Source organism: Bos indicus x Bos taurus, chromosome 4 (assembly GCF_003369695.1).
Source record: "Bos indicus x Bos taurus breed Angus x Brahman F1 hybrid chromosome 4, Bos_hybrid_MaternalHap_v2.0, whole genome shotgun sequence".
In the NCBI taxonomy this organism is placed as follows: domain Eukaryota; kingdom Metazoa; phylum Chordata; class Mammalia; order Artiodactyla; family Bovidae; genus Bos; species Bos indicus x Bos taurus.
The window spans coordinates 21,693,957-21,754,904 of record NC_040079.1 but is presented as its reverse complement, the minus strand read 5'-3'; the positions used below and the strand labels follow the sequence as shown (position 1 = coordinate 21,754,904).

Sequence of the window (60,948 nt, the reverse complement as noted above, 5' to 3'; positions counted from 1 at the left end):
GGAGTGGGTTGCCATTTCTCTCTCCAGGGGATCTTTCTGACCCAGAGATTGAACCCACGTTTCTTGTGTCTCCTGCATTGGCAGGTGGATTCTTTACCACTGGCACCAACTGGGAAGCCCACTCCTGACATGGGGACATTTTTTAGCTAACTTCACTCAGCTACAGAAACTTTTCACCAACAGTCATCACCAGCTTGTTGGCAGCACAGAGGAGTTGTTTCTGATTGGGCATGCACAGAACCTAAAATATCCATGAAAATGGAATTTTACCAGGATTTTCTGTCAAAGGGGAACCAAAGTTCCCTCCATTCTATTTTTCTTTTTTTTTTGCCAGACACAGCTTTTCTGGCAGGGTTTTGACACTGCAGGAGGGAACATGTATATGAAATGTTGTGATAATTTAGTCCACTAAAACAGAGAAGCCCAATGCCCACAAATGATGTAGCTCAAATTTCCTAAGACCCTGAATTACAGACAGGACCAGTTGTTCAGTTATACTCTTTTTTTGCATGCAACAGCAGGTTGCTTATACAACCAACATACCTCATTTGTAGAAAAGAGATAGCAAACCTTTTTAAATGCCTTGTAGGTTGCATTCTTCCCCGCCCCCCGCCCCCATTGGAATGGGAATTTTAATGTTACCATATCACCTTGAATAGGACATGGGTTGAAGTTAGTTTCTGTAGTGGATCCAGGATGGCTGCCTAAGGTTGATTTCCCCCTAAGGGATAAACTTTTCTAGCCATGGGCCAAAGTAAATTTAATAGAGGGGAGTGCTGGGGAAGGTTGTCCTGGGTGGGCAGAGCTGCTGAGGATCAATAGGTACTTCTAAATTCTGAGAAAGCGAGTTGCCTTGCATTTTGTTCCAGTTCTGGAATCATGGAAAACTAAGGCTAGAAATGACATTGCATGAGTCACAGCCATGCATGGCGGTTGCATACTGGCTTTTAGGTTGTCAATGCATCATTTGATACTGGCCATGCATTGCCCTGACCTGGCCAAGCTGAGAAGAGAAGGAAGCATTCTGCAACTAACAGCCCCAGTGTGGAGATGTGGGGAGGATGGTCTCTGAGCACTGGATATGTCCATCCCAGAGCTGAACAAAAGATAGACATCTGGTACCTTCTTCACCCTAAGCCAAATCCCAGCTGGGACACTGGATCCCTAGCCTCCAAGAGACTATAGTTTGGGAACTGGGAAGAGACTTGTAGAAAGAGGAGTCATTTGAGATGGGTGAGAGCAGAAGAGCTGGTTAAAGAAGAGGAAGGTAGAAATCTAAACTCAGTGAGGAAACCTCACAGTGCATGGTACGATCGCTGAGACCCAATTCTGCCAACGTCTCTCTTAAGGAAGGCAGAAAATTTCATAATGCATTTCAGAAAAGTGTCAGCATTCTCATCAATAACAAGAAAAAATTATTTTTCTATTTTTAGACGACTGGCAATTATCAGATCCTGGGAGAAGTAAAAGGCAAGACGCCTGCCTGGGGAAGCAAGGCTTTTGTGGGTAGAAAAATTAAAAATGCAAGATGGCTTCTGCAAAGTGCCAAATAAATGATTTAGGCAGTAATTGCCTTGCAATTGAAAGAAAGGAAAATAATCAGGGCTCCCTGGACTACCCCCTCCCAACACCATATGACTAACTTCCTAGGGAGGAAAGAAATATTTGTTGAAGGCATGATGGACCTGTCAAAAATCCAAGAAATCAATTATATAAATTGTGAAGCATAAGTCACAATTCTATTTGCTCTCCATGTGTGTGAAATTTACCATTTTCCACTGAAAGAAAATAAGAACACACTACTGCTTCTGCCCAGAGAATCACACACGCCTCTTGCACAAGTCCCCTAATTTTAATCAAGCCATGTCTGTAGCTGTTTTGATGACTAGCGTTTGTCATTTGAGGCATATAGACAGACCATTGGTCATCAGGTCATCTTTATTTTGATAGGATCAGTGATATAGACTAGTATCTAATGAAGCAATGAAACAGAGATGGTCAGGAGGCAAAGTAGATGACCTGAAGTCATCAAAAAGTCTACAATGTTGGCAAATCACTTTGTCATAAATGTGCAGGACTGGCTCCTGGGTCTTGAAGGACTTAGGTGGGGAGAAAGGTTGGGAGGCTCTTCCAGGGAGGGCAAGATTGTGTTGAAAGATGTGGAGATGGGACTGAGTAGGCATCAGAGAACAGCTGTGGAAAGGGTGAGACTGAAGCAGATGTTTCTCTGTGGGGACTTGGGAAAAAATGATGTAGAGTGCTGGGTGACATGGGATATGAAACGGTAGTGACTATTTTGAGAAGACATGCTGTCCCGGTCTGAGTTCCCTCAAAAGCACACCCTGTGTATGGAATTGGGGACAAGCAGTTTATTCAGGAAGTGAGAACAAGAAATGTGGTGAGCAAGTGGGAGAGTGAGATGGGGTACTTCCCTGGCAGTCCAGTGGCTAAGACTTCATGCTCCCAAATGCAGGGGGCCTAGGTTCAATCCCTGGTCAGGGAACTAGATCCCACATGCTAAGACTAAGTGTTCCAGTGACATAAATAAAGATCCTGCATGCTGCAACTAACACCCGGCACAGCCAAATAAGTAACATATATTTAAATTAAAAAAGAGAAAGGAAGTGAGATAGGAGGATGGAAAGTCAGCAAAGCATGTGAATGAGGGTCGTCACTGTGCATAACCAGGGCGCAATCCTGCTGGGGTCTTCCCAGAAACTTGAGGAACACTCAAGTGATTTTTCCCTTGGAATTGATCCCCTTGGAATTGATCACGAGTCACAGAATGAACAATTTCCATTTTTAAAGATATCATCACTTTCCTTCATAGTTAACGGAAAATGAAGAAACACAATTTCATTCAAACTTTACAAGTATCTTTACATTTAGCCTGTGATGAAGGATGAGAAAGTTCAAGCTGCAGTTAGACTTCATGACCCAGTTAAGCTTCCAGACATGACTGAGCTACTTCACTTTCACTTTAAGCTTCCAGAAATAAAGCTGAGAATAAGCATGCATTTAGCAAACACAATTAAAGCCTTCCAGTGAAGTCTGACAATGAAGAGTGGCACAGTCGTGAGTAAGACTTCAGGATGGTCCCACACTGAGGCATGAGGAACCTGAGGTTTTGATCTATCCAGTTCTATCTTACTGGCTTGAAGTTTGCACCTGGGTCTTTAACTCCCTGCAATTATGGCCTCTCCGCAAGCAAGCTAAACGTACTCCTAGTATGAGGTCAGAGAAAGCCTTCAAAAGTGACAGCACTATTCACTATAGCCAAGACATGGAGACAATCTGAATGTCCATCGACAGATGAATGCATAAATAAGATGTGGTGTATACACAATGGAATAGAACTCAGCCATAAAAAAGAAAGAAATAATGCCATTTGCAGCAACATGGATTGACCTAGAGATTATCATACCAAGTGAAGTAAGTTAGAGAAAGAAAAATACCATGTGGTATCCCTTACATGTGGAATCTATAATATGACATGAACGAACATATCTATGAAACAGAAGCAAGACTCAGCAGACACAGAGAACACACTTGTGGTTGCCAAGGGGGCGGGGGTAGGAGAGGGATGGTTTGAGAGTCTGGGATCAGCAGATATAAACTATTATATACTTAATAGGTAATAAGGTCCTACTCTACAGCACATGGAACTAAATTCAATACCCTGTGATAAACCATAGTAGAAAATAATATGAAAAATAATGTATCTATAACTGAATCACTTGGTTGTACAGCAGAAATTAATAGAACATTGTAAATCAACTGTACTTCAGTTTAAAACAGAACAAAAAAATAAAAAAGCATAACAGGTGCTTGAGAAAGTTAGCCATCACCTTGCATGGAAACTTTCCATTGAGTTGCAGGTGACTCGAGCTGGGCAGGGGAGGGATGCATTGCCCTGCATTCATTAGCTCTGCCATGCATTCTTCTTGCCTTCAAGGAAAATTCTAAGAAAAGGATGTTGGTTCTCGCATCCCCAGCTGCCCCTTTCTCCTTCTTCCTGTGTTTTGTGCATTTCCCTTCCAACCTCATCTTCCAGAGCCCTTGTCTCTTTTTCAGGTAACTGGATGGGGGTGGGAGACCAAAGGCAGCTTTTGCCTTTTAGCAGATGACCAAAGAAGGAATTTTAAGTTATAAAATGTCAGCTGATTGAGAAATATGTTTGGGGAGAGACAGCAAACTACCCAGACCCTTGAAATAAAGTTACCTTCTGGGCTTCTGCCAAATGTCAGCTCACTCCCAGCCCCGGGGACTCTGATGTGTTGCTCATGAATGCATAGCATCACCTTATTTTCTGCAAGACTGCAACCCAGGAGATATTCTTCTGTTGACATTTGGAATTGCCATAACTGTAAAGTGACGGTGACTTTGGATGGACACCATACATGCGAGTTGAGAATAAGAAAAGAAATAAGTTTTCAAAATATTAATCAAAAGAATTCTTTTCAACAGGAGATCTTCCTTGCTCTTATAAGAGCAGCTCAGGAGCCAGAACTATCACAGAAACTATCAGCCAGGGATGGAGAGAGTCATCCGACACCTGAAATGATGACATTCTGTATTCCTGCCACACGCAGGCATCTCCACGGCGACCGACTGTCACGTCACTGAACAGGCGAGAACACGAACACAGAGAGAAGTAACGCTAGTGGATGGATGATGATTCAGTTTCCATGCAAATGGCCTAAACCAGAACAATAGAAGAAAGGAAATCTCCTAACATGAAAGTAGAATTATTTAGGAATTGACTTTCCCCCCTCTCTGATAGCATTTCTTTTTACACAGGTTATTTTTTTAAGTTGCTTTTGGGAGGGTATGGCAGGAATGACATGCCTGTTAGGGATCACAGTAATAAAAATCATAAATCTGGAGGGAGTTCAAGGGGTCACCTTGCTCACCTTCTGCTTTCCAGGCAGAAATGATCACTAACAATGGCGTTCTGAAAGAGACTGCAGGAAAGATGATTTGACAGTCTTTTACAATATCCCAGCTTACAATGTTTTAACCCCTCCAAAAGACAGTCCTTTCCTATATCAACTGTGTGTCTCTGCACTGAATTTTAAGACTATGTTTTACATTCTGTTCTCACTGGCACAAGGAAACAGCTGGTCACGCCGAATGAGACACTCTGCATTTGTGATAATATATTTCCCCCCTCATGCTCTGGGTTCCCGCTGTTCCTGAGCCAATAGACTTGGCCCTTCACAGAATTACCAAAGAAGAAGCGAGTAAGGATTAACTGGTTGGCATGAGTGTGAGAGACTGCAATTATTGCCCCAACACCTGCCACTGTTGCTTATAAGAAAATTACTTTCAGGACTTCCCTCGTGGTTCAGTGGTTAAAAGTCTTCCTACCCGTGTAGGGGACATGGGTTCAATCCCTGGTCTGGGAAGATTCCACATGCCTTGAGGCAACTGAGCCCGCGTGCGGTAGATCCCATGCTCCGCAACAAGAGAAGTCACTGCAATTGGAAGCCTGTGCAGCAAGAAGCCCAAGCACCACACCTTAGACAGTGGTCCCTGCTCACTGCAGCTAGAGAAAGCCCGCGAGCCCCAGAGCAACCAAAAAACAAATAAATAAAATGTTAAAAAGCACTCTTAAAAAAAAAAAGAGGCAGCAGCCCGCAGCCACTGATGTGCTTTCAGGGGCCACCACGGTAAGTGGCTGCAGTGGGCAATTCCCGTGACAACACTGTTCCTGCCGGTAAACACATGAGATTCTTGGTTGTTTTGTGAGTAACAGTATATCAAAATATATTCCCTGTTTCTAATAAGGAAAATAAAAATAAGAGAATGACTAAAAAAAGAAAATCACTTTCCCTCGGAACTTCCCTGGTGGTCCAATGGGAAACTCCATGCTTCCGCTGCAGGGGACATAGGTTCGATCCCTAGTGAGGGAACTAAAAGACCATATGCCATGTGGCATGGCAAAAAAAAGAGCAGCATACTAACTAAAAGAAAATTGTGTGTGTGTTAGTCGCTCAGTCATGTCCAACTCTTAGTGATCCCATGGACTGTAGCCCACCAGGCTTCTCTGTCTATGGGATTTTTATGGCAAGAATACTAGAGTGGGTTGCCATTTCCTTCTCCAGGGGATCTTCCTGACCCAGGGATCAAAGCTGGGTCTCCCACATTGCAGGCAGACTCTTTACCCTCTGAGCCACCAAGGAACCTTCCCTAAATTTCTGCAAGCCAGCATGTAGGCGAGGTGACCCAGCTTTGGCCATCCAGACCCAATGCCCTGGAGGGTAGGGGGTGCAACAAGAAAGGAGAAAGTGCATGGAACAGAGCTGCTCCTCCCATCAGGACAGCCCTCCTAGGACCTAGCACTCAGAGAGGAACAACCCTCCTGAAACAGAAGTCATGCACGTTTTCTTGTTGGAGAAGCCTCTGCTGTCCCCTAACCCAGTAGTCCAGCCGCCGGAACGCAAGCAAAACAAACAGGGAAGAGGCCAAAACAAACAGGGCCTTCGCCAAGACAGTAGTCCTCAGGTCTACTTCCCCACCTCCCATAACACACATGATGAATGAGGTTCACACATTGAACCCTTGCGAGGGCCACAAAAAAGAATAATGTCATTTGCAGCAACATGGATGGACCAAGAGGTCACCATACTAAGCGAAGTTAAGTCAGAAAGAGACAGACAGATACCACATGATATCACTTGTGTTGCTGCTGCTGTTTACTTGCTAAGTCATGTCTGACTCTTTGCAACTCCATGGACTGTAGCCCACCAGGCTCCTTTGTCCATGGGATTTTCCAGGCAATAATACTGGAGCAGTTTGCCATTTCCTTTTCCAGGGGATCTTCTGGACCCACGTCTCCTGCTTGACAGGTGGATTCTTTACCACTGAGCCACCAAGGAAGCCTGAAATCACTTATATGTGGAATCTAAAACACAGCACAAACTTATCTATGAAACAAAACCAGACTCACAAACATGGAGAACAGACTTGGGGTTATCGAGGGGGAGGAGTGGATTGGAGCCTGGGATGGATTGGGTCCTATACAGTAGGACCTTGTTTATCCATTCTATATATAATAGTTTGAGTATGCTAATACCAAACTCATACCTAGTTATTCTCTCTCTGGGGGGCGTACAGGTGGGTTTCATGTCCCTGCTTTCCTGGTGGTCAGGCAGACCATGTGTTTAGTGCCTGTCAGTGGGTTGTAACTGGGGTGTCATTCTCCAGGACTGAATGTTTATTTGATGAGGTAAGACTCTCCAGCCCTCTATTCTCCTGCCATGGTGATCCTGGAAGCCTGGGTGGGGTGAGTCAAATGAATATCTGGTGCCGCTGAATCATCACATGGAGTACAGTTGCCCAGACAGTTTTCTAGATTCAAAGTGGACTTTATGTGAGTGAGAAGGAACCATTTACTGTTAAGCCCCTGAGATATTTACATTGTTACTGCAGCATCACCTAGCTTATCCTAACCAGTACAGTGTGGGCTTTTAGCCTGCTATAGCTATAGTCAACTCTTAAAATGAACTGAAATCACTCAGAATATTAGTAGTTAAAATCTCAGCCACCATCCCACAGAGTTCTTGAAGAATAATAAAAATATAGATGGCAATCACTTATAATTATTCCTGCAAAGTAAGCAGGAAGGCACTAATTTCCATTTGAGTTAGTGGCATCTTTGTTAGTGGGAATGGAAGGAAAATACCAATTTTAGTAAATCTGAGGATTACATAATCTGTTTGTGCCATAATTGAAATTGTATGTTTTGCTTAGCAATAGATTCATGAAATGATTTAAAAACAAATCTTAAATTGTGTTGTAACTTTTGAATCACAACTTCTCCTCCTTTTCCGTGTACTGCTACTGCTAAGTCACTTCAGTCGTGTCCGACTCTGTGCGACCCCATAGATGGCAGCCCACCAGGCTCCCCCGTCCCTGGGACTCTCCAGGCAAGAACACTGGAGTGGGTTGCCATTTCCTTCTCCGATGCGTGAAAGTGAAAAGTGAAAGGGAAGTCACTCAGTTGTGTCCGACTCTTAGCGACCCCATGGACTGCAGCCTACCAGGCTCCTCAGTCCATGGGATTTTCCAGGCAAGAGTACTGGAGTGGGGTGCCATTGTCACAAAAGTTTTCTATCCTCACCTCAAGAAGACAGAACTGCAATTAGAATGTTTTTGACTACAAGTAGCAACCCTCCCTGGAGAAGGCAATGGCACCCCACTCCAGTGCTCTTGCCTGGAAACTCCCATGGACTGAGCAGCCTGATGGGCTGCAGTCCATGGGGTCACTAAGAGTCAGACATGACTGAGGGACTTCACTTTCACTTTTCACTTTCATGCACTGGAGAAGGAAATGGCAACCCACTCCAGTGTTCTTGCCTGGAGAATCCCAGGGACGGGGGAGCCTGGTGGGCTGCTGTCTATGGGGTTGCACAGAGTCGGACATGACCGAAGCGACTTAGCAGCAGCAGCAACCCTCCCACCCCTACACAAACAAACTGAAACAGTAAGGACCTGAATTATCTCACATTTTTAAGAGTCTAGGGGCTTTGTGGGGTTCAGGGCTAGCCCATCCAGCAGCTCGATCACATCATCAAGGACTTAGATTATTTTCTGAAGTTGGTAGTGAGGCAGTACAACAGTTCCAGACATCACATCTACACAGGATGATGTTCAGAAGGTTATAAGAGATCATCCCATCTTGTGTTTCTTGCTTACAGAGAGAAAATATTTCCCAGAAGCTACTTCCCATTGGTCAGAAGTGATCACAAGCACAATCCTGAAGCCATCACTGGTGAGAAGGATAAAATCGTCATGATTGGTTGAGAACCATCAGCTCAGGTGTAAGAGGATGAGCATTTGGGTGGAATAGGTATTTGGGGAGTCTATCACAGACATTATTTCTATTTCCACTTGGCAAAATTTACAGCTGCAAAATGGAAATACAGAGAATTTGGGTCATTTTCCCTTTATTCTCCTGGGTTGATCCTTTTTGTCTTAATTCTTCTCTGACTACCAAAGTCAAGATTTTGCAATAGCTTCCTACCTGCCTGCTCCAACTCATCTTGTTCTTCTCCAGTTCATTCTACACACCCCCTGCTAGATGAAGGTTCTTAAAACCCTCTTCTCACGTTGTCACATCTTTACCCAATTATGTCGAATGTCTCTCTTTTGACACTGGTTTTAGGTTTAGACTTCTCTGGGTGCTTTTCTGGGTGGTGGTATCACACCCATCCCACCCACCACTAACAGGTAATACACATTCTTTAAATGCCTCCCTGACTCAACACATCAATTTCTACTTCCATACTTCTGTGTTTTCTCCCATCTTGAACATCCTATTTCATTGTCTCTGTCCAAAGCCTCCACTTTCTCTAACCATCTTAGCCTAATCTGTTTTTATATAAATTTATTTATTTTAATTGGAGGTTAATTACTTTACAGTATTGTATTGGTTTTGCCATACATCAACATGAATCCACCATGGGTGTACACGTGTTCCCAATCCTGAACCCCCCTCCCACCTCCATTCCCATACCATCCCTCTGGGTCATCCCAGTGCACCAGCCCCAAGCAACCAGTATCATGCTTCGAACCTGGACTGGTGACTCATTTCATATATGATATTATACATGTTTCAATGCCATTCTCCCAAACCATCCCCCCCTTGTCCTCTCCCACAGAGTCCAAAAAACTGTTCCATATACCTGTCTCTTTTGCTGTCTCACATACAGGGTTATCGTTACTATCTTTCTAAATTCCATATATATGTGTTAGTATACTGTATTGGTGTTTTTCTTTCTGGCTTACTTCACTCTGTATAATGACTTCCCTGGTGGCTCAGATGGTAAAGCATCTGCCTACAATGCAGGAGACCCAGGTTCGATCCCTGGGTTGGGAAGATCCTCTGGAGAAGGAAATGGCAACCTACTCCAGTACTGTTGCCTGGATAATCCCATGGATGGAGGAGTGTTGTAGGCTACAGTTCCTGGGGTTGCAAAGAGTCGGACACGACTGAGCGACTTCACTTCTTCACTCTGTATAATAGGCTCCAGTTTCATCCACCTCATTAGAACTGATTCAAATGTATTCCCTTTAATGGCTGAGTAATACTCCATTGTGTATGTGTACCACATCTTTCTTATCCATTCATCTGCTGATAAACCTAGGTTGCTTCCATGTCCTGGCTATTATAAACAGTTCTGCGATGAACACTGGGGTACACATGTCTCTTTCAATTCTGGTTTCCTCAGTGTGTATGCCCAGCAGTGGGATTGCTGGGTCATAAGGCAGTTCTATTTCCAGTTTTTTAAGGAATCTCCACACTGTTCTCCATAGTTAGCCTAATCTTTATGAAGATTATCTTGGTTAATTGCAGCCCACACTGGTCTCTCCTCACTGAATTCTTATTTCATGTATAGCCAACACCATAACTGATTCTTACTATGTGTTGAGATGCTCTCCCCAATAAATTAGGCATGTCCTGAGAGCAGAGACCATTGTTTTGCTTTATGTCTGTCTCACACCATCTTTGCACAGGTGTCACACCTTATTGATCCTTCAGTCCGTCAGCAAGCAATGACTGAGACCCATTCCTCTATGGTTCTGGTATGACATTTGCACAGATGGAATCCGACAACTTGATCCTATTGGGAAAATTAGCATCAATTTTGCATATTTTGCTTCTCCTATGGGACAGAGAGGGGTCCTCTCTGAGTAAGTTCAGCTCAGCAACAGGGCTGGGAGTTGTTTCTAGCTGTTTCTATCTGCAAGTTTCTAGCCCACTTAGATAACGAAATTTGTATACCTGTTTAGAAGGCCATGCTTTTGGAATTGTTTTCCAGAATAAATACTGAATGTTAACAAGTATTTATCCAAGTCTGTTCAACAATAGACTTCCAATCATGTAAATGTACTTTAGTAGGTACCAACTTTGTTTATTAAAAAAGACTTGAGGGGGTCTTCCCTGGTAGTCCAGTAGTTAAAAATCTGTCTTGCAATGCAGGGAAGGGGCTTCCCCTAATGGCAGTAAACAATCCACCTGCCAATCCAGAAGATGCAGGTTCGACCACTGATTCGATCCCTGGGTCAGGAAGACCCTCTGGAGAAGGAAATGCAACCCACTCCAGTATCCTTGCCTGGAAAATCCCATGGACAGAGGAGATTGGTAGGGGACAGTCCATGGGGACACAGAAGACTTGGACATGACTTAATGACTAAACAACAACAACAACGCAGGGGACATAGGTTCAATCCTTGATCAGGAAATGAAGATCCCACATGCCTTGGAGAACCTAAGCCATCATGCAACAGCTACTAAGCCACGATGAAAGATCCTGTATGACACAAGGAAGATCCTACTCGTCACAATTAAGACCTAATACAGCCAAATAAATATTTTTTTAAAAAAATCTTGAACCTCAATTCTTTTTGTTTTTTAAGGGGAAATATTCATAGACATGTTCATCTTCACTTGTCTCTTTTCCCCTTGTGATCAGTAATGGCATTTGGTGGTCAGGCAGTCTGAACGAGGCCTGCAGACAAGCACCACTGAACAGAGAGAAGAGGAGTGTCCCTTAGAGGAATCAGATTATTCCTCTGCTCAGTGCTTTGTGCACCAGACCCTGGAAGGCACTCTGGACACTGGGCTGCCTGTGCTGTACGTGACTGTGTGTGATGGGAATTAACACCTAATTCTGCATCCCAGCTTTATGGCTGAGGTCCACAGTGAGTCAGTATAATTAAGCACCGTTTGCCTGGTTAGTTAGTTCTGGTGTCTAAATCTGTCACAATAAAGTATGTGATGTTAAACATGTTTGGATTAGAACCTTCTGGAGCCAATGCCAATGCAGACAGCTATATTAATCACATGGGAGGTTATCTTATTTGAGATTTTCTATGCACCTCTGAGTTACAGTGTTTCATCCATCAAGGGCTTGCTGAAGACATCTGTAAACTTTGATTTATTGCACTGTTCCTGCAACAGAATTAAATAGCATTATACTCAAATATATTGGCTTAATTGACAGGTAGAGATTTAATCCTGTTAATTATCTAGCCAGCTCAAAAGCTTCCAGTAACCCTTTGTTGAATCCGTGGGATTCAGAAAAGGTATCTCAGCACCTACTTGAGGCTCAGGTAAATCCATCATCATTCCTCCTCTTCAATCAACATCACTCATTATCAGAGAAATGCAAATCAAAACCACTACGAGGTACCATTTCACACCAGTCAGATTGGCTGCGATCCAAAAGTCTACAAATAATAAATGCTGGAGAGGGTGTGGAGAAAAGGGAACCCTCTTACACTGTTGGTGGGAATGCAAACTAGTACAGCCACTATGGAGAACAGTGTGGAGATTCCTTAAAAAACTGGAAATAGAACTGCCTTATGATCCAGCAACCCCACTGCTGGGCATACACACTGAGGAAACCAGAAGGGAAAGAGACACGTGTACCCCAATGTTCATCGCAGCACTGTTTATAATAGCCAAGACATGGAAGCAACCTAGATGTCCATCAGCAGATGAATGGATAAGAAAGCTGTGGTACATATACACAATGGAGTATTACTCAGCCATTAAAAAGAATACATTTGAATCAGTTCTAATGAGGTGGATGAAACTGGAGCCTATTATACAGAGTGAAGTAAGCCAGAAGGAAAAACATAAATACAGTATACTAACGCATATATATGGGATTTAGAAAGATGGTAACAATAACACGGTGTACGAGACAGCAAAAGAGACACTCATGTATAGAACAGTCTTATGGACTCTGTGGGAGAGGGAGAGGGTGGGAAGATTTGGGAGAATGGCAATGAAACATGTGAAATATCATGTAGGAAACGAGTTGCCAGTCCAGGTTCGATGCATGATGCTGGATGCTTGGGGCTGGAGCACTGGGACGGCCCAGAGGGATGGTATGGGGAGGGAGGAGGGAGGAGGGTTCGGGATGGGGAACACATGTATACCTGTGGCGGATTCATTTTGATATTTGGCAAAACTAATACAATTATGTAAAGTTTAAAAATAAAATAAAATTGGAAGAATAAAAAAAAAATTTTTGTATTACTAATTAACATTGTAAAATAATAAAAAACAATCTAGCAATAAAAAAAAAAAAAAAAAAAAAAGTTTACTCTTGCTAGCCCCAGTTCATGAGCAAACACACACACTCATGAGACAAGTGTGTTACTTTGGGGTGGCCCCCTCTCTGACTCCAAACAGTTCGTTCCTTTAGGTAAATGATGTCGGAAGGTTTGTAGTCAACCACCTCTCCTGGCTTTGGGTTTTGTCTGTGAGTATCTATTGAGATAACACATGTGAACGTCTTTCATTCACTTATTTACACAACATACTTTTATTGAGCACTTAGTATGTTCAGGGACTTTGCCGGGCTGGAAAGAACAAAAATACATGGAAAGATAGTTGAGACCCTCGAGAAACTTACATCAGTTATAAATCAAAGTGCTTACAGACCTATAGGATATTCATTAATGGTGATCATCTGTGCTGTTATAATAACGCACATGTCGCTCAGTTGCGTCCAACTCTTTGAGACCCTGTGGACTGTAGCCCATGAATCTCCTCTGTCCATGGGATTCTCCAGGCAAGAATACTAGAGTGGGTTGCTATTTCCTTCTTCAGGGAATCTTCCTGACCCAGGGATCAAACCCACATCTTTTGCATCTCCTGCATTGGCAGGAGGATTGCTTACCACTAGCAAATGCACACAAATAGGTCATCCATACCAGAAAACTTAAGTGTAGCTAAACTTTATCTTTTTAGAACCAATATTACTAAGAAAGGATATTAGGTGGAAATTTCAAACATTGAGAAACAATCATGGGAGACATTCAAAGAAGGCAGATACTTTAGGAACTTTTAAACTCATCCATCACAAGGTGGCTCTATTCTCTTCTTGCACACATGGCAGGACCCCACTTAACCATCTGCTAAGCTTCACTACTCCTCAGGGCTAATGTCCTCTCTGTTCCCAGTCACTGTGCTAGGTCAGACTTCTCTGCCTTTTTGGAGCTCACAGTCCAGTGGAGACACAGACAACAGTAAGAGGGCTGTGACGGAGGTTCCCACAGGGGGGCCCTTGGAGCCCAGAGTGGACACAGCCTGAGAGGATTCAAAAAAGGCTTCCTGGAGGAGGAGGAGTCTGAACTGGACTTTAGCAAATGCTTAACACTTATTCAGTTAAAGAAAGAAGGGTGTGTAAGGAGGGCAAGTTAGAAGATGGCAGTTTGTACAACATGAGAAACCAGGCCGAAGGCAGAGAAGAGGGAAACCACAGAGTCCTCCTATGAAGCCACAAGTACTGATACTTAGTGCTTTTAAATTAAGTGCAGTGAGTTGTCGCAGCTGGGACTGGGCAAGGGTTATGTCAGGAGAGTCCTGTGGGCCAGGCTAGAAATGTGGTGCTCAAGGACCAGCGGAACATTCTAAGCAGGAAAGGAAAACGGCTGGGGTTCTAAAACTGGTCAGCCTGGTGGGATAGTGGAGGATTTACTCACATTTCTCAACTTGAATAACTTTTAAGGAAAAAAAAATTGTATACTTTAAGAGCACTTATCGAACCTAGGTCCATGAAAGACATGACACTTAAAAAAATATTTTTTATATGATTTCACACTTAAGAACTGTAAGAAATATAAAGAACATCCATATAAGCTTCACCGAATTCATCAGTTGTTAACGTGTTTTTGACATTTTGCCCCACTTGCTCATTTATCAATCTACAAGACTACAGTATACACACATACACTCATCTGAAAAATCTCTGTAGCCTTCATTCATATTCATAATTACTCCAATGGCTACTTCCTAAAGACAAGAGCTTTCTGTTTTTATTAATATAAAAAATATTATCAAAATCAGGAAATCTGCTAGTTGTACTAATAATGACTCATGATAATTAAGATCTGTGATGTAAACAAAATGAAACCTTGGCCCTGTGCAAATGTCTTCCATTTGTAAATTATCACTGAAATGGAAATTAATCTTTATAATAATAAATGCTTTCAGATTATTATAAAAGTAAAAAGACAGGATTTTAAAACTCTCATAGAACTCATGGGTTTCTGGATGCACATTTGAGAAAAACTGTTGGTAGCCAAGATGGAGATGAGACAAGCTCTATTCAGCACGCAAGCCTAGATTGTCCTTGACTGTTCATATTGGTCAGAGCATCAGGAAGCTGAGCTGGGGGAAAGAGGTCCCATTTCTGTTCTGCAAAGCTGGGTACAAAAAGCCTGAAGGACCAAGGAACCAGAGTAGGGGTCCTGCACATTGACACTCAAGCCGAATACAGAGCAAGAAAGGGGCCGAGAGTAAGGCCAATGATACTCCCATGCCCTGTCTCTTAGCAGAAAGCAAGTTTAGGATAAACAGAGAAAAAAGAGAAAGCATGGGGAGAAAGAAGGATGCAATTTTCATGGCTTGGTGGGGAGGGCCTCTGAAACTAGAAGAAAATTGTAGAGGGTAATATGATATCGTTAGTAGTATGTAAGAAGATACAGTTTCTACAAAACAGAATAAAGTAATGGGAGAAGCTGAGATGAAAATGCAATGGAGTGAGGCAAAAAAAAGAGAGAGAGAGAGACAGTGGAGATAGGCTTGTGGGGAAACCGAAAGGCAATATATTGTTTTTTTTAATAATTTTTCAAAATTCACTTTGGAGTTAATAAAGGACAGGATTGAAACTGTGGCAAACAGGCTCAATGACAGGGCAGGCAGATCTTTACAAATTTTAAAAGGTTTAGTTATTTCAGGCACAATCAGGAGACACAGAGAGAAGCATGATCATCGAGACTTGAATAAACCTCTTCTTGGTCTTTTATGAGGGAGGCAATACAAATAATGACAAATGGAGTGTCCATTAATAGATCTACTTCAAAACTGATGAATTTCAACAGCATTTTTATCAAGCACATATGCTATATTACCAACAGCTGAACTTAAATAAGAGTCCATACGACAATCTCAATAAGTTCAGATGAGTGGGGATTACTTTGTGGATTGAAAGCACAATGCAGAAATTGTGGAGCCACATTCTGGCTTACTAACTGAACCATGGTTTCTTAATCTGCAAAATGTGAAGATTAATAATACCTACCTTCTATAGGTATTATGAGGACAAAATGAGTTTTTACAGAACTTATTACTGTGGTTGGTAAATAATAAGCACTCGATATATACTAGCTATTGGTATTTTTACTGTTAATAGTTTTTGGTCATATCCTCTCAGTCAGTCAGTCAGTTCAGTCGCTCAGTCATGTCCGACTCTTTGCGACCCCATGAATTGCAGCACGCCAGGCCTCCCTGTCCATCACCAACTCCCAGAGTTTACCCAAACTCATGTCCATCGACTCGGTGATGCCATCCAGCCATCTCATCCTCTGTCATCCCCTTCTCTTCCTGCCCCCAATCCCTCCCAGCATCAGAGTCTTTTCCAATGAGTCAGTTCTTCGCATCAGGTGGCCAAAGTGTTGGAGTTTCAGCTTCAGCATGAGTCCTACCAGTGAACACCCAGGACTGGTCTCCTTTAGGATGGACTGGTTGGATCTCCTTGCAGTCCAAGGGATTCACAAGAGTCTTCTCCAACACCACAGTTCAAAAGCATCAATTCTTCTGTGCTCAGCTTTCTTCACAGTCCAACTCTCACATCCATACATGACCACTGGAAAAACCATAGCCTTAACTAGATAGACCTTTGTTGGCAAAGTAATATCTCTGCTTTTGAATATGCCATCTAGGTTGGTCATAACTTTCCTTCCAAGGAGTAAGCATCTTTTAATTTCATGGCTGCAGTCACCATCTGCAGTGATTTTGGAGCCCCAAAAAATAAAGTCTGACACTGTTTCCACTGTTTCCCCATCTATTTCCCATCAAGTGATGGGACCAGATGCCATGATCTTAGTTTTCTGAATGTTGAGCTTTAAGCCAACTTTTTCACTCTCCTCTTTCACTTTCATCAAGAGGCTTTTTAGTTCTTCTTCACTTTCTGCCATAAGGGTGGTGTCATCTGCATATCTGAGGTTATTGATCTTTCTCCCAGCAATCTTGATTCCAGCTTGTGCTTCTTCCAGTCCAGCATTTCTCATGATGTACTCTGCATATAAGTTAGATAAGCAGGGTGACAATATACAGTCTTGACGTACTCCTTTTCCTATTTGGAACCAGTCTGTTGTTCCATGTCCAGTTCTAACTGTTGCTTCCTGACCTGCATATAGGTTTCTCAAGAGGCAGGTCAAGTGGTCAGGTATTCCCATCTCTTTCAGAATTTTCCAGTTTATTGTGATCCACACAGTCAAAGGCTTTGGCATAGTCAATAAAGCAGAAATAGATATTTTTTTGGAACTCTCTTGCTTTTTTGATGATCCAGCTATTACCCCAAATAATAAAAGTTTAAAGAGGAAAACAATAATTTAAAAAAGATCAGCTATGAATACATGAAGTCCAATGGAAGGCAGTCAAAGCACTACTAACAGGTAAACTCAGACTCAAATCATTTTTTTATTTTGTAAAAGAAAAAAGGATAAGAATACAAAGAAATGACACAAAGAAATGGAAAGATACCTTGTGCTCTTGAATTGGAAGAATATTGTTAAAAATGGCCTTACTACCTAAAACAATCTACAGATTTAATGCATCCTCCATCAAAATACCCATGACAGTTTTCACAGAATTAGAACAGTAATCCTAAAATTAACATGGAACTATTTAAAAAAAAAAACAGAATTGCCAAAACAATCTTGAGAAAAGAACAAAGCTGGAGGTACCACCCTTGCAGGCTTCAGATTATCCTATAAAGCTACAGTAATCAGAATGGTACTGACACAAAGCAGACACACAGATGAATGGAACAGAAGAAAGAACCCCCAAATAAACCCATGTGCTTCTGGTCAATTAATCTATGATAAAGGAGGCGACAATATGCAATGGGGAAAAAGATAGTCTCTTTAATAAGTAATAAGTAATACTGGGAAAACTGGATAGCTACATGTAAAACATTGAGTTCAGAACATTTCCTCATACCATACACAAAAATAAACTCAAAATGGATTAAAGACCTAAGTGTATGACATGATACCATAAAATTCCTAGAAGAGAACATAGGCAGAATACTCTGACATAAATTACAGCAATATTTTCTTAGATCTATTATGCAAGGCAAAAAAATAAAAGCAAAAATAAACAACTTGGATCTAATTAAACTTAAATACTTCTTCACAGGATAGGAAGACATCAACAAAACAAAAAGACAACCTATATATGGGAGAAAATGTTTGAAAATGACATGACTAACAAAAGGTTAATATCCAAAGTGTATGAATAGTCCATACAATTCAATGTCAAAAAAAACAACTCAATCAAAAAATGGGCAGAAGACCTGAATAGAAATTTTTTCCAAAGAAGACATACAGATGGCCAACAGGCATGTGAAAAGATCCTCAACATTGCTAATTATTAGAGAAATGCAAATCAAAGCCACAATGAGGTATTACCACACATCTGTCAGAATTGCTGTCATCCAAGAATTGATGCTTTTAAACTGTGGTATTGGAGAAGACTCTTGTGAGTCCCTTGGACTGCAAGGAGATCCAACCAGTCCATTCTAAAGGAGATCAGTCCTGGGTGTTCATTGGAAGGACTGATGCTGAAGCTGAAACTCCAATACTTTGGCCGCCTCATGTGAAGAGTTGACTCATTGGAAAAGACCCTGATGCTGGGAGGGATTGGGGGCAGGAGGAGAAGGGGACAACAGAGGATGAGATGGCTGGATGGCATCACTGACTCGATGGACGTGAGTCTGAGTGAACTCCGGGAGTTGGTGATGGACAGGCAGGCCTGGAGTACTGCGATTCATGGGGTCACAAAGAGTCGGACACGACTGAGTGACTGAACTGAACTGAACTGAAAATCTACAAATGGCAAATGCTGGTGAAGATGTGGAGAAAAGAGAACTCTTGTATGCTGTTGGTGGGAATGCAAATTAGTGCAGCCATTACGGAAAACAGTTTGGAGGTTCCTCAAAAAAAAAATAAAGAAAGAAACTAGAACAATTAAATGATACAGCAACTCCATTCCTGGGTGAAGGTGAAAGTGAAAGTCAAGGTCGCTCAGTCGCGACGGACCCTTTGCGACCCCATGGACTATACAGCTATACAGTCCATGGAATTCTCCAGGCCAGAATACTGGAGTGGGTAGCCTTTCCCTTCTACAGGGGATCTTCCGGACCCAGGGATTGAACCCATATCTTCCTCATTGCAGGCGGATTCTTTACCAGCTGAGCCACAAGGGAAGCCCATTCCCAGGTATATATATGGGAAAAAACAAAACACTAATTCAAAAAGATACATGCACCCCAATGTTCATAGCAGCACTATTTACAATAGCCAAGATATGGAAGCAATCCACGTCCATCAACAGACAAATGGATAAAAGACTACTGAGGGAAATACCTGTATACACACACATACACATAATGGAATATTACTCAGCCATAGAAAGAATGAAATTCAGCCATCTGCAATATAGATGGGCCCAGGTCCTCCTGCATTGCAGGCTGATTCTTTACCATCTGAACCACCAGGGAAGCCTAAGAGATTATTATGCCTAGTGAAAGAGGTCAGAGAAAGACAAATACTGTATCGTTCACATGCATGATCCAAGAAGTAAAACAAACTAATGTACATAGCAAAACAGAAACAGGCTCACACGATAGAAAAATAGTGGTTACTAGTGGAGGAGAGAAAGAGGGAAGAGGCAAGATGGAATTAAAAGATACAGACTACCATGTACAAAACAGATAAGCAACAAGGATATATTGTATAGCACAGGGAGTAATAGCCATTATCTTGTAATAACTTTTAATGAAATATAGTCTGTAAAAAACACTGAATCTCTCTGCTGAATACCTAAAATATAAAATTTATAAATTAACTATACTTCATAAAAAATAAATATAAAAATATTAAAACTAATCTTAGGAAAACAGAAGGAATGAAATGGCAGATATAAAAGCAGAAATTGCTTTTTAAAAAATAGCATAAGATGAGTATAGTTTGGGAGGTAAAACAGCAAAATATACTTATTACTTATAAATTTAAATAGTTTTAAAAAAAGTTTTAAAAAGATGGAGACATATGCATACTTCTAGATACCAGGGTTGAATACTGTAAAAATGTTAATTTGTCCCAGATTAGTTTATCTACTTATTAAAAACCCAATCAATATGCTGATGGGACTACTTTTTGGAAATTGGCAATGTAATTACAAGGTTCATTTGGAGAACAGGTGAGAGTTGCTAAGAACATTTGAAAACATTCTAATAATACAAAATTCATCCAAACAGTCTAGATTCGGGGGAAAAGTTATTTTGAGAGCAGACTGACATCAGGATAAAAAGGACCTTATTCAACCTGATACCTTATTAAAATACTAATTGCCATCAATCTGGAATTCACACCTACTCAACCCCAGCTCTAGGTATTCTCACCTCTTTGATGTACAGACCTTCAAATCAGATAACAGAAAGACAGGCTGAAAATGAATTGCTCTATGTCCCTCAACGAGGAGCTCCCCCAAATGGTGAAAATCTAAACCATAAAATATCTTTCAATCTTATTCAAGTGGAGTGTTTATTGTGTATTATTTTGTTATTTATTAATCACAAAAGGAATTTGGTGTGCACCAGCCATTTCAAATCCTCTTGGTTATTTTCAGCCCCTAGGTTTTGCTCATCTTCAGGCTAGGAAGATTGGAAAGGTTATGTCCAAATTTTAACGTTACTGTTCAAGGACAAAACTATAAACCATTTCTAAAGTGACTGCTAGACTGATTCTAAAGTGGGATTCGTTTTACACTTAAGGTCTGAAAATAAAGCAGGTTGCTTTCATCTACCATCTGAGTTTTGATGGATGGGGAGTGTGGCTTGGGGCAATTGCTGAGTGGGATTGACTAGGCGAAGATGCCTGCGGTTAGCAGCATAAAGACGGGACAGAATGCACAAGGATTCCCTCAACCTTCCTAAAATTATAAGAATTATGTGGAAAGATGAGGAGTCTAGAAGTTTAGGGGACTGGTACAGCAATCAAATGTTAGTGTCAGTACTGATTTCAAATACTTGGTACCATAACCAGGCCATGGGTTAAGAAAACATGTTCTAGAGTCAAAAGAGACATGAAATAAGCGTCAGAGCCACCACTTACTAACAGAGTAATGTTAAGTAAGTCCCTTAAACACTGGCTGCCAAGTTCCTGGTCTCTATATCAGGTATTACTCAGATCTAGACAAATGATAGCCAGTATTACTTAGTACAAAAGACTGTGGTCATTGTAAGTCTAAGTTTCTCATCACAGCATGGTAGAAAATGAGTCAGAAATGTGTAAATGTGCAGGCAAAAGGTATTCTAACAAGTGAAGTATTGGGCATAATATTTTTACTGTGTGTATATCGGGAGGTAAAAAGAGACAGAATATAAGAATAATACAGATTAAAACTTAAATGATGCACACCATGGGGGAATTATGCATGCTTCCCTGGTGGCTCAGACAGTAAAGTGTCTGCCAGCAATGCGGGAGACCCGGGTTCAATCCCTGGTTTGGGAAGATCCCCTGGAGAAGGAAATGGCAACCCACTCTAGTACTCTTGCCTGGAAAATTCCAAGGATGGAGGAACCCAATAAGCTACAGTCCATGGGATCGCAAAGAGTTGGACAAGACTGAGCAACTTCACTTTGTACTTTGTACTTTTTTATGGGGGAAAATTATAGATATTATTGCTGGTTTAAAAATACTAATAAACTGGAACTTCCCTGGTGGTTCAACGGTTAAAATGTGGGGGCTCAGATTTGATGCCTGGTCGGAGAACTAAGATCCCACACACATGAGATGCAGCCAAAAAAATAAAATTAAAAAAAGAAATATTAGTAAATCCACAAAAGAGGGCTTCCCTGGTGGCTCAGTGATAAAGAATCTACCTGCTGATGCTGGAGACCCAGGTTTGATCCCTGGTCTGGGAAGATTCCACATGCCGAGGGGCAGCTAAGCCACAGTGCCACAACTACTGAGCCTGTGCTCTGGACCCCAGGCTCCACGGGAGAAACTACTGCAATGAGAAGCTCGTGCACCACACCCAGAGAGCAGCCCCTGCTCGCCACAACTAGAGAAAAGCCTGCTCAGCAACAAAGATCCAGCACAGTGAAAAATAAACAAACATTAAAAAAAAATCCACAGAAAAGAAGATCCAAAGATGTTTGGTATAAAACAGAAAATGCATGGTGGATGGTCCAGAGAAGCACTTGAAATTCAGCTTTCAGATAAAGAAAGGATGCTGATGTTAAAACGTCCAGCCTTTGAGCGGCCATTTAGGATGTCATTCCTGTGTGCTAGGGAGGACGCAGAGATGTGGGGATGAAGGGGAAGATGGCATGAGGTTAGCGGGTCCTGCTGCACCCAGGTGACCTCTGGTCTGGTGGCTGCCCTGCCTAGGGAAAGGTGTAAGCAACCTTGAGCAATGGGAGATGTCAGGCACAGGCCAGAGAGTCTCCATGAACTCAAGTACAGGATTTATAACCACGAGCACACACCTGTTTACACACTTTATGCTTATTCCCATGCAGATCATTAGGTGAAACAAATTGGTATTGACATGAAGTAAAGCTTACAATAGCACTGAACTTTCAACTCCCTTCCAGCAGATTTCTGATCTTTTCCAATTTGTGGCTCATCTATTTACAACTTAAAACAGTTAGAAGGATATTGATGACAACATAATGAGTGTGGAGTAAATTTCACACTTTGTAAAAACGATTATATGACTGAGCAGACTATAAAGCTCCTGGCTTGATCTGAGGTTTATAGGACCAGGACTTTAAACCTTAAGAAGGTTAATGCCTTAAGTTATCCCTTAATGCATAGGGCTTCCCAGGTGGCATAGTGGTAAAGAATCCCCCTGCCAATGCAGGAGATGTTGAGACGTAGGTTCGACCCCTGGGTGGGGAAGATCCCCTGGAGTAGGAAATGGCAACCCACTCCAGTATTCTTTCCTGGAGAATCCCATGGACAGAGGAGCCCAGAGGGCTACAGGATATGGATTCGAAAACAGTCAAACACGACTAAGCAACTGAGCATGCAATGCATGGGTATGAAGATCTTCAGTTCACTTCAGTCACTCAGTCGTGTCCGACTCTTTGTGACCCCATGAGTCGCAGCACGCCAGGCCTCCCTGTCCATCACCAACTCCTGGAGTTCACTCAGACTCACATCTGTCGAGTCAGTGATGCCATCCAGCCATCTCATCCTCTGTCGTCCCCTTCTCCTCCTGCCCCCAATCCCTCCCAGCATCAGAGTCTTTTCCAATGAGTCAACTCTTCGCATGAGGTGGCCAAAGTACTGGAGTTTCAGCTTCAGCATCATTCCTTCCAAAGAAATCCCAGGGCTGATCTCCTTCAGAATGGACTGGTTGGATCTCCTTGCAGTCCAAGGGACTCTCAACAGTCTTCTCCAACACCACAGGTCAAAAGCATCCATTCTTCGGCACTCAGCCTTCTTCACAGTCCAACTCTCACATCCATACATGACCACAGGAAAAACCATAGCTTTGACTAGACAAACCTTTGTTGGCCAAGTAATGTCTCTGCTTTTGAATATGCTATCTAGGTTGGTCATAACTTTCCTTCCAAGGAGTAAGCGTCTTCTAATTTCATGGCTGTAGTCACCATCTGCAGTGATTTTGGAGCCCAGAAAAATAAAGCCTGACACTGTTTCCACTGTTTCCCCATCTATTTCCCATGAACTGATGGGACCGGATGCCATGATCTTAGTTTTCTGAATGTTGAGCTTTAAGCCAACTTTTTCACTCTCCACTTTCACTTTCATCAAGAGGCTTTTTAGTTCCTCTTCACTTTCTGCCATAAGGGTGGTGTCATCTGCATATCTGAGGTTATTGGTATTTCTCCCGGCAATCTTGATTCCAGCTTGTGCTTTCTCCAGCCCAGGGTTTCTCATGATGTACTCTGCATAGAAGTTAAATAAGCAGGGTGACAATATACAGCCTTGATGTACTCCTTTTCCTATTTGGAACCAGTCTGTTGTTCCATGTCCGGTTCTAACTGTTGCTTCCTGACCTGCATATAGGTTTCTCGAGAGGAGATCAGGTGGTCTGGTATTCCCATCTCTTTCAGAATTTTCCACAGTTTATTGTGATCCACACAGTCAAAGGCTTTGGCATAGTCAATAAAGCAGAAATAGATGCTTTTCTGGAACTCTCTTGCTTTTTCAGTGATCCAGCAGATGTTGGCAATTTGATCTCTGGTTCCTCTGCCTTTTCTAAAACCAGCTTGAACATCAGGAAGTTCACAGTTCACATATTGCTAAAGCCTGGCTTGGAGAATTTTGAGCATTACTTTACTAGTATGTGAGATGAGTGCAATTGCGCAGTAGTTTGAGCATTCTTTGTCACTGCCTTTCTTTGGGATTGGAATGAAAACTGACCTTTTCCAGTCCTGTGGCCACTGCTGAGTTTTCCAAATTTGCTGGCATATTGAGTGCAGCACTTTCACAGCATCATCTTTCAGGATTTGGAATAGCTCAACTGGAATTCCATCACCTCCACTTGCTTTGTTCATAGTGATGCTTTCTAAGGCCCACTTGACTTCACATTCCAGGATGTCTGGCTCTAGGTCAGTGATCACACCATCGTGATTATCTGGGTCATGAAGATCTTTTTTGTACAGTTCTTCTGTGTATTCTTGCCATCTCTTCTTAATATCTTCTCCTTCTGTTAGGTCCATACAATTTCTGTCCTTTATTGAGCCCATCTTTGCATGAAATGTTCCCTTGGTATCTCTAATTTTCTTAAAGAGATCTCTAGTCTTTCCCATTCTGTTGTTTTCCTCTATTTCGTTGCATTGATCACTGAAGAAGGCTTTCTTATCTCTTCTTGCTAGTCTTTGGAACTCTGCATTCAGATGCTTATATCATTCCTTTTCTCTTTTGCTTTTCGCTTCTCTTCTTTTCACAGCTATTTGTAAGGCCTCCCCAGACAGCCATTTTGCTTTTCTGCATTTCTTTTCCATGGGATGGTCTTGATCCCTGTCTCCTGTACAATGTCACGAACCTCATTCCATAGTTCATCAGGCACTTTATCTGATCTAGGCCCTTAAATCTATTTCTCACTTCCACTGTATAATCATAAGGGATTTGATTTAGGTCATACCTGAATGGTCTAGTGGTTTTCCCTACTTTCTTCAATTTAAGTCTGAAGATCTTAACTTACATGTAAACAGAGTTGACTGGGAGGTGGGGGAAAGATGGAGAGATAAGAAAGTTATGAAAATTCAGGAGCACCTTTAATCAGATACAGGACCTTCTCTGCCCTATATATCTATGTCCCTCAGAGAGGAAGAAGGAAGAGAAAAAAGGCAAGAGAGGGCCAAGTTATCCAAACTCTCTTTCCTCCACTTTTGAAGTTATTCTTAAATAACCTTGAGCAAGACAAGCCGCGCTGCTATGTGCCATGGAAGACAAATTGACAAAGCACATGTTTTGTTTGAGGGATTATTTCCTATTCGGTTGTAGAAAACCTAGCAGAGAGACCCAGATAGGTCCCCTTGTTATCCTCTGCTAAGAACCTAGGACAGTTAATCCCTTTAATGCTCAAATTCCTCCCAGAGCATTCCAGGCACCCTGGAGTGAGGGTGTCTCCTGTGGATTCTGTGCATCTGTTATCTTGGTTGCACAGTGCAGTTTTCCTTTTCTTGTTCATTGGATGCTGCTAGATTGGGTCAACTCCAAAAGCAACATCTAAGCATGAATTCTCCTTCTAGGTCCCCACTGCGGCTGCCTGATGTCTGATTAAAAGGCCTAGACATGAGAGCAAGGGAGTTGTATGGTACTTCTGAAGTCCCTGGCACTATCTCCCACCATTGCAGAGCTGCTGGGACCAATATGGCCGCTTCTTGTGCTCTCAGAGCCCTGTGGAGACGGTGATGAAAAAGCTCACGGAGATCGGACTTGCCCTTTTATTGCAGAACTCAGCCATGAGCACCTGGGGTCTGAGCCAGGAGGACATGGTTTGTCTGACAGATCCCTCACTCTACTCAGTGGCAATTCCCAGGCACAATGAGATGGGGGGGCGGAGGGGGGAAGCGCTATCCTGTTAGACTCTGGTACAAGAATTTATCTTAGTAAGAGATTTGCCTTTTTGAGAAAAATGCCTTGATAAGCTCACTTGTGTAGTCAATTCCCTTTGAAGTATAGCTGTTCTCTGGTGCCAAGGTTTCCAAGAAAGGGCCAACGTTGCTCTGTTTAAGAAAGCAAACGTAATTTATCTACCCATTTATTTTGTCATGGAGATGTGAAAGAGGAGAGTAAAAAGGAGGAAGAAGAAGATAACCAGACAGTGGGAGGGGACTTCCCTAATGGTCCCGTGGCTAAGTCTTTGAGCTCCCAATGCAGGAGGCCTGCCTGGATTTGATCCCTGGTCAGGGAACTAGATTCCACGTGGCAGAACTGAGAGTTCACAGTGCAACTAAAAAGATCCTGCGTGCTGCAATGAAGATTGAAGATCCCTTGCAGCCAAACAAACAAGATAGCAGGAGGTCATGTGTCACACAGCGGGATTCTTCTTCACTAGTATTATTAAAGACCATAAAATGGTTGGTCTGATTGGATTTCTTATGGGAAAAAAAGCTATTGGGAGATGACCTTGTGTATATGCTGACTTGGGGGCAAAACAGCAGCCACAGAAACAGATAAAGGAAGGGCAGACAGACCAGTTGCCATCTGCACAGTTAGACCAGGTTTGTGGACTGAAATCAAACCTGTCAGCCCACCAGGTCCTTAATTATGCAAATTGTTATGCAAATTGAGCCCCAGGAGATGTGCCCGGTAAGGGCCCAGGAGGAGATAAGACAGGTCTATAAGTCGGGGTAGACACAGCTTAGGAACTGCAGAACGCTTCAGAAATCACTGAAAGTGGAGGCAAAGCGGACCTCAACAGCCACCTCCTATGACCTTCTTTGCAGTACGCATTCCCTTGCCTCCTCCAGGAGGGGCCTCGACAGGCTGGGCCCCTTCTGGTGACCAGGTCTCCCCCGTTTCCAGTAAGACCTCTGCCTCTGCTCCAGCTCTCCCTCCCACTCCATTCCCGGCCACTCCACGCAATCAGTGAGCGCCACCTGTGTGCCTGACACTTCAGCGGACCCTGAGCCTACAGGAATAAACATCACAACATCTGTGGGAAACCAGTGCTCAGCTTCTCTGCACTGTCGAGCCAGGGGAAAGTGAAAGTGACTCAGCTGTGTCTGACTCTTTGTGACCCCATGGCTACACAGTCCATGGATTTCTCCAATACTGGAGTTTGTAGCTGTTCCTTTCTCCAGGGGATCTTCCCACATTGCAGGCGGATTCTTTACCAGCTGAGCCACAAGGTTAGCCCAAGAATACTCGAGTGGGTAGCCTATCCCTTCTCCAGCGGATCTTCTTGACCCAGGAATCAAACCAGGTCTCCTGCATTGCAGATGGATTCTTTACCAACTGAGCAGAGAAGCCTGTTGGTCCAGGGGATGGACCCCTTTTTCCTTTCTTGAGCACCCTGTTGAAAACACAATTCTTGTCGCCTAAACAGGTTATCATTTCCTCGTCTTCCAGATCAGTCTATCACAGAGATGAGTTTTGATTCTAGCATTTCTCACACATTTCCATTATTTTCTTACACACAGGTGCCTCCTGCATTGGTTTTCCATTGCTGCTAAACAAACTACCATTAACGTCATGACCTAAAGCAACACAAATTTATCCTCTTACAGGTCTGGAAGTCAGAGAGGGTGTGATTTTCTGGAAGCTTTGGAGAGAATCTTTTTTTTTCTTTTTTTTGCCCCTGGCTTTTTCCAACTTCTAGGGACTGCCACACTCCTCTGCTCGAGGCGCTGCATGCAGCACTCTGGCGCTTCCGTCGTCACATGACCTCTTACATATTCATCAGTGCCTGCTTTAGGGCCCAGACCCAGCCTGCCTCCCTTATTTATGAATGCTTGTGGTTAATTAGACTCACCTGGCTAATTCATGCTACTCAGCTCATCTCATGAGCCTCAATTTAATCACACCTGCAGAATCCCTTCTATTACTTAAGGCAACATATTCACAGGTTCTAGGGAGTAAGATGTGGGTCTTATTGTGCTGTGTGCTAAGTCTCTTTGGTTATGTTCCACTCTTTGTGATCCTATGGACCCTACTGGCCAGGCTCCTCTGTCCATGGATTCTCCAGACAAGAACACTGGAGTGGGTTGCCAGGCTCTCCTCCAGGGGATCTTCCCAACCCAGGAATCAAACCCTCATCTCTTTTGTCTCCTGCATTGGCAGGTGGGTTCTTTACAACTAGTATCACCTGGGGAAGCCAAATTGAAAACTGCATCCATGTGAAAACCTTAACGGGCTTCCCCAGTGGCTCAGCTGTACGAGGCTCAATGTGTGGGGCCATTATTCAGCCCACATTCCCCCACATATCAAAAACACTGCCCTCCGCACCCTGCCCCTTCTGGAGCTGTCTTCCCAGTGTCAGGTCCACAGTGGCCTCTGGGTCGAAGACCAGTCTCCACAAGATGGTGGGGGGTCATCTTGGACATGAAGTGCAACTGAGAATTAAAATTCATAAAACCCACTCTTAAAATTAAGAAATGCTTATTAATAGTCTACTTTATACAGATGCTATTCTGAGACTGGGGGAAGTAGCAATGAGTGAAACAGAGGAGTCTCTGTTACCAGAGGCCTGGTGAACTAGGGAAAAAAATACAAAGGCTTGTTCAATGTTATATGTCATTCAGTTCAGTTCAGTTCAGTTGCTCAGTCATGTCCAACTCTTTGTGACCGCATGAATCACAGTATGCCAGGCCTCCCTGTCCATCACCAACTCCCGGAGTTCACCCAGACTCACGTCCATTGAGTCAATGATGCCATCCAGCCATCTCATCCTCTGTCGTCCCCTTCTCCTCATGCCCCCAATCCCTCCCAGCATCAGAGTCTTTTCCAATGAGTCAACTCTTCCCATGAGGTGGCCAAAGTACTGGAGTTTCAGCTTCAGCATCATTCCTTCCAAAGAAATCCCAGGGCTGATCTCCTTCAGAATGCACTGGTTGGATCTCCTTGCAGTCCAAGGGACCCTCAAGAGTCTTCTCCAACACCACAGTTCAAAAGCATCAATTCTTTGGCACTCAGCTTTCTTCACAATCCAACTCTCACATCCATACATGACCACAGGAAAAACCATAGCCTTGATGAGACAAACCTTTGTTGGCAAAGTAATGTCTCTGCTTTTGAATATGCTATCTAGGTTGGTCATAACTTTCCTTCCAAGGAGTAAGCGTCTTTTAATTTCATGGCTGCAGTCACCATCTGCAGGGAGTTGCAAATTAAAGCAACAAGGTATCATACACATCTATTAGCAGGCTAAAGTGCAAAACACTGGCAACACCAAATGCTGGTGAGGATGTGGAGCAGTAGGAATTCTTACTCATTGCTGGTGGGAATGCAAAATGATACAGACACTTTGGAAGCTAACCATATTCTTACCATGCCTGCCTGCCTCCCTGCTAGGTCACTTCAGTCATGTCCAACTCTTTTCTACCCTATGGACCATAGCCCACCGGGCACCTCTGTCCATGGGATTCTTTAGGCAAGAACACTGGAGTGGGTTGCCAGGCCCTCCTCATTCTTGACATATGATCCAACAATTGTGCTCCTGGGTAAGTTGAAAATTGTGCATAAAAGATGCCAATCTGACCGAAAATCAGTCACTCAGTCACGTCCAACTCTTTGCAACCCTGTGGACTGTAGCCCACCCGACTCCTCTGTCCATGGAATTTTCCAGGCAGAAATACTGGAATGGGCTGCCATTTCCTCCTCCAGGGGATCTTCCCAAGCCAGGGATTGAATTCTTTTATCTCCTGCCTTGGCAGGCGGATTCTTTACCACTGCGCCACCTGGGAAGACAAGTTGAAAATAATATCCATGTAAAAACCCTGCACCCAAATGTTTATAGAAGCTTTATTCATAATTGCCAAAAATTGGAAGTAACCACAATGTCCTTCCATAGGTGAATGGATTAAAAAAAAAAAAAAAAAACTGAAAAACTGTGATCAATTCATACAATGGAATATGGTTCAGTGATTTTTTTTTTTTTAATAAACTATTAAGCCACCACAGGAGAAGGAAATGGCAACTCATTCCAATATTCCTGCCTGGAGAATCACATGGACAGAGGAGCCTGGTGGGCTACAGTCCGTGGGGTCGCAAAGAGTCGAACACGACTGAGTGACTAAGCACACAAACCACCACAATGACATGAGGGAATCTTAAATGCATATTGCTGAGTAAAAGATGCCAATCTGAGAAGACTGTGTACTGTATGATTCCAACTGCATGACATTCTGGGAAAGACAAAACTATGAAGACAGAACAGAGGTCAGTGTTTACCAGGGGTTTGGGGGAAGGAGAAGAGATGAGTGGGTGGAGCACAAGGAGTTTTAGGGCAGTTGAAACTATTTGTATGATACCATAATGGTGGATATAGAACGTGTAATGGTGGGTACAAGAACTTATGCATTTGTCAAAATCCATAGAATGTTCAACACAAAGAGTCAACTCTAGTGTAAACTATGGAGTTTGTGGGACCTCTCTGTTAACTTTCCCTGGTGGCTCAGACAGTAAAGCGTCTGTCTACAATGCGGAAGACCCGGGCTCGAGCCCTGGGTTGGGAAGATCCCCTGGAGAAGGAAATGGCAATCCACTCCAGTACTATTACCTGGAAAATCCCATGGACAGAGGAGCCTGGTAGGCTACAGTCTATGGGGTCGCAGAGAGTCAGACACGACTGAGCGACTTCACTTTCACTTTCTGTTACTTTCTGCTCAATTTTTCTATAAATCTTAAACTGTTCTAAACTTAAAACCTATTCATTTAAAAAGGCATGGTATGTTGGATAATGATGCGTGCAATGAAAAATTAAAGCAACACATAGGTACAGAAGTAATAGTGTGGTGGGGTGTGTGTATGTGTGCAAACTATTTTATTCTTTAGGTTAGGGATGACCTCACTGATGATGTGACTTTCTAAGACTTGAGTCTTAGAGAAAGTCTAAGACTTTCTAAGTCTTCGAAAAGTGATGGCAAAAGTCATACAGACTTCTGGTGGGGAAAAAGAAAGAAAACCTTACAGATCAAGGGAAGCAATTGCAAAGGCCCTGTGGCTGGTTATGTGTTTGGTGTGTTTGGTGTCAGTGTGGCTGGAGTGGATGAGCTTGAAGAGGACAGCACGGGTGGGGGAGGGCCATGTCGTATTGCAACTTGCTAGTCACTATGGAGAACCAGGATTTCACCCTGAGTGAGATGGGAGCCCTCGTGGGGGGGTGGTGAACAGAGGAGAGACACCGTTTGCTTTATTTTTAAGAAAATTCCTCTCACTGTTGTGAGAACAGACTGTAGTGGGGACAAAACTGGGACAGGGAGACCTGATTTAAGTCTTGTGGGCTTGGTGGGAAGAAGTGTCATAGCTAAGCCCAGAAGCAAGATCATGTAGACATTTGAACTTATGATCCATGTAAATAACAGGAGACCCTGGGGCCCAGTGCAGCTGGGAGAATTCTAACTTGTGCATGTGTGTATGCTGGCCCACTTCAATCATGTCCAACTCTTTGCAACCCTGTGAACTGTAGCCTGCCAAGCTCCTCTGTTGGTGGGATTCTCCAGGCAAGGATACTGGAGTTGTTTGCCATGCCTTCCTCCTGGGAATCTTCCCGGCCCAGGGATTGAACCCATGTCTCTTATGTCTCCTGTATTGGCAGGTGGATTCTTTACCTCTAGTGCCACCTGGGAAGCCCGGCAAACTCATGGGGGACCCTAATTCTCAGGAGAGATTTAGAAGCCAAGGAGTTGAGAGTATCCTGGTGAAGCCACTCTGCCTGTTTCTCAAAGCTTCCAGGCTAGGATTTCTGCTTGGTAAGTCTCATAATGTCGATGTTCAGAATGAGCCTTAACAACTCATTTCCAAGGAGCATCCAAATTCTGTGCCCCTGGAATGGTTTGGATATATTCATGGTGTCTTTTGTGATTGAAGACCCAAGATCTTCTAAGTTCTGCCCATAGTTTTTTTGTATTCATTAACTAAACTTAATCTTCATAAATATCCCATTATGAGGTCCTATTGACAAGTGTAAGGAATCACAGACCCAGAAAGGTTAAATATCACAAAGTCATCTAGTAATCAACAGCACGCAGACCTACCTGATCCTGAAGCCCAGGCCCATCCCGAGAGAACTGAACATCCCAACTGACACACTCACCACACAGCCCTGGGGTTTAATTCCAGAGTGGAAAACGTGAAAGACAAACATTTCCATGTAAGACCTCTTTCTTTTCTTTGACTATTTGATATCCTCTTTCAAAGTGGGTTTGGGGAAAATGGTGGAGTGAATGAAGGAGGCAGGGGTTGGAGAGGAAGAGTTTAGAAGGCAGGAGAGTGAAGCGTGCCCAGAAGCGGGGCAAGTTTGGGCGTGTTTCTTTACGTCTCACTTACTGTTTCTAAGTGGCTCCCAAGGTGTGGAGGCTAATGGCGTATAAAGACAAAGAAAAGCCATGTGCTTCTTAAAAGCTGGAAGCTTGTGGGGGCCTTCTGGTTTCTGCAGCTTCTTCTAGGCAGGGATTTAGACCAGATAAGGGAATCAGGCTGGGTGGAGGGTTGGGTCAGTGCTGTGGTCCCCAGCAGGCTGGTTCTCCGAGCCTCGTCCCAGCCTCTTCCTCCCCACTATTGAGTAGAAGAACCTTCCCCAACCACAGCAGCTGAGCGGATTTGCATGGGGAAGGTCCCTCATTTCCAGATGCAATGATAAATGGAGGTTTGAGTGGGAAAGGATGTCAAAGAGACCCCTGCTGACTGATGACTCTGGGGTCATTAATGTTCACATCCAAGGGCCATTCACCAGCTGAGTCATAAACTCCAAAGCAGAAATGCTGGCTGAATCCAAACAGTATGTGTGTGACAGAGATGGAAGTTGGCAGAAGATGGTATTGACTTTGTTGCTGCTCCCCAAATCCTGAAGGCCATTTTAATTAGCTTTCAAACAGCGTTTGTACTCTTTGGTCTTTGAGTTTGCTCTTACGGCTACACACACCCATCCACACATAATCCCAGTTTAATGAAACCAGAGGAACATCAAAACTGCTATATTGTATCAGTGTCTCATTAAAATGGACATCTCTTGCTCTGTAGTTCATTAATATTTTTAATTATTTAAAGCAAAATTTCTACACACTGTTGTGTTGGTGAATAGAGGTCAAGTTTTTGTTTTTGTTTTTAATAAACAAGAGCGGTTGTTTTCTAATTTTCAAAGTAAGCTGCCAAGGAAGGAAAGGCTGTGACTAGCTTTGAATATATCAGATTCCTGGTATAATTGGTTGTGTTTTTCAAAACATACTGCTAATATTTGGAGCGACTTTATACATATTTATGGGGGCGAGGGGTGGCAGGAGCCACACTAGGGGACTAGTGGGGAAATGAAAGGATATCCAATTAGCTGTGGGTGGAAATTAATTGTGTAGTCCTGTAGAAATGACCAAACTGTTGAATCACCACATCTAAAAGAAAAATGACAATAACAATTTAAATAACCAAAGTGTTTGTGTGTGTGTGTGTGTGTGTGTGAGGTGATCTCTAGACACTGCTGGGGAACCTCTGGCCTTGACTGTGTTGGCTTCAGAGGCTGTGGGCTAGCTGGTCCCACAGACAGCAAGTCTCAGAGGCTGGGGAAAGGGGATGCTGAGGGTGTGGAAAGATGATGTGATACTGTGGGAAATGGGAGGAGTTGCTTTTCCTTGCTGCCAAGATGCAGTAAAAAGAGAAAAAAAAAAAGGTCAAGAGTAGATGAGAGGGACCTGAGTGAGTTCCATTCCCAGTAGAGAACACCTTGGAGAGGAAGGGGGTGGGGAAGACACGCGCTGAGTTTTCCCAGACAGCTGGACAGCTTGGAAGGTGGCAGTCTGGGGACTCCAGAAAAGTGATGAGCACTTGAAGTTTTCCTAATGGAATTCTTCCTGACATTGTTTAATCCACATACCTGGTCTGTGATTGTTAAATGGCTTGCTCTGGCATCTGTACCCTTGGGGTCCCTGTAGTAAGCAGATGGCATCCTCAAACTGGGTACTTAAGAAGAGTTTAATAAAGGAACTGTTTGCCAAAGTGTGGGCCCAGTGTGAGGAAACCACAGGGATGGTGCCAGGGGCTGGAACAGCGTGGGGGAGGACAGTCGCCTGGTCTCCTGGAGAGGGGAGGGGAGGAAGCGGCACTGAACCTCAGCAGTGGGAAGGACCACTTCGGAAGGCAGCTTGGAATAACCTACCAGCAGAAAGCCAAGGGGACAAATGCCCCAGCCTCTCTCTCCCCACATCCTCCAACTGCCTGCTGTTGACCCCCTTTGGCTAAATCCCAATTTGAAGTCAGCCTTGACTGTGGAGCTGTCCAGTCCAAAATCCATAGTCAAGTGGTAAGCTGCAAATCTGAATAAAAGTTGACATTGCAGGCTGTAGTCCAAAGGCCAAAAAATCAAGCAGAATTTCTATGCTACAATTTAGAGAGAGGATTTCTTCTTCGGGTGGGAAACCTGTCTCCTCAGTCTTCTCTGAAGACCTTCAGCTGATTGGATGAGACCAACCTGTATTTTGGAGGGTTGTTTGCTTTACTTAAAGTCAACTGATTGTAAGTGTTAATCCCACATTTAAAATTCTTTTTCTTTGCCATCTGCAGAGATGTGGATGGACCTAGAAACTGTCATAGAGGGTGACATAAGTAAAAAAGAGAAAATCAATTATCATATACCAACACATAAAACATTGCATAAATAAACTTATTTGCAAGCAGAAATAGGGACACAGACATAGAGAACAAATGTACAGAAACCAAGCGGGGAAGGGGTGTGTGGGATTGGCATATATACACTGCTATGTATAAAATAAATAACTAATGAGAAATGACTCAACAGCGCAGGGAACTCTACCCAGTGCTCTGTGGTGACCTAAATGGGGAGGAAATCCAAGGAAGAGGGGACACGTGTATAGGTACAGCTGATTCACTTTGCTGTAGAGCAGAAATTAACACAATATTGTAAAGCAACTATACTCCAACAAAAGAGGGGAGAAGGAACAGGGGAAGGGAAAATTAGGGGTATGGGAGTAAGGGATACAAACTACTATGTATAAAATAGAGAAGCAACCCGGATATACTGTATAGCACAGGGAATCATAGCCATGGTCTTGTAATAGCCTTTAATGCAGCATAATCTGTAAACATACACAATCACCATGCTATATACATGTAATGTAATATGCTATACACATGTAATTAATGTAATATTTTAAATCAACTATACTTCAGTAAGATATAAATACCTTTACAGAGACATTCAGACTGGTATTTGGCCAAATAGCTGGTCACCATAGTCTCATCAAGTTGACATATAAAATTAACCATCACGGTTCTCATGGTGGGGCAAGATGGAAGCAGAGCTACACTGAGGTTCAATCAAAGCCTTAGTTTAAATATTACTCACATGTGTTGAATTATCTAATCCTCAAAACAATATGGTGAAACCTCTGTAAACAAACTTTACAGATGATGCAACTGAAGCTCAGAAAAGTTATTGCCCAAGGACACAGCTGAAATGCGGTCGAGGCAAAATCCAAGTCTTCTGAATTCAGTTCTAGACAGTTTCTAAGTGACTAGCACAATCTTTTAAAGTTCCATTATGAAATCACATGATATCTAGAGTTGACTTAACTCTTTATTGACTGGGGGATTTTTGCAGAAACACTTGTGGCTGGTGATTTGTTATGTAAGCGAAAATTGAAACATGCTAGTCAATAATATTCAGGTAACAAAAGAGGTATTAACATGTTTCTGGTCAATAATGTGTTAAAAACAATACAGTTTGGAAGCAAGTGAGAGTATGGATGAAATGTGATTGGTCATGTGGTTAATTGTTGGGCTGGGTGATGAGTACACAAAGGTTCATTGTATTTTTCTCTACAATTCTGAATATATTTGAGAGAATTTCCACAATCAAACATTAAATATAATCTCACAGCTTGGTCAGCAGTTGGCATTTTACAAGGTGGAGCTAACCACTTGAGCCCACTCATAGCTGCATGAACTCAAGCCCTTTGAATCAAGCTCTGCTTTTTCCTGCTTTGCTTTTGAAGGGCATATTTGCCACAGAACAACGGCGGTTACAGCAGATGTCTTTACTGTCAGGTTACACTGAGTGTCTTCTGATGACATGACCCTTTTACCCATGAGCCAACTTGCAGGTCATGCCACAGTGTGCTGCTCACAAGCACAGACTCTGCAGCCAGACTGGGTTTGACCCCTGCCTCTGTCACTTACCAGCTGTATTCCCTCGACACGCCACTTAACCTCTCTGTCCCTCAGCTTCACTGCTCAAGAAGTAGGATATCAATAGTACCTTCCTCCTAGGTTTTATTACAAGGACTGAAGGAGTCAATATTGCTCAGAGACTTAGTCCCTTCATACAATAAGTGCGATGGAAGCATGGATTGAATAAAACCTACAAAACTCTCTATAAGAAAGAATTGCTTTGGACTGCAAGTGGCTTTCTGATTTTTGTCTCCAGATGCTGGAAGAGAAAGCAAAAAGTAAATTGTTCATTCACTCAATAATTATTGCAGAGAAGGCAATGGCAACCCACTCCAATACTCTTGCCTGGAAAATCCCATGGATGGAGGAGCCTGGTAGGCTACAGTCCATGGGGTCGTGAAGAGTTGGACACGACTGAGCGACTTCACTTTCACTTTTCACTTTCATGCATTGCAGAAGGAAATGGCAACCCACTCCAGAGTTCTTGCCTGGAGAATCCCAGGGATGGGGGAGCCTGTTGGGCTGCTGTCTATGGGGTTGGACAGAGTCGGACATGACTAACGTGACTTAGCAGCAGCAGCAGCAATGATTGAATCCCTGTTTTATATCTATTATGATGATGATCATAAAGACAAAAGTCTTTGACAACAAAGAACACAGTTTAGTTGGGAGAGGCAGACCGTTAACTAAATCAATAGTTCTTAACATTTAAATATAGACCTTCAGAGAACTGTATGAAGTTTATGGATCATCTCCACAAAATATACCTACACATAAATTATTGGGTACCATGTTAAGAATCCCTAAAATAAACAATTATAAATAGTATGATAAGTATCATGATAGAGCTATGTATCCTGCTTATCTCTCTAGACAAATTGCTCTCCTCTACCCACCCTGCCCATCCCCAGTTCTACCATATTGTCTTCTTTCAGTTCTTGAAAGAAATGGTTCCCCAAGTCTTGGTTGTACACCTCAACTAGAAAACCACAAATAGATAAGCAAAAACATTCTAGGCTCTAAACATTCTAGAAACAACTAGAAAACCACAAATAAATAAGCAAAAACATTCTATACATTGTGTGTGTGTATATATATATATATATATACACACACCTATGTATATACCCCAAGATATGTATATTTATTTATAAATTGTACACATGCATTATCACCATTAATTAAGATGTCCAGATGAGAACCATAAACAGGCCCAGGTTTGCCTTTAACAATAGAGGATGCAAATCCATATTTCAAGAAGACTTGGCGATAATTTTGTATTCTTTTGGTAGTCTTCTTGTCAGGTCTGATTAATCCATTGTTTTTATTTCATAACATGGTTGACAAAGAACTTGTATGAGGCAGTGTCAGTTCAGAAGAAAATTCTTGTTCACTTGTACTTACATTATCAGCATTACCTTCCGTCTGTGACTTCTTCGCAGTAAACTCTGTGAGCCATGTTTCACTTCGTGAGGTTTGGTTTAGGCTAAGTCATGTGATCCATGCATTCACATAAAAGACACACAGACACTGCTTGTAGGGCGTGGCCATTCTTCCTTCAGAATACTTCATGGGCTTCGTACTTTGCATGGCATGTGACCCTCTGACACTACAGGAGTTGCTGGTTTCAGCCTGTTTATTAGATCATCGTAAAGCTTAATTTCTTTTTCAGTTAGATTAAAAATTCAGCATAAGGGGATGAATATGTTTTCTTCCTGCTTCCTAATGGGTTATCTTATGCACCCTTTGGAGAATAAGTCCTCTACCATGGAAACACGTGCTTGAAAACACCAGCCCTTCTAGTTACAGTCTTCCCAAAGCTGTTTGCCACCTGGAGCACTTTGGCTGGGCACTTGCTCTTGGCCTAATTCCTTCATTCCCTGCAGGGTGTCTAACTTCTTACTTACTCTGGGCAGCTTTGCATAACATAATAACCAGGTGGAGGTCTTCTGTTCACCTCCCTGGCACTGCTTTATACCACAGATACCTGCTGCTGCTGCTAAGTCGCTTCAGTCGTGTCCAAATCTGTGCGACCCCATAGAAGGCAGCCCACCAGGCTCCCCCGTCCCTGGGATTCTCCAGGCAAGAGTACTGGAGTGGGTTGCCATTTCCTTCTGCAATGCATGAAAGTGAAAAGTGAAAGTGAAGTCGCTCAGTCGTGTCTGACTCTTTACGACCCCATGGACTGCAGCCTACCAGGCTCCTCCGTCCACGGGATTTTCCAGGCAAGAGTACTGGAGTGGGGTGCCATTGCCTTCTCTGCAGATACCTGCTAAGTTTCCATTAAGCCAGGTTTACCAAGGTGAGCAAACTGGACGTGGCCCATCATTCACAAAGATTACAGCCTAGAGGAGTTGGACATGAATCAAGCAGTGATTCAAATATATATAAAATTATAATTGTGTTACAAGCTTTGATGAAGTACAAAATGTGATAAAACCATAGAGAGCAGAGATTTGATCTAACCTGGGAAAATAATTAAATTTAATCTGAAGAGCTTCCCAGGTGGTGCTAGTGGTAAAGAACCCACCTGCCAATGCAGGAGATACAAGAGACATGGGTTCAATCCCTGGGTTTGGAAGATCCCCTGGTGAAGGGCATGGCCACCCATTTCAGAATTCTTGCCTGGAGAATCTCATGGAGAGAGGAGCCTGGAGGGCTATAGTTCACAGGGTCGCAGAGTCGGATATGACTGAAGCAATTTTGCATGCAATCTGAAGGAGTACTAGTCAAAGGGAAGAGAGAGTCCCGGGGGAGAGCGGGGCATAAGCAAAGGCCGTGTGGCAGAAGGGGGCATTTATTTTAACACTTACTATATTTTTTATAATTCCTTGTAAAATTGCCTCCACCCCTCATGCAATGCTGAGCTCTATGAAAGCAGAGACCAACAGTCTTGTTTGCCATTCTATCACCCTTGCCTAAGAGAATGCCTGTTACATAGAAGTTGCTCAAGAAATGTTTGTTATGAATGAATGAGCACATAGGAAACACAATAAACCCGGACTGGGGACTGGGAGAAATTTTCTCAGAGGAGACAGCACCTGGGTTGGTATATAAAGAACAAGTAGGATTTCACTACAGGAAGAAGCTGGAAGAATCCGGGTGAGGAGGAGCGGGAGGTCACAGGAGGACAGCAGGAGTTCTCAGGGTATGTGAGGACCTGCAGGGGCTTTGTACATATGGAACAGAAGGTGAGACTGGAGAGGCCATGGGGAGGGGACACAGAGAACCCTGCTCACTGGCCTTCGAAAGACTAGACCAATGGAAAGGTGTAACACAGGTGCAGGAGTGACGGCCCCAACCGAGGTGGGTGCAGTGAGAATGCAGATGCCACTAGCCAAAAGGGGGCACAGGAAGAGCAGCTGAATGTGACGGGCTGGGGCTGGGGACTGCAGGGCTGGTCAGGCTGAACTTGAGGTGCATGGGACATGTGTGTGTACTCAGCCGCTTCAGTTGGATCCATGGGATTCTCCAGGCAAGAACACTGGAGTGGGTTGCCATGCCCTCCTCCAGGGGATCTTCCGGACCCAGGGATGGAACCTGCATCTCCTGCATTGCAGGCAGATTCTTTACTGCTGAGCCACCAGGGCAGCCTGCGTGGGAACATAGCCCCAGACATAAACTGTAGTGGTCAAGTTTGCTGGTCTGCCGTCATGCGTCAGGGTGAATCAGGGAGAGGGAATCCTAGTCCGAGTGCTGGATAGGATACAAAAATGGGGAAGACTCTGCCCTGTCCTCAGGTGAGTTCCAGTCTACCAGGGATGCATTTATACATATAATTACATATAAAGTGGAAGACGTTAGGTAAGAGAGAGAAGAATCAAAAACTACTTCTGGAGGGGCCAGCAGAGGAGGGAACCTGCTTAGAAATGCCCCATGGGGTGAAAGTCAGAAGTCATTCATATTTCGTAGTGGAGGCAACAGGAAAATGTGGGTGTCTCATTGGCGTTAATCTCAAAAAGCTAGTCCTTTAAAACCTAGATTCCTCAGTGACTTTTAAAAATAGCCCTTAGCGTGGAGTCTTTCTGAAAGTCTAAATAAATTGCCTTCATTGGTTTCCCCTTGTCCACACATTAATCTTCTCAGAGGCTGCAGCGCATTAATCAGGTCTGCTCTCTTCTGGAATCGCCTTTCCCGGCCAAGTTCTGCCATGGATGGTGCTCATCGACTCCACGCCCTGCCGGTGCTGGTGGAAAGGAGTGTGCTCTGCCTGTAGGTCTCTGAAGGCCCTGTGGGGTCTCCCCCGTGTTTGGGGTCCCAGTGGAATTTTCTGGCCCCCAGACATCAGGGATCTCCATGTGGACAAGCCACACCTGTTCTGAGAGCTGTGCAATTTTACCACCCCCTAAAAAGTCGTTTTTTTTTTAAAAAGCTGATATTCTTTAATTTTTTTATTTTTAAATTGTTATTTATTTCTTTTGGCACCAATGAGCAGCATGCAGGATCATCATTCCCCAACCAGGGATTGAACCCACAGTCCCCTGCATGGCGAGCACAGTCTTAACCACTGAACCAAGACAGAAGTCCCTAAAAAGACTTTTCACCCCTCTAAAACTTTTGAGTGAACCCCATCCATTCCCAGGGATATATTTACATCTAGTTGAATGATTAATAGTTGAATGATTAAGTAATTTGGCTAGATACCTCCAAACTGCCTGCTTCAATAAATATTCTAGAAGTGGCCCAAAGCATCTGAGTCGTGTGGTTCTATGCCTTTCTCCCTCTGCCCAGGTACTATCATCACCATAGCCAAGTGTGCCCTTGATTTGTGGGACAGTCAAGCTGAGCTGGGTGCCGTCAGGCAGCATCTTCTTAGAAGCTTTGGAGCTCCCAGCAGGGCGTCTCCTAAATTATTTTTGTCCCTGTTGATTCCACTTTGCCCCAAATCTGCCACAATTCACGGACTCCCCAGATCTAGTTGACAGTGCTTTCTCCATGTCTACAAAATGCACTCTGCCCGCACCCCAGCCTCCCCTAATGAGTTTGGCCATCCAGCCTGTCAGGGGTCCTGTGGGCTGGCTGGCCTGTGAGAGAGTCATTTCGGACAAAGAGGGACCAGGACTGGCTTGAGCACCGTGCCCAGACGTGGTAGGATCGGGGTTGGGGGGAGCCTGCACGGACTACTCAAGGGATGTTGTTGATTTGCAAAGAAGATCTAAAGGGTTTTGTTTTGTTTTAGTTGAGAGTTGTTTTATCCAGTGGGAACTTTTAGGACTTCAAGCCCAGGAGACAGCATCTCAAGTAACTGTGAGAGAACTGCTCAGAGGAGGTGAGGAGGGGGACCCAGGTTATACAGATGTTTTGCGACAAAGGGCAGGTAGTCGGAAAATCAAAAGATAATTGTTAATTAAAGGAAAACCAGATCTCCTAAGTTAAGGAATTCGGTACTTTTCTCTGTATGGGAAGATGCAAGCATCTAGGCTCACTGAAGTCATTCCTTTGATATGCATCTCAGCAATCTGGGGCCAGTATCCTGTTTCCTCAGGGCTCGCTGTAGGGAGTGGTTGCAGTCTGAAGAAGCTCTAAAGTTTTGGGTAGAGCTGGGAGCCTGTTTGCATGGCTTGTCCATGGCTCTGGCCGGCTCGGCTCCATGGCAGACCATGAGTCAGGAAAGCTATTCTGTGTCTTTAATTAAAGGGCCATCAGAGGTAAAGACTCTGCCTGCCAATGCAGGAGACCTGGGTTCGATCCCTGGGTTGGGAAGATCCCTTGGAAGAGGGCATAGCAACCCACTCCAGTATTCTTGCCTGGAGAATCCCATGGACAGAGGAGCCTGGCGGGCTACATAGTCCATAGGGTCACAGAGTCAGACATGACTGAATGACTGAGCATGCACACAAAGGGCCATCAACAGCAGTCCAGATTCATAGACTCCTAGATCATCCCCAGACTGAAAAACTGAAACCCATAAGGCTGTCCTCCTTGTTCAGTCAAGCCAATTGAGGAGGTGGGCTCATTTTGGGACTGAATCGGCAGTGGAGGTCTCACCCCCGCCCCCCCCCCCCCCCCCAGAAAGCTGACAGGGACTGAGAAGCCAGTAGTGTGTGGGGTTGCCTTCCCCTCATCCCCTGTCCCCTCTTGGCTGTCTGAAACTTGGTTGTGTGTGTCTGACATTAAGGGCCAGGCTTCTTCTACTCATTATCCAGACAGTTATTTAAACAGTCTGAAAAATAGCATCCTTAGACTTTAAAGGCGGCTGTGGCCATGATTGTTAGAGAGAAATTTTTTGAAATGGTTGACTTTAAGTTGTTCTTATTCAAAAATGACAAGGGGAGAGCTCTGAATTTGTAAAGTTGTTTGAATAACTTTCTGAGTTTATTGTCAGGCAAGACAGGTTGAACTAAATGATATTTCAAGTCCCTTCCAGCTATGAGAACCATGTTTTTCATAGGTGGTTGGGCAAGTAAGGGGCTTCCCTGGTGGCTCAGACAGCAAAGAATCTGCCTGCAATGCAGGAGACTGAGTGCAACCCCTGGGTCAGGAAGATTCCCCTGAAGAAGGAAATGACTACCATCTCCAGTATTCTTGCCTGGAGAATTCCACGGACAGAGGAGCCCTGCAGGCTCTTTGCATCCATGCGGTCACAAACAGTCAGACACAATTGAGTGACTCAGTTCAGTTGCTCAGTTTTGTCCAACTCTTCGTGACCCCATGGACTGCACACCAGGCCTCCCTGACCATCACCAACTCCCGGAGTTTACCCAAACATGTCCATTGAGTTGGTGATGCCATCCAACCATCTCATCCTCTGTCGTCCCCTTCTCCTCCTGCCTTCAATCTTTCCCAGCATCAGAGTCTTTTCAAATGAGTCAATTCTTCACATCAGGTGGCCAAAGTATTGGATTTTCAGCTACAGCATCAGTCTTTCCAATGAATATTCAGGACCAATTTCCTTTAGGATGGAATGGTTGGATCTCCTTGCTGTCCAAGAGACTCTCAAGAATCTTCTCCAACAAATTGAGTGACTAACACTTTCAATTTCTGGACAAGTGAGAAACATAGTGGAAAGACCATTGACCTTGATCTGGAACAGTTAGGCTTCCAACAAACTCAAGTTCCAAGTCTGGAACAAGTAGGTGCCAGGGGAGACCCCACTAGGTAGAAAACAAGATTCCTTAAGGAATTTAGGTTCCAAAAGAGGACCTCAGTCCTTAGAGGATGCAGAATGAGGTGTTATCCTATCCTTGGATGTGCTGAAGTCCTTGGAACCGAGGCCAAGATTCGGTCAGAATTGGGGCTCACGGCAAAGCTGGGGTCGGATTAAACAAAGCAGGAGGAATGATTGGAAACGAGGGACCAGGATCAGATAGAGACTGATAGCCAAGGTGGTCTGATGCTAGCTACTAGTTATATGCTCTAAAATTTTTGCTACTTGGGGACAAGATGGAAAAGGTTGAACCTCAGATCTGGTTTGGCAGCCTCAGTTGGAAAAAAGCAAATAAATGAATTTCATCTGGTTATTAACGTTAATTTTGAGGAATGAACTATAAAAATACACACACAGAGAATGACTGAACCTCTGGGAACATCTGCACACATAGTCGAGCCAGCAGAGTGATATTCAGGGCTGGCTTTTAGATCTGATTCTGGAATTGTCCTCCAAGAACCTGTAAGTGTGACTTTTCACACAGATCACACAGTGAAGGAAGTGCTTAACTAATTGTGCCCAAGAGAGTTATCAGAAATTAACGAGATGCCAGAGAGGGACCATCATCGAGCCATGAAAGAGAGACCTCAGGTCACAGTTAGACAATTCAACAACTAGAGTGCTGTGTCCTTGGCTTTGCAGACATCTCGGAAGGTTAAAGGAAGATGGGCACACTGCTCTAGAAACTGTTCTGTTATTCCTTTCCTGCTCCCAGCTCTAGGCATCTCAGTCCTAAGCCCTCCAGCATCTCCCACCCCATCCCACTTGTGCTACATCACCGCTTTCTATGGGGAGCTTCAGGGAGGGTTGAAGAAGAGTTTGGACCCCCAGCTGGCTTCTGCTGGATTGGCCACTCGCCAGCTGCATTTCTGATCTTGTTCTCATCTCAGAAATATCAGTTTTGGTATTCCTGCCTTAGTGCCCTTTTCTTGGTCTTGCCTGTTTGGTTAAAGCACCACTTCTCACAGTGTGCTCTGGGGAAGCTTGTGTGCGTGTACAGGTTCATATCAACATCCTCTGGTTTTAGCGTGCAGTGGATGGGGAGGCAGAGAGAGGGTTGGAGTAACAGCCAAACCATCTTCCTTCCCCCTTTGTCTTAACACATTCACGTGTCAGGCTTGAGGCTGAAATGCTGTGCTGCAGAGCAGCAGTCCACAACCTCTTTGTCACCAGGGACCGGTTTTGTGGAAGACAATTTTTCCATGGAGTGTGGAGTAGGGGGGTGGTGGTTTAGGGATGATTTAAGCGCATTACATTTTTTTCTGCACTTTATTATTATTACATCAGCTCCACCTCAGATCATCAGGCACTAGGTCTGGAGACTGGAGACCTCTGCTGTAGAGAACACGAGTTGGGGGTGGAAATGCCCTGGATGAACTTCCCAGGTGGTGCTAGTGGTAAAGAACCCGCCCACCAATGCAGCAGAGGTAAGAGACGCGGGTTCAGTCCCTGAGTCAGGAAGATCCCCTGGAGGAGGGCATGGCAACCCACTCCAGTATTCTTGCCTGGAGACTCCCATGGACAGAGGCACCTGGTGGGCTACAGTCCATGGGCTGCAAAAGAGTTGGACACGACCTAGTGACTAAACAACAATAGATGATGAATATACTCAGCACGTGGCTCTCCTCTTGCTCACCAGCCTCCCACCCCTGTTCTCTGCAGGAAGACAAGGAAGGGAGCAGAAAGCAAGTGGGGAGATGCCCTTATGGGAGGAGCTAGAGGGTTGACAAGTCCTCGCTTCTCGCCACTGAGAAAGAACTGTGGACGTGGCTCTCCTTGGCTGCAGAGGAGGTTGGGGAGTGTGGGGTTTTGTTTTCCAGCTGGAATTAAAATCAGGGTGTAGTTAGTAAGGAAGAGAGGGAATGGATATTGGAAAGGCAGCCTTACTATGTTAAAATAGATTAATTACTGTATTAAAATACATTAATACACATTCCATTCAGCATATTCCTTTAGGGTCTCCTAACCTTCCTTTTTGGCATCATGGGACCTATAAAATAAGGCTGGTCTGGCAACATAGGGTAAATGGAGAACACGGCTTATGGATAAGGCAACTCGCCCCAGGGACATGGGTTAACGTGAAACCCACCCAACTTCTCCAAGGGCTGAGAGCACCAGTCCCTGTAGCCCAGCCACCCATTCACCATAAAACTGAGCCATATTATAGCTACTGCTGCTGCTGCTGCTAAGTCGTTTCAGTTGTGTCCGACTCTGTGCGACCCCATAGATGGCAGCCCACCAGACTTCCCTGCCCCTGGGATTCTCCAGGCAAGAACACTGGAGTGGGTTGCCATTTCCTTCTCCAATGCATGAAAGTGAAAAGTGAAAGTGAAGTCACTCAGTCGTGTCCGATTCTGTGCAACCCCATAGACAGCAGCCCACCAGGCTCCTCCGTCCATGGGATTTTCCAGGCAAGAGTACTGGAGTGGGGTGCCATTGCCTTCTCCGTATTATAGCTACAGCGGCTTGCAGATCAGCACACAGGCACTTTATTAAGTAGTGTTTGTAGAATGGCTCTGTAGTAAAGAATCTGCCTGCAATGCAAGAGACCTGAGTTTCATCCCTGGATTGGGAAGATCTCCTGGAGAAGGAAATGGCAACCCACTCCAATCTTCTTGCCTGGAAAATCCCATGGACAGAGGAGCCTGGTGGGCTACAGTCCATGGGGTCGCTAAGAGTCAGACACAACTGAGCGATTATCACTTTCACTTTGTAGGACAACACCTGTGAGGGGTGAAGGACACAAGACTTGGCAAAGGAAGAAGCTGGGTGGCAATAAAATTGGCTCAAAGCTCTTAGGAGATCCTCTGGGGAGCTCTGGAGAGGGAACATCTTTCAGAGTTGTCCCACTCTGAGACAAGGAAGTCAGGCCCTCATCCCACCCCTCCCCACTCTGACCAGTCACTGGGCGTGGGAGGGGATGTGGCCCTGAAACAGGGGCCCTCAGGCTGAGGGCAATGCTCAGACTGGGACTTGATGGAGAGCCATCAGCTGCCATGACTCCCTGCAGCTGTGGAAACGGGTCCCTCAGTCCCAAAGTGGGCTGGGGTCTATGCAGAGCTCCCCTAATTCACTACTGGGGGCTTTGTGCTCTACAGGGAACAGCCATGCCCTCCTGCAAAACGGCCCTTGGTGGCCTGGTAAGAACAGAATACAGGAAGGTGTGAAATAAAAGGCTTACCTGGAATGGCATCTGTGGTGTTCTCGTGTGAAGTGGCATCTCAGCCCATGCTGAGTCCCAGAGGCTTATGGGAGAATCCCACCTGATTTCAGCAGCCCGGGAGGCTTGACAACTGTGCTCCACCTGCTGTTTATTTGAATTCAGCCAGGCTCTTCTGCGGCATTCATTATCATGGACATCATGTAGCAAGAAGCAGCTGAGAGCCTGAAACAAGCTCCCAATTTGTCTTTGGAAAATTTTCTCCATTATGAGCAGAGAAAGATTAAAGGGATAATAATACCTCACATGGATATCATGCTTTCCTACCAGCAAAGAGCTTGCAGATGTATATTATCTTATTTGAGCCTCACAGAGCCTATAGCCCTGTGAGGTAACTAGAATAGGAATTACTATTCATCATAGAGGTGAAAATATTGTGACTTTAGAAACTCATGACTCCATCTTATATTCCAAGAATAGGTTGCATTTCTTAATTTATTTTTTTTTTCTTTACCATGATCCTTTCTATTCTCGAAAAATCCAAGAAGGCTAAAGCAAGAAGGCAAGTGGGAAAAAGACTTTCCCTTCCCTATGCATGTCTGCTCTATGGCATCTTTCTCCCATCTCTAATACTACAATATGAGAATGAGGATGTTGAAATTAAACTACCGACAAACAAGAAAAATATGGCAGCTGTCAACTTCTGAGACTGCATCACTTATGTATTTTTAATTAATTTGTTTTAGAGTATAGTTGCTTCACAGTGTTGTGTTAGTTTCTACTGTACAGCAAAATGAATCAGCTATACGTATATGTATTACGTCAGTTAGTTCAGTGGCACAGTCATGTCTGACTCTTTGTGACCCCATGGACTGCAGCACACCAGGCCTCCCTGTCCATCATCAACTCCCGGAGCTTGCTCAAACTCATGTCAATCCAGTCAATGAAGCTTTCCAACCATCTCATCCTCTGTCGTCCCCTTCTCCTCCTGCCTTCAATCTTTCCCAGCATCAGGGTCTTTTCCAATGAGTCAGTTCTTCACATCAGGTGGCCAAAGTATTTGAGCTTCAGCTTCAGCATCAGTCCTTCCAATGATTATTCAGGACTGATTTCTTTAGGATGGACAGGTTGGATCTCCATGCAGTCCTATGTATCCCCTCCCTTTTGAACTTCCTTCCCATTCAGGTCCCCACTGTGTATTAAGTAGAGTTCACTGCACTCTACAGTATGTTCTCATTGAAATTGAAAGTGAAAACCGCTCACTCGTGTCCAGCTGTTTGTGACCCCATGGCCTGTACAGTCCATGGAATTCTCCAGGCCAGAATACTGGAGTGGGGAGCCTTTCCCTTCTCCAGGGGATCTTCCCAACCCAGGGATCAAACCCTTGTCTCCCTCATTGCAGGCGGATTCTTTCCCAGCTGAGCTACCAGGGAAGTTCTCATCAGTTATACATGGCATCATTTTATGTCATGATCTTTTATATCATCATTTATATATATATAAAATCATCTATTTTATACATGGTATCAATAGTGTACCTGTGTCAATCCCAATCTCCCAGTTCCTCCCACCCCTCTTTCCCCTTCGGTATCCATGTATTTGTTCTCTACATCTGTGTTTCCATTTCTGCTCTGCAAATAGAGAAAAACTTTCTATATCATATATTAGTGCATATATGTGGAATCTAGAAAAATGCATCCCTTATTTATTGTGCCCCTGCTGCATGCCATGGGAGTGGTAAAAAGGGTGAATAAAATGTATAGTTCTTGTAGAGCTAGCAATCCAATAACGGATATAAAATAGGAAAAGGACTAACAAACATTAGAGCGCAGAAGTGGAGCCCTGCTTGACAGTTTCAGAGGAGGCACAGACGCCAGGAGGCATTAACGGAAGTGGCAGTGTGCGAGCCAGTCCCTAAGGGTGAGTTGTGCTTCTTCCACTGATGATGAAACACACTGATGACCTTGTGAGTCAGCCAGAATCCCGGGCTTCCTGAGTGCCAGCGGGGCTGAAATGCAGGCAGGAGCGTCCACTGTGTTGCTGGTCAACTCAGGTCAATATTTAGCCCACTGCACACTTGTTACCACCAGCCAGCCACCTAAACAGCCCGTGCTTTCTTGCTCTTCCATTGGCTTATTTTTTTAAAACACATTTTGTCTTTTCAACACTTCTTGTAGCATTGGATAGGGTTATTACCAGAATTTTTAAAAGAAATGTTTACTGCAGCTTCCCATGAAAAATAGACTCCCTAGGCTGGGACATCACAGGGTCTTCGGGGAAATTCAGAAGCCACTTGGAGCAGCAGATGCTGTCATATCTTCACCAAGTCAGATGTTTTTTTTTCACACACAGGTGATACATAAGCTTGTTTCCGAGGGAAACAGCAGGACTTTGAATGGGGTGTTTTTTCCACAGTTGCCCGTTTGTCTTGCTTTTTTGTTCCAACTTTATTATTCTCCTGGAGGGAATATTCCTAATAGGATTAATAAATGAAAATGTAAATAATGTGACTATTGAAATATAGATTTTCCAGGTATACAATTATTACCAGCTTGGTAGAAGTGAAGTCATCTGATGCCATCTGTTCCACGGCCACTTCTCATGCTGCCAGGGGGAGAGGATTTCACAAATTAACAGCCAGAGCTCCCAGGAGTCACTGACCTTGGGAGAAACTGGAGGGAGAGAAGGGCGTCAACTCTGGGAGCAGAGAAAACGTCCGACCATAAACTGGTGTCACGTGGGCACAAAGTCTTGAATCAATACCAGTGAGGGCCTGATGCCTAAACTCTAAATAACCATTTGAAAGCTTGGGGTGATGGTGGAGGGGGTAGATTTAAAAAAAAAATAGAAGGGGAAATCAAGGGGAGAGGATAATTAGCAGTAAATGTGTCAGATCCTTGAGCAACAATGTAGGCTGATGGGGTGTGTTTACAGGCTTGACCCTTCGGTGGAATTATTTGCAAGGCTGAATGAACCCATGCACACTTTGGAAATCAAACTTCCTACTGGGGAGAATCTGTCTTTGCCTCACCTTGGTGGTCCCGCTTGGCTGGACAGCAGACTGGGAGATTCCAAGGCTTAGCTGTGCCGCTCACCAGCTCCACAGCATCTCTGTGTCTCCGTTTCCTCATTAATCACCTGAGAAGACTGGGTGTTCTGGTCTCTGGAGTTGCTCAATCTTTTATGAATGATTCCATTTTCAGAGTCAGAAGTTTCATAAAATCCTCCTTTGCTAGCGTCATTCAATGTCACCCTTGATATCTCCTGCAGAAGGACATGGAGTCTGTGGTGAAGTGTGGTGACTTTGCCTTCATCAAGAACCATCCCCTGCAAGGGGGGAACGTGGACACCCAGGTAGGAAACCTGGAGAGTGAAGGAGCCACGTCTTCCCCCGGGGAGGGCAGTGGAGTCTGACTCCACCTTTCTTAACTGGAGAAGGATAAACCCCAAGAGTCCGAGGGGGCAGTCTGCCTCCTCACAGCTTCTCTCGGCCCATCCCTCCTCTCCTCCTGTTTCCAGTCAAGGCTCTCTCTCCTCGCTATCAGCGGTTGACTCTTAGAACAAGGCTGTCTGGGACAGAGGCATGTGTTTCTGGAAGCTGGTGTGGACCTGAACCGAAGCAGGAGCCGGGAAGCATCTCCCTTGCCGGAGCGGTGGGCTGGAGGAGGAGGAGCTTGAGAGCTGTGTGGAGACGGGGTGGCTCCGGAGAAAAGTGAGATCCTGCCCCAGGCTGGCATTCAGGCTCCAGGCTCCCGAGGTGTCTCTGAGAGGTGGGTTTTGGAAGGGGCTTCTGAGGAGAGGGAGGAGGCCATGAGTCTCCTACTGCAGCTGGAGAGCCAAAGAGCAGCTGGGGCAGTTTCCCTCCCCAAAGCCTTCAATTTCTTCAGAGCCTGTTGTCTTTCATGGGAGACTGAGCTGCTGCTCCTCTGTCACTCATTCACTCAACGAGCGCTCCTTGCCTCTGCAAGGCACTATGGATCCCGTGTGGGGGGAAAAAAAAGTTACATGTAAAATTCTTATGCCTTCAGGGAGCTTATGGTTTAGTGGAAGAGACAGGTGCTCAAGGCGTAGTTGAGGAGACTTCCCTGGCGGCCCAGTGGTTGAGACTTCACCGTCCAGTGCAGGGGTGTGCATTTGATCCCAGGTTGGGGAGCTAAGATCCCACATACCCCATGGCCCAAAATAAATAATAATAAAACAAAACAGAAGCAATATTGTAACAAATTCAATAAAGACTTTTAAAAATGGTCCCTGTGGAAAAACATTTTTCAAAAGACGTAATTGAAAAATTATGAAATGATAGCAAGTGGTGAGGCGTGTGAGGGAGCAACGTCCAGCAGAGTGAGGACAGAGACGGTGAGGGAGGGTTGGTTTTCTGTCACGTGGTGAGAGAAGGCTTTCTTTCTGAGCTGAGACCTAAATAAAGCGAGGTGGGGTGGGGGCAAGCCCTGGGGATTTCTGGGGTTAAAAATCTGTCCCCGGGCTGAGGGAACTAATCCACGAGGGCCCGAGGCAGGCGTGTACCTCCTCTGTTCAGAGAACGTGCTGCTGGAGCAGAACGAGAAAGAGGAAGGGTTCTAGTGATGCCATCCCAGACGCCAGCGGACGCCAGCCCAGGGCCCCACGTGGGACCCCGGAGTTGGTTCTCAACGTGATGGAGACCATGACGGGATTGACAATTGCGAGGGGTCACCCTCGGCTGGTCTGTGGAGAAAGGACTTACCTGAGGGGAAGAATGGGGGCTGGGGACAGGATTTTGGCGCTGCTGTCCACCTGGGCCAGTAAGTGACAATCCCTGATGCTTTGTCACTTTGTAGGATGTTAGCAGCCCAGGCAGGGAGTCCTGGCCATCCCACGGAAGGACGCTCCGGGGACCAGGGCTGCGGGGCCACTGGATGCCAGCATCTGAGAGCACGACTTGCAGACAACTGGGACCATGTGGCTGCAGAGCTTTGATGTGCTGAGTAAAGATTACAGGTTGTTCTCCAGCTCTTTCCCCAGCATGCTGTAGGAGAAAAAAAAGACAAAGCTTTGTAGTCAAGGAGATCTGTTCAAATCCCAACTCTACTGCTTCCATGTACCACTTCAGGTAAGTTACTTCATGAACCGCAGACTCCCACAGACTCCCAACTTGAAGCACGGATGTGAGGGTGTGAGACGGTTCATGCCTGGCTCTCTGTCACCTGTTACTGCTCTTCAGGAAGCGTTGGCTGCCGTGACATCTATGGTCCTGCTCCACCTCCCACTGCAGACGACAGTCCTGCCTCCTATTATGGTCTGGCCTGCATGCATGCTCAGTCCTATCCAACTCTGTGCGACCCCATGGACTGTAGCCTGCCAGGCTCCTCTGTCCATGGGATTCCCCAGGCAAGAATACTGGAGTGGCTTGCCATTTCCTTCTCCAGGGGATCTTCCTGACCCTCGGATCAAACTGATGTCTCCTGCAAGTCTTCTACATTGCAGACAGATTCTTTAGAGCTAAGCCACCAGGGAAACCCCTCTATTATGGGCTGCATCACAATTAATGTTAGAAATCTCCTCCAAGCTAAATTAAGCACTGCCACGTATAGGGGAGAGGGGGCCAGGAATCTGGAAAATCAAATAAATTATTGTGAAGTTTTCCATATGCCCCCTTCCTTTTCCCAGGAAATCAGGGGCCCAGGGGAGGAACAGAAAGCAGATATGTGATGGGCAGCTGTGTGATGTGGGAAGCCTGCAACCTGTCCAGCTTCAGTTCTGACCCCTGTGAGGGAAGGGTCGGCTCTGGACCACCGGTGAGGCAGGAGACAGAGGATCAGCGCTGATCTCTAGCCTCTTCCCCACACTACGGTGGGAGGGCAGTGGTGCCTTGAGAAATCTGTAATCCTTGCCCCAGGGTCTTACAGCATCGCTGAGAAGCAATGACATCCTCCATTTTCCCTGATGCCTGTTCCCTGGTTTCCTCCTACAGAAACCAGCCCTGAGTCCATCCAGGCAAGGATGCTATGGTTGGAGACAGATCCCATCCACTCTCAGCCAAGCCCCTCTTATGTTCAGGCATGCCACACTTCTCTGCTTTTATCCTGGCTCTTATCACCATCTGATTTGTGTTTGCTTGCTTACTCTTTGTCCTGCTCACTGGAACACAAGCTCTGTGAGAACAGAGGCCTCCTAGTCATGCCCACCACGGTGATCTCTGGTGCCCCCAAAACTGCTGGGCACAGAGCGGGCACTCACCAGCCTTTGGCTGAGGGAGCTTGAGAGTGAGGGAGTGTGTCACTGGTGTGCAGCACACGCATGCTGGGTCCACGGGGTGCTAAGGTATCTGGACTTGGCTGTTGACCAATACGTGGAAGCAACAGCCCAGCTCATGAGTGATCATGGAGAGGCCAAGCAATGCAACCCTTCAAGCTGCAGTTAAATGACCTTGACATACACACTTTAGTATTAAGTGAATTGATCAAACAGTTCCTCAGCTGCACCCAGAATGGTCACCGGTTAGCTGAGTTTTCCCCTTTTTGCCCTGCGTAGGCAGATTTGGAGTCCTGAGAGTGGGGAGTAAGGCAGAGAAGAGGGATGTAAATAACGCAGGCTGATGTCCAGAAAGGCCATGACACAACCTCAGATCTGCCCAGAGTGGGATCAGGTGGCCAACTGGATATATGGGAGGCTCATGGAAGACAGGTGAGGCAAAAGAGCCCAGCAGGCCTTTAAAATAAAAAAGGCTGCCTGCCCAAGCAGGACCACGTGGATGCTCCTGGGGGACCAGCCTGAGACTCTACAGCGTCTCATGATTTGCTCAGACAAGAGTCCCTCCTACCATATCAGGCCTGCTTTTAACTGTCCCCCTAATGACACCACGTATTGATAATTCCTAAATTTAAGCCTTTGAAAGTTCTGCTTGTACCTCAGTTAATCTGGAGCCCCAGCCTGCCTGCACCCGTATTAGACATAAGGGATGGACACAGACAGCTTGGAAATCATCTATTTTGCTTATCCCATATGGCTCCAGCAGGATGTCCCTCCAGTGTCTGTTGGGGCAGAATTCTGGAGAAGGGACAGGAGGGTCCTCGGGAGGGGGCGGCGGGGGACGAAGGAGATGCAGGGCTCTGGGCTTCACTCTGGCTCACTCAAACACCTTCTATTGTGCTTCATTGACTTTAGCCGCTGATGGGGCTGTGTTTGCCCATTCATTAGAAAGTACTACATTTCCCTTCCTCTCATTTATTTTTTAGTCTGCTCTGCCCTTGGTAGTAGAAGTGAATCACTGTGTCGTGTCCGCTGCTTGCCAGCCGGGGGCTCAATATTTTCCTTTCTGAATGTAGGCAGAAGCCCAAGTAGCATCAGTTTGTCTCAAACAGAATCACTTGCAAAGCTGCTTTGTTATCAGTGTTTGGTCAGTGGATGAAGAGCGTTGATGCTGTACGCAGAAAGAGTGTGCTGTTTGGAGAGCTCTCTCCGAGTCTCATTTTTCCCCAGGCCTGGCATTGCCCTCTTGAGAGACATGAAATAGGGGGTTATGGTGAGGATTCAATGAGATGACGTAAGTGTTTGGCACACAGGAGGTAATCAAGTCATATTCGGTCTCTTCCTTATACTGATGTGTAAGCTCTGTGTTAAGGCCTAGAGGAAAGACAGAAAAATGACTCTCCACGACGCTGAGGTGTGTGTCCACCCCTCCTGACTTGGTTGTCACTAACCCTGGTCTTTTGTTGATGCTTTGAAACCATCTTCTTTAACTCTACCCAAAATGTATCCCCCAAACCTGTGGGGAGGGTGAGAATTTAGAAACGCATTTCCCTCTCCACGCTCCTCATTGTGTCACTGTCTCTCTGAATCAAAGATTATAACAGAGGATGAAAAACTCATCAGAGCAACAACAAATATTCCCTCTAAGCCGTCAGCAAAATGAGATCGTTTTCAGGACGCCCGTCAAAAGGACCAGAAGTGGAAAGTGGAGCCATGGCGCCACCACGTGGTGAAATGGCAAACGACAGCTTTTACGGCTGTGGTTTTTTTTTGGTTTTTGTTTTTCCATTAATTTCGTATCTTCGAGTTTTCTAGGTGGCGCTAGCGGTAAAGAAGCCGCCTGCAGATGTAGGAGACGAAAGAGATGCGGGTCGATCCCTGGGTCCAGAAGATCCCCTGGAAGACGGCATGGCAACCCACTCCAGTATTCTTGTCTGGAGAATCCCACAGACAGAGGAGCCTGGCGGGCTACAGTCCATAGGGCCACAAACAGTCAAAAGTGAGTGAAGCAACTGAGCCGGCACACGTTATTTTCATAGTTACAGGCCTCCACCTGACCCAAGGCCAGGCTCATCAGAGCACAGAGCTGAGCCTAGGGTTCACGGGGACCGGCCATGCTAACACAGGGGATCGTCACACAACTGTGCTAGTGAGGGTGACAAGCAAGAGAGTGGAAATGGATGAGCAGAAATGAACCTTCTCTAGAGGAAAAAACAATAAAGCACCCTGTTGTTTATGGCTCATCAGTGACACAAGGAAGTATTTTGCTGTTCTTATACCACTTGCCTCAGAATTACCTGCAGAGCCTGGTAAAGGTGCCGACTCCTGCCCAGAACCTCCAGGGAGGCAGGCTGGCAGCCTGCATGTTTAACAAGCACCCTGGGCGAGTCCGGGGAACGTTACAACCTGGGGGCCGGAAGGGGACCGGAGACATGAATGAGGAGCCCTGAAGGCTCACTGGGCTCATCCTATAAAAAGAGAAAGTGAAGAGAACAAGCAGGAGGAGAAACGATCACATTTAAAAGGGACAGAAACTTCAATTATCCTTCAATTAAAAATAAAATTTTTTAATAGTTAAAAAAAATAAAAGAGACAGAAAATTGAAGGGAAAGGGAATCCTCAAAACAGGCAGATCTTGGATATATTGTGAGTTCAGGTCTAGACCACAGTAATAAAGCACATATCGTGATAAAGAGAGTCACAGGAATTATTTTTTGGCCCCCCAGTGCATATACAAGTTAACTTTACACTACAGTGTAGCCTATTAAGTGTGTGATAACATTATGTCTACAAAAGAAATGTGTTGTTTTTCAGTTGATCAGTCATGTCTGACTCTGTGACCCCATGGACTGCAGCATGCCAGGCTTCTCTCTCCTTCACCATCTCCCAGAACTTGCTCAAACTCATGTCCATCGAGTCCGTGATGCCATCCAACCATCTTGTCCCCTGTCGTCCCCTTCTTCTCCTGCCCTCAATCTTTCCCAGCATCAGGGTCTTTTCTAATGAGTTGGCTCTTCGCATCAGGTGGCCAAAGTATTGGAGCTTCAGCTTCAGCATCAGTAATAACATTACGTCTACAAAAGCAATGTGCCTACTTTAATTTTGAAATACTTTATTGGAAAAAAAAAGATAACCATTATTAACAACATAGGGTTGCCACAGACCTCCAGTGTGTAAAAAAGGCAGTATCTGTGAATCACAATAAAATGAGGTATGCCTGAATAGATTACTACACACACCCACACACACAGAGTCTTACATGTGCAACTGGCTGACTATGTGGATAGGGATTTGTTTGCTGGGCCAGTGAACCCTTAGTCACTGGTAAATTGGAAGGACTGATACTGAAGCTGAAGCTCTAATACTTTTGGCCACGTGATGCAAAGAGTCAGCTCGTTGGAAAAGACTCTAATGCTGGGGAAAATTAAAGGCAGGAGGAGAAGAGGGCAGCAGAGGACAAGATGGTTGAATAATATCACCAATTCAATGGACATGAGTTTGAGCAAACTGGGAGATGGTGAAGGACAGGGAAGCCTGGTGTGCAGCAGTCCATGGGGTTGGTCACAGAGTCGGACAAGATGTAGCAACTGAACAACAACAAAAAGTAAAAACAAAACCAAACTTTCATTTGAAACATTTGCCTTGTTTCCACGTCATAAATACTCCCACCGTGGCCTATTTCCAGTCACAACCTGACATCACTGAATGCAGAGGAAATGCATAATCGAGTATTTCACCATACGGATTTGGTCGTAAATCACCCCAAGAGCTTACGTAACAGTAAAATGTAATAAAATAATTAGGAAGGGCTGAGCTTTGAGTATTACCTTTGTTTCTAATGTAATTTATTTAAAGTTTATATCATTTAATTTTTAAAATAAGCAGTATTTTAGCAAAATTCCTGAAAATCAGCTCTCGTGAGCTGATCTGAGCCAGTTTGCAACTCACCACTGCTGCTGCTGCTAAGTTGCTACAATCGTGTCCAACTCTGTGCGACCCCATAGACGGCAGCCCACCAGGATCCCCTGTCCCTGGGATTCTCCAGGCAAGAACACTGGAGTGGGTTGCTATTTCCTTCTCCAATGCATGAAAGTGAAAAGCGAAAGTGAAGTCGCTCAGTCGTGTCCAACTCAGTGACCCCATGGACTGCAGCCCACCAGGATCCCCTGTCCCTGGGATTTTCCAGGCAAGAATACTGGAGTGGGGTGCCATTGCCTTCTCCGAACTCACCACTACTCCATACCAAAGAGCTAAGGCCACTGAGCTAAGGCTGGAGATGGAGGGCAGGACCAAGCCTCGAGAGGGAGATGCTGACAGGAGCTGATGAGATAACTCTCATGAAAGGACTTTCTGAGGCAGCTGTCAGGCAGACAGCAAAGCCTTACTGTGGGGTTTTCTTCCTGAGGTCAGCTGTCCACTGAGCATGAAGTGGCCGCCTCTCTCAGCCCTCCCTGAAACCCTCCCTAGAGCTGGGAGCATGTGGATTTCCAGTCAGATTTCCCTGTCTAGCACCCTGTGAAGTCCATGACCCATAGAAGGCATCCAATGACTACTCACTGTGGAATGAATTACATGGCCCAGAATCCAAAGAGCTGGGTCTTGGGTCTGCCATTACAAGCTTCTGCAAATCTGTGGTTTCTGGGCTTCTGTCTCCCATGTATAGGAGTAGAGCATCAAGCCACATGACTCTGAAGGCTCTGCCAGGGTCCCAGGACTTTCTCTCCACAGCCATTGGCTCTGACACCGCCCCCCCAAGTCTGGGGTCCTATCCTGGTTAACTCATCCCCAGGGCTTGACTTCATCATGGGGCCTGGAGTCTCCAACTTCTCATCGGTTGACCTTGGTGACACTGATGTAAGAGCTTCTGATACATAAAGTGAAGTCGCTTCAGTCATGTCTGACTCTTTGAGATCTCATGGACTGTAGCCCACCAGGCTCCTCTGTCCATGGGGATTCTCCAGGCAAGAATACTGGAGTGGGTTGCCATTTCCTTCTCCAGGGGATCTTACTGACACAGGGATCGAACCCAGGTCTCCCGCATTGCAGGCAGACTCTTTGCTCTCTGAGCCACCAGGGAAGACCCTAGCTAAGAACCCACGTGTCCCATCAATGGCAGGAATCCAGCTCCACGGACAGGATTTCCTCAGGGATTCCGGAGAGGGGTGAGGCTGTGTCACGAGGCTGGAGCAGCCTTAGGATGCCAGCTGCCAGGGCGCCTTGGTGCACATCAAGGAAACTTCCAGCCCCAGCTTCCTTCCTCTGCCTGCCAGGGAAGATGTCAAGGGGATAAGATCCCACGAGGAATCACGTATACACTAAAAGGAACTCCACTGAGGATTTTAAAAAGGTGAATTTTATGTTGGGTAGATTATACCTCAATTTAAAAAGCCTTTGAATACTTATGGAGGAAGGAGGAGAAGGCGAAGGAAAGGAGGAAGAGGAGGAGGGAGAGAGGGAAGAAAGGAGAAGAAATCCGAGTGACTCTTGTGGGTAGTGAGAAGGTACAAGAATGTTCCAGGATTCCCTGGACCAACCCCCATCTCAGGGATTTCCTTTCGGAATAGAAATTCAAATTGAAGGTGTTTTCTATTCCTTGGTTCAGTATGTTGGATAATTAGGGTGCAGGTGCAACCCTAGTGCTGGGTCTTAAAAGAGAACAAGTCGGGGCGTGAGCCTCCCTAACCCTAACCCTAACCCTAGCGGGAGGTGATGTGGGGGAGGGGAGGCAAGGTGTCCCCAGTCCAGCCCCTCCAGGAGTCCCTTCCGATCCACCAGCTCTTGATTCTTTGCAGCTTTCAAACAAGGGTCAACTGGGGCCTCTGGGTTCACCCGTCAATCCAGAACCCCTTCTGGAAAAACCCCTTTTTTCTCTTTCATTTAGCAGAGACTGAGCTGGAATTTTCCATGAGGAACTTTGCCTCAGAAACTTAGGGAACCAAACAAGCCCAAAGGTTTTAGAAGAAAAAAAAAAAAAACCTATTCTACCAGAGTGTAGCTTTCCACTGTGATCAAAGCACAGATTGAAGGTGGGGGAAGGGCTGGTGGGACCCCCTCCCCCCACCACATACTTCTTGCATCTTCACTTCCTGCCCTCCTCTGCGGCCTCCTTACCGCGCTGGGGGCGGGGGAGCCCAGCCCTGGGCCTCCTGTGAAGCCACATCCAGGCTGGGCACTGGAGGAAGAAGAATCCTGAGCAGCCTTCCTGGGTGCTAAAGTTCATCCCAGAATTTCAGAAGGACAGACCCAGTAGAAACTGTGTCCAGTAGCCAGATATCTCATCCTTCTAGTAGAAGTAGCCTGCCCAGGGTGCCCAGGTATCAGGGTGCCAGGCTTCTGTGGGGGCACAGAGCGGGCCGCCTGGCACTGGGCACCTGGGAAGCCAGACCCACCCAGGCCTTCCTGTGACTTCAGAGAGGACTCTCCCTGGAGCTGAGGGGAGAAACCCTCGTCCCCACTTGGAAGGGGAGAAACCCTTCCAGGAACCTTGGAAGGTGGTTTGGCGTGTTGGGAGGAGAGGAACCTCACCCAGGACTCTGCCCTCCAGGGAGTGGAGGGTGTTTTGCCCTTGGTAGAGCTGGAGCTGCTGGATAGGGACCACGGAGCCTGAGGGCTGGCCACCCCTATGGATGAGACACCTAGAGGGGCGCTCACCCCAGGCCACCAGCTTCCTCAGCCTGCGATCACTGACCAAACTACACTCACGTTATACCCCCCACCCCTGAGTCTGGTCTCCCCACAGACAGCCTCACCCTGTGGATCTCTGAGTTTTGCTAAAAGTGCTCACAAGTGTCTGTGACTCAGTCCTGTGGTCTCCTTGGTGCTTGCACTCCTCACGCCTCTGGCAGTCCGAGGCCCCCGAAGGTCCTGAACCCACCGTGACCTGTGCCTGTGACCTTGGGACGGCCCCCGGCGTGTCTGACTACAGTCCTGAGAGCTGAGCGGCTCTGCTGGTGGCCTCTTGGTCCTCCCTCAGGGGATTCCTCAGCTGGCCTGGCCAGGCCACGAGTGCTGCAGCTCTGAGGGTACTGCTCTCTCAGTGTCCCTCTCTTTTACACACACACACACACACACACACACACGCACACACACGTACACACACGCATTTACACATGTACACACATGCGCGCACACACGCACACTACACACACACACATGTACACACACTTACACGTGCATATATGCACACACACATATACACATACACATGTACATACATACACACATGGAAACACATAAACACACACAGCCATTCTCTCAAGGCCGGTGAGCAGGGTGATAAGACCGAGATTCCAGCCCCCCGACCTCGGCCCACCCCCCTGACCCAGGCACCTGGGTTTTACAGGGTCTGGCTCCGGCCACAGGCCACTCCCTCCCTCTCTCAGAACGTGCCCTGTGGTCTCTCTCAAGGGTTTTTCAGTTTGGCTTTGTCTGGGGGCACAATATTTCTTCCCTGGTGGCTCAGACGGTAAAGCGTCTGTCTGCAATACAGGAGACCCGGATTCGATGAATTTACCTCCATTTTTTGCCCAGGGAATTTGTTTTAGTCAACCTGTGAATTCATACATGGGACAGGGGCTCATGAGGACTCCACACCCAGCAGCATACAAACTCCAGCCTGGATGCTGCAGGAGGGTGCCAAATACCCCCCACAGAAGTAGCCCCCCAGGTTCAGCTCCCCAGACGTTCTCAGAACCAGGCAGGGGAGACTGGGGTGTGAGGTCTTCTCTCCCCGTTAGCATCTGAGCCTGCCCCAGTGCCCTGGGGTTTTAAGGAAATAGCCCACTAGCCATTTTCCTATACCTTTATTATTATTAAAACTTTGATATTGGTCTTGGGCTCTTGAAGCAGGGACATTAGTGGTTAAAAGAGACCTGTAGCAGCATCTGACCCCCCTCAAAGGACCGTGAAGCCACAGTGGTGCCTGCCCACGGAATCCTGTCCAGGCACTTTCTCACTACAGGCCTGAGGCAGGCTTGGTGGAGCCAGGCCACCAGAGGAG

General features: G+C 45.1%; 1 long non-coding RNA gene and 1 other non-coding gene across 2 annotated transcripts; one reads left to right on the top strand and one right to left on the bottom strand.

The window, feature by feature from the left end:
• Positions 1-9,811: 9,811 nt before the first annotated feature.
• Positions 9,812-9,883, top strand: TRNAC-ACA. Its single transcript has one exon. It is a non-coding gene; the product is annotated as a tRNA-Cys (tRNA).
• A 24,298-nt stretch (positions 9,884-34,181) lies between these two features.
• Positions 34,182-35,930, bottom strand: LOC113891854. The gene is made up of 2 exons (XR_003510890.1): positions 35,430-35,930; positions 34,182-34,809 (listed from the first exon to the last, which is right to left on the bottom strand). It is a non-coding gene; the product is annotated as an uncharacterized LOC113891854 (long non-coding RNA).
• Positions 35,931-60,948: the final 25,018 nt, after the last annotated feature.